The 70,954-nt window shown below is 35.7% G+C and overlaps 5 protein-coding genes across 7 annotated transcripts; 3 read left to right on the top strand and 2 right to left on the bottom strand.

The window, feature by feature from the left end:
• Positions 1-3,080: 3,080 nt before the first annotated feature.
• On the bottom strand, positions 3,081-9,274 carry LOC132613584 (protein FLOWERING LOCUS D). The gene is made up of 6 exons (XM_060327657.1): positions 8,938-9,274; positions 6,301-7,768; positions 4,493-5,254; positions 4,282-4,327; positions 3,690-4,147; positions 3,081-3,426 (listed from the first exon to the last, which is right to left on the bottom strand). Exons 1-5 carry the CDS (start codon positions 9,181-9,183, stop codon positions 3,745-3,747), a joined length of 2,925 nt encoding a protein of 974 aa, XP_060183640.1. The 5' UTR covers positions 9,184-9,274; the 3' UTR covers positions 3,081-3,426; positions 3,690-3,744.
• Positions 9,275-16,613: 7,339 nt separating this feature from the next.
• Positions 16,614-18,858, top strand: LOC132615683 (uncharacterized). The gene is made up of 5 exons (XM_060330298.1): positions 16,614-16,753; positions 16,946-17,059; positions 17,455-17,534; positions 18,108-18,232; positions 18,553-18,858. The coding sequence occupies exons 1-5, from the start codon at positions 16,701-16,703 to the stop codon at positions 18,622-18,624; spliced, it is 444 nt and encodes a 147-aa protein (XP_060186281.1). The 5' UTR covers positions 16,614-16,700; the 3' UTR covers positions 18,625-18,858.
• Positions 18,859-21,304: 2,446 nt separating this feature from the next.
• LOC132614977 (ethylene-responsive transcription factor ERF106-like) lies at positions 21,305-22,528 on the top strand. Its single transcript, XM_060329534.1, has 2 exons — positions 21,305-21,990; positions 22,065-22,528. The coding sequence occupies exons 1-2, from the start codon at positions 21,350-21,352 to the stop codon at positions 22,066-22,068; spliced, it is 645 nt and encodes a 214-aa protein (XP_060185517.1). The 5' UTR covers positions 21,305-21,349; the 3' UTR covers positions 22,069-22,528.
• An 8,324-nt stretch (positions 22,529-30,852) lies between these two features.
• On the top strand, positions 30,853-52,696 carry LOC132614166 (exocyst complex component SEC8). Of its 2 annotated transcripts, XM_060328547.1 has the most exons (27): positions 30,856-31,148; positions 31,227-31,282; positions 32,466-32,678; positions 35,930-36,103; positions 37,910-38,014; positions 38,385-38,494; positions 38,797-38,976; positions 39,285-39,447; positions 39,589-39,695; positions 40,261-40,559; positions 40,699-40,862; positions 41,009-41,124; positions 45,275-45,345; positions 45,563-45,693; positions 45,777-45,826; positions 46,759-46,859; positions 48,108-48,220; positions 48,515-48,622; positions 49,056-49,253; positions 49,593-49,678; positions 50,238-50,433; positions 50,519-50,596; positions 51,427-51,528; positions 51,621-51,695; positions 51,911-52,006; positions 52,105-52,154; positions 52,245-52,696. In XM_060328547.1, the coding sequence occupies exons 2-27, from the start codon at positions 31,241-31,243 to the stop codon at positions 52,330-52,332; spliced, it is 3,216 nt and encodes a 1,071-aa protein (XP_060184530.1). In that variant the 5' UTR covers positions 30,856-31,148; positions 31,227-31,240; the 3' UTR covers positions 52,333-52,696. The 2 variants fall into 2 exon arrangements, 1 of the variants encoding a protein (XP_060184530.1); XR_009572198.1 differs by lacking the exons at positions 51,621-51,695; positions 51,911-52,006; positions 52,105-52,154; positions 52,245-52,696 and having other exon boundaries at positions 30,853-31,148; positions 50,499-50,596; positions 51,427-51,497.
• A 1,037-nt stretch (positions 52,697-53,733) lies between these two features.
• LOC132614165 (kinesin-like protein KIN-UC) lies at positions 53,734-69,293 on the bottom strand. Of its 2 annotated transcripts, XM_060328544.1 has the most exons (22): positions 68,955-69,293; positions 67,111-67,208; positions 66,883-67,005; positions 65,381-65,566; positions 64,394-64,615; positions 63,486-63,645; positions 63,125-63,274; positions 61,716-61,804; positions 60,832-61,044; positions 60,519-60,653; positions 60,256-60,390; positions 59,229-59,408; positions 58,759-58,938; positions 57,505-57,630; positions 57,149-57,277; positions 56,957-57,077; positions 56,738-56,830; positions 56,226-56,351; positions 55,090-55,215; positions 54,657-54,800; positions 54,452-54,580; positions 53,734-54,186 (listed from the first exon to the last, which is right to left on the bottom strand). In XM_060328544.1, exons 1-22 carry the CDS (start codon positions 69,184-69,186, stop codon positions 54,038-54,040), a joined length of 3,246 nt encoding a protein of 1,081 aa, XP_060184527.1. In that variant the 5' UTR covers positions 69,187-69,293; the 3' UTR covers positions 53,734-54,037. The 2 variants fall into 2 exon arrangements, with proteins under 2 accessions (XP_060184527.1, XP_060184529.1); XM_060328546.1 differs by lacking the exons at positions 65,381-65,566; positions 66,883-67,005; positions 67,111-67,208; positions 68,955-69,293 and adding an exon at positions 65,245-65,368.
• Positions 69,294-70,954: the final 1,661 nt, after the last annotated feature.

Below are 70,954 nucleotides of genomic sequence, written 5' to 3'. Positions count from 1 at the left end.
GAAAAACGTATAGCTGACATCATCTTTTGAGGGTGTATAAAGGCCCCAACATACCCAGTTGAATCTCACAATGTGGGATCTGGGGAGGGTTAAGTGTACGCAGACCTTACCCCCACCTTGGAAAATAGGGAGGCTGTTTCCGAAAGACCCTCGGCTCAACAGAAAACAAGAGAAAACAAGGGAAAAGAGTAAATAAAGACAAGCAAATCAAAGCAATGCGCAAATGAAAAATAACAAGAGCAAAGAAGTCATGATAAAACAGCATGGAAAGACAAGACCCAACACATAAAAGCATGAATCAAAGGGCAATAAACAGTAGAGCAAAACTACGCCTACTAGTGCTAAAGAAAAGTGAGACTATCTATTAGCCTTTTATCCTAATCTGAGTCCTCCACAACCTTCCTATCTAAGGTCATGTCCTCGGTAATCTGAAACTGCGACATGTCCTGCCTAATCGCCTCTCCTCAATATTTCTTTGGCCTTCCTCTACCTCTCCTAAAACCGTCCATAGCCAACCTCTCACACCTCCGCACTGGGGCATCTATGTCTCTCTTCTTCACATGCCCAAACCATCTCAGTCTCGCTTCCGGCATCTTGTCCTCCACCGATGCCACTCCCACCTTATCCTAGATGTCCTCATTCCTGATCCTATCTCTCCTAGTGTGCCCACACATCCACCACAGCATTCTCATTTCCGCTACTTTTATCTTCTGCACGTGAGAGTTCTTGACTGGCCAACACTCTACCCCGTACAACAGAGTCGGTCTAACCACCACTTTATAGAATTTGCCCTTAAGTTTTGGTGGCACTTTCTTGTCACACAGCACTTCGGAAGCGAGCCTCCATTTCAACCATTCTGCACCAATACGATGTGTGACATCATCATCAATATCCCCATTTCCTTGTAAAATAGACCCAAGATACTTGAAACTTCCTTTCTTTTGGATGACCTGGGTACCAAGCTTCACTTCCACGTCAGCCTCCTGAGGTACGCCACTGAACCTGCACTCTAAGTACTCCGTCTTGGTCCTACTCAACTTGAAACCTTTAGACTTTAACGTTTATCTTCAATCCTCTAGCTTAGAGTTAACTCCGCTACGAGTCTCGTCAATCAAGACTGTGTCATCTGCGAACAACATACACCATGGCACCTCACCTTGAATTTGTCGCGTCTATCCATCTATCACCAAAGGCAAATAAAAATGGGCTAAGAGCTGATCCCTGATGCAAACCCATCAGAACTGGAAAGTGTTCCCAGTCTCCTCTTATAGTTCTTACCCTGGTCTTGGCTCCATCATACATGCCCTTGATCGCTCTAATGTATGCCACAGGTACACCTTTAGCCTCCAAGCATCTCCACAGAACATCTCTCGGCACTTTATCGTAAGCTTTCTCTAGGTCGATGAATACCATGTGTAAGTCCCTATTCCGCTCTCTATACTGCTCCACCAATCTCCTAATAATATGAATGGCTTCAGTAGTAGAATGCCCCGACATGAATCCGAACTGGTTCTTAGAAATAGACACGCCTCTTCTCACCTTCATCTCTACCACTCTTTCCCACACTTTCATAGTGTGGCTTAGCAGCTTGATACCTCTATAGTTGTTGGAGCTTTGAATGTCGCCCTTGTTCTTGTACAAAGAAATCATTGTACTCCACCTCCATTCTTCGGGCATCTTCGCCGTCTTAAAAATGACATTAAACAACCCAGTCAGCCACTCCAAGCCTGCCCTGCCTGCACTCTTCCAAAATTCCCCAGGAATCTCGTCGGGTCCGGTCGCTCTTCCCCTGCACATCCTATGAACAACACCCTTAACCTCGTCAACCCTTATACTCCTACAATAACCACAATCGCGATGCCTCTCAGAGTACTCTAAATCTCCCAACAAAATGTCTCTGTCCCCTTCTTCGTTCAAGAGTTTATGGAAGTATGACTGTCATCTCCGTCTAATGAGAGCTTTCTCCACCAACACTTTGCCATCCTCGTCCTTGATGCACTTTACTTGATCCAGGTCACGTGTCTTCCTCTCTCTCATCTTGGCAAGCATGAACAACTTCTTATCCCCGAGGGTATATAAAGGCCACAAAAGTTTGAAATATTTACCAAATTATACAAAGAGAACCAATGAGATAAATTTAAATATGAAGCGCAAAACGGTCAATTTACTTTGAAAGACCATGAAACAGAGACGTGGAGCTCCTCACTGTTGCTTCTTATATAAGAGAATATTAGAGATGAAATAAATTTCCTTTCAATTTCTTATTTCAATATATCTCTAGTTACAATTAATTTTTGTTATCTGACATACGTTTTTCACTTACAGGAAACTATCATCTTTGTCAAAAAGTTAAAATTATTGTTTTAAAACTTCACTATTCCCTTGTAATCATTAGTTAGCCTTTTTTTAAATTATTAATAAAGGAAGTTCCATATTTCTTTGCATGATGACATTAAGGTACCGTTTGGCCATAAATATCAAAAACTTTTTCACTTTCTTTAAAAAAATTTAAGTTGGAGTTGGAATTGTGTTTGGCCATAATTTTTGAAATTGTAATTTTTTGATGAAATGTAGTATAAAAAAGTGAAAAAAATTTGAAAAATAAGTTTTTCTTGTTTTTGGTATTTTGAAATACAACTCCGGAAAAAAAGTGAATAATTTTTATGGTCAAACGCCCACTAATTAGGAGTGCAATAAATCATCTTTTTAAGTTTTTGAATTTTTCATTTCAATTTTCGAGTTAGCAGGTTAAAAAAGTATAAAACTTTTTCATGGACCAAAAAGCTCATTATCTTGTTTTATGATCGCATTAAAAAGGTCGTAAATACCATTTTCAGATCTTTTAGATTAATACAAAACTTATTTTTTCTTTTCTTTTATGGTGACATTAGAAATATAATAAATGTTCTTTTCGACTTCTAGATTTTTGTTTCAATTTTCTCGGTCACAACTAATTTTTTGTTTGAAAAACTGATTTGAAAAGTATTTCAAGTGAAATAATGATTTTCACTCACAAAACATTAATTTTTTTTTAAAAGTGAATTAGTGTACAAACACAACTTCAACTTCCAAATACTCTATTTCAATTATCTAACTAAATTTTTTTTATTTCAACTTCAACTAAATATTATCCACACGCCTTATAAACAATTTGAGATATCGCGAGAAGAAACTTATGCGACAATAAAGTCAGTAACACGACTTGTACCTGTAAGACAGCCATTATCTGGGCTGATTCAAAAGCTAACTACTTTCTTTACACTAGTGCTTTCTTTCTATAGTAAAGTACTACTGCTCCTACATATAAAAACAATATATTCCCCTCTTTGAGATAATAACATAGAATTGCTCCAAGAAATTGGCAACTAGAACGGCAAATTGGGGAACTAATTGCCAGTTGCATCACGGTTTCCAAATCCCTAACACCTGCAAAGCCACCACATAAAGGTCAATAATAAGATACATGTTAAATTGCAGTTTCGTCAACACGACAACTACTTTTACAGGAACCTTAAAGAAATTTAAGTAGTTCTTGATAGTTCAGTAGTACATTCTACATTTGCTAGTTTGCTGTAACAAGGAGAAGACAACAACAGAACATAAAATGCCATAACAGAAGTTTTTATAGAAAAATGCATCCAAACAGAATCTAAGGAGCATAATGGGGAAATGGCATAAAGATAAATTACCTCATAACGGGCGAGCAAAGCAAAGTGTCAGCTACCATAATATACACGATGTATTCTAACTAGCTGAATTTCCACTAGAAGGCGGAGCACATGTATTCGTGCTATCATCATATATACTCCTGGGATAACTAGGCGCATTACCATTGCTTCCTGTGTTTCCTCCAGCATCCAAAATTGGAGGGGTAGAACTACCACTATTACCCTCAAACTTATCACCAATGCTTGCATTGGGAAGTACATACACAGAACTACTGGCCACTGATTTTGATCCCATGTTGTCATTTACACCAATATTCAAACTTGGAGAAGCTACAGATCCAATAGTGCAAACTGGTTTAGGCTCCAAATCTACATTTGTTGGAGAGTTCGCGGTACTGGTGCTGCCAACTGCTTTAATCCTGCTGATAGCAGCAGGGGAAGAGGTGGTTCGATTGCCTCCGCTTACAACTTTAGCCTTTCTGAAAAAAAATCATAACAAGGAACAAGAAAAGGCTGAGATTCACTCCCAACAAACAAACAAACAAAAAAAAAAAGAACTAGCTCGAGAGACAAAGAGATGAAGGGGAAAGGGAAAGAGGGTGGGCGCTCATACCTAACTATTTTTCGCTTGAGAGTGGTGCCTTTTGACTTCGTGACACCTGTTTAAGAAGGAAAATTCTTTAGACTTAAACTAATACAGGCCACGGTTTCTAAAAAGGAATAAATGAAGCTACTTGCACTTTCCTCTCTCAATAGGAAGATCGAAATAGAAATATATATATATATATCAGTATGTATGTGTAGAAAGCGAAAGGATGACATACCAGATTTAAGCGTAAGAGATCTGGACCCAGGTTTGCGCTTTCCCCTATCAGCCTTAATTGAAGCAATTATAGAATCAATATTTGGACCCAAGCCTTTTCTTCCAATCAGTTTCACCCCAAGCTTCTCAGAAAGGAAATTCAGCCTCATCTCGTCACCGCCTCTGACCTCCCTGAGGTCAAGGGCTTGTTGCTTGGTTAGCAAGGCATAAACATGAAGCTCATGCTGGTTATTAAAATGGGACTGAAGCTGCTGAAAGAGTAATTTATTAGAAAGATGTCGATCAGGCCTTATCCCATCATGATTCCGTGCTTGGGGCCCACTGAAAGTTACCCTCAAAATAGCTGGTGACTCGAGATCAGAACTTTTTTTAGAAAAAATTATAGAAAAACTACCAAATTCCACGTCTGGCTCCCTAAATAAGTCGTCCAGAACACAAGCATAAGAATAAGCGCTCTTTGATGGTTTTTTCTCAACCTTCAAACTCATGGTTCTAACCTTAGCATGGTGAGCAATGTTCGCAGCTTCTCTAAGCCCACTAAGAAAAGCTCCGTGCATAGTGGCTGGATATCGCCTATTTGTGGCCTCACCAGCAAAGAAAAGTCTGCCATCGCCCACACTTTCTGCTAAAATATCATAGTCATCTCCTGATGCCCCGACTGCAACATTAGAGTAAGAACCCAAGCTGAAAGGATCACTTCCCCATCTTGTACAGACAGTTTGGATGGGCTCTGGCACTTCAATTCCTTGTGGTTCATATATACCTGATACCAATGTCGCAATTCTCATTACTATATCAGAATCAAGAACCCCAAGCTCCATGTAACAAGAGTATTTTATCTTTACTGATATACAGAGATACACAACCACATATTTCTATCAAATGCAAAATACTGAAGATAGATTAACTAAAGCAGATAGTAGAGTCAAGATGAAGAAGGAAAAAGAGTAAGCTTTTCACCCTCCTCGCCCCCACGTTTTCCTTTTTCACATCAAAATAATTCCTTCTTTTGGGAAAGAGGGATGCCTTCTTTTGGGAAAGAGGGATGTGGCCCAACTTTTTTTCATTATAAACGTTACTATAAGGCATGTCTACTAACAATAATTACAAGGAAAAAATAAACACTAGCCTTCTTCTGGGTTGGTTGGATGAACATAAGAAGTTGATATGTACTGAAGAAAACCCTATATTCCTACTTTCTCTTCAAGTTTGTCTCCCTCAAAGAGAGACATCTCCCCTGCCATACATTTATATAATTACTAGTTTTAGAATACATGTGTTTCACAAAGGAACCCGCACCCACTACTCTTCGGGTGTGCACAAGGTAAACCCTGCTCCAGTGTAATAGCCTGTGTGGTTTGCAAACCACACAAGAGAGGTAAACCGCACTAGCCAAGCCTGTGCGACAAGCTCGACCGAGAAAGCATGCAGGGGGTTCAAACCTGAGACCCCCCATTTGGGAGATTACTTGCTCAACCAACTCGGCCACCCTTGCGGGTAAAAAACTAAAGGATTATTCGGCACTGATTCATAGTCCACCTTTTCTAAAGTATCAACCTAGTGAGATAAATGATTCAAAACTGAGAGCATTGATCATAAAAAAGTCATGTCACTGTTACTCGTTCTATCTCTTCTAACCAAGACAACCAAGAGAAAATGCCATTATCTCCTTGAGAAAATTTAATTTTTCTGCTCACCAAATTATTGTTTTTTCTTCTTTTTACTATGCTGAATGATATCTTATACAACAGAATGAGAAATTAAATTTCAAAATTATAGAAGTCAGTTGCAACAAAAACTGCATTTTACCTTTTAGAATTTGAAGAACTTTTGTCACTGCATCAGTCGGGGGCATGGTCTCAAACTTGTGCGCAGCTTCTCCAGCAACTAGAGCTAACAATAAGGGACCACCAGCAACAGTTGCATAGCTATAAAACAGAAAGAATTCACCCCTGCTACTAGAATTATCAGTAAGATGTCCAAAGGTATCGAGATCAGCGCCCCAGAAGACATACGGGAAAAGCATTGCAACTTTATTTAACAATCCAAATCCCAATCTTTTTATTCCGTCAAGCTTCCGCTGAGGCAACTCTGGAATGAACTTCATAGAACCACCTTTTAAAACTCCAAGCGGAACAGTGCACAGTGCCATATCTCCTTCAAATACTTGGCCCCCAGCGGCAACCTGTACTCCATCACTACCATAACGAATGGTATGCACAATTTTTTCATAAAGAATAGGTACATTTTCGGCTAATGCCTGAACTATTTTTCCATTTCCTCCAGGCAGGAAGCAATGATCCCCTCCCATGTCAAAAGGGTCATCTTGGTCCCAAAATGCTAAGGAAAGCTTAGAAATCAGACCTGCATTTGCATATTCCAGATTTGCGAGATGCCAATTAAACAAACCCATCTCCTCTTCATTCACGGAATCCTCATAATCCTGACGGAAAGTCTCCAATGCTGCTCCAAGAGAAACATCCTGAGAAACTTCTCCCATTAACTGCCTGAGCTTGCTTGCCTTCTCCAAAAGTAGGTTATAAGCTACCTCCACCTTGTGATCTAAATCTTGATCAACTGGCTTCCCATCGACACGATAAAGAGGGCATTTGTCTCTGACCTTGTGAAGTATGTAAGAGAGCTGCCGTGCCAAAAGACCTAGCGGGTTCCCAAGCGTACCCGTCAACACACTCCCTCCTAGATCAGCAGCAGCCACCTTATTCCCACCTTCCATCTTTTTAGTGTACACTCTTCCACCCGCACGCTTTCTTCCCTCCAAAACTGTAACCTTAAACCCAAACAACATCAACTGCCTCGCCGCAGCCAACCCCGCAAGTCCTGCCCCAATAATGATCACACTAGGCTTACTCCGCTCAGCTGGAATCTTATCCTTAATGGCCGGAGCAACTCCAAAATTAATATACCCACGTGATAACACATAGTTATAAGCAGAATCCAGCAGAGCACTACAATGCTTAGGTATAACGTCAACAAACATCTCTTTCGTTATCCAAGTCGATACATTTTCGCGCCATTTGGTAATTATATGGTTTCTAATTAGAATGTAATTAACCTGCTCGATACCACCCACTACAGAAACAACCCCAGCCTCGATTTCCTCGTCAGTCAAAGAGTCAGCCGGAAACCCAGCAGTTAAAGCAATTAACGCCTCAGTCGTTGCCTCTTTGTTAATTACAATAATCTCATCAGAAGCAGTAACTGTTCTAGCAGTCAAATTACGCACAAGATTCGAATTGTCCACAAGGGTTTTGCTAAACTGGACAGAAGAAGGAACTGATAATGAAGATGGGTATTGTATATTGTCATTACAGTTATAACTGATTAATAGCCTGTTTGGCCAAGCTTCTAAAATCAGAACTTTTTTTGAATGAAATAGTGGCCTAACGATCCTTTAGACCTTCGGAATTCGAAGCTAGAGGTGTCAGAAAAGTTAAGTGCTTTTTTTTCAAAAGTAAAAAGTACTTTCGGCGAGAAGCATTTTGTGTTAATCAATTTAAAAAGCACTTTTAGGCGCAATTAGTGTTTAGCCTAGCTTTCAAAAAGTGCTTCCAAGTGTATTCTCAAAAATGCTTTTCAAAAACAGTATTTTTTGGGGAAAGGTACTTTTCTCTTTTTGCTTCTACTCCCTCTACCCCAAAATAAGTGTCGCTTTAGTTCACTTCAAGCCCATTTAGAAAAATAATAAATATAATGTATAGTTTCCCAAGCTAGGGGTAAGGTCTATGTACATACAACCCTCCTCAGATCCCACTTGTGGGATTACACGGGCTATACTGTTGTTGTATAGTTTACCAAGTTACCCCTATTTATTAGATGTTTCTTGAGCTATACTGTAGTTGTATAGTTTGCCAATGTTTCTTGAGAACTGAGCACTTTTAAGAAGTAGTTCTTTAATATAAGGGTATAGTTGGAAACAATTACTCCCTCCGTCCAACTTTGCTTGTCCTCTGCACTAAAAATAGATGTTCATTCTTACTTGTCCGGTTTGGAAAATCAAGAGATAATTCACCATTTCATATATGTTTTACCCTGACTATTAATTATTGGGTTGGAAACTTCAAGGAATTGTTAATGGTACACAACTTTTAAAGTATTGTTTGATTGATTTCAACCGTTAGATGATTTAGTAATAATTAGGGGTGATATAGTAAGATGGACGTATGGAATACTCTTTTTGTCTTGAATTCCTAAAGCCACAGTTATTTTGGGGCAAATTTTGTTTGTTAAAGCGACACTTATTTTGGGTCGAAAGGAGTAAAAAAAAAAAAAAACAGCTTCTACGACTATTTTCTCCCAAAAACTTGGCCAACAATCTCACTTTTTAAGAATAAGCAACTTTTTGCAAAAATAAGCACTTTTGGCCTCTAAAAAGCTTGGCCAAACAGGATATAAAACATTTTAGGAAATAGGGAAATTGTGATATACCTGGTCCAAAGACGACGTCGTAATTCGAGGCCTACCTCTTCTCCTTTTGCTTGGAATTGATAACGAAAGAAGCTGATCTGATATTGAATCAGAATTCGGGTTAGGGTTAGGGTTAGGGTTTGGAATTGAAGTGAAATTGGGAGTAGAACTAGGGTTTGAATTGGGCAAGTGAATGGTGAATTGAAGAGGATTGTTACTGGTAATATAAGGTAAAGATTGAGGATTATTATTTTCTGAAGGATCCATGGATGTTTTTTACTTTTTTTAGCAACTGTTATATAGTACTGAGAAAAAGGTTGATGAAAAACAGCTTTCGTTTTGAGCAGGTGGATCTAATATAAAATGGTTCTAAATAAAATTATATTCTAGGCATTTTTATTATTACTGGATAAATTTCTCTTTTAGCTATAGGTTTGGCCATAGATTCTCAAAAAAAAAAAAAAATGATAAATTTGATTTGGGCGAAGTTTTTTAAGTTTTGAAAATGTGTTTGGTCATAATTTTTCAAAACATATTTCAATATTTTATTTTGGAAGACATGAAAATTACTGATACTCATAAGTTCTAAAAACTATCAAGAATACCCAATCATACAAAATATACATACTTATTAACCCCAAATTATGCAGAATTTGATATTTTAATAACTGCTAATAACATATCTACTAGCTATTACAATTCAAATTGCAATGCACAGATCCATTCGTGCAAGAAAAAAAGAACAACTGTAGTAACTAGCTACTCTTTAATATATTCTTCCCACATTGTAGGAGCATTCTCATCACGACGAGCATGCATTCCGATTAGATGACCGGGGAACATGGTATATGGAATTAATTGGGTCATAAATAGATGGGGCTTTTTATAAAATACAAAAGTTTGGGGCAGTTTTTAAAAGTTCTGAAAAGGCCAAAACATAGATCTTGGCCAAAAAACATGTTTGAGCCAGAATTTGAGATTTGAAGATTTATTTTCAAAATTTATCAAAATTTTATGGCCAAACGGGAGCTTAGTTTTATTTTTGTTCTTGGTCATAATGCCCATTAATATCAAATGAAACTCATAACTAGATCGTGTCAATCTGTGGAGGCACCTTTTGTTATTATTGGGTAAATTTCCCCTTTAATTTTTATCTTGTTCTTGGTCATAACACCCGTTGATAATGTAGAGGCACTGACGTTATTATTGGACAAATTACTTCTTTAATTTTCTTCTCATTCTGGGTCATAACGCTCATTAATATCAAATGATTCTAAATAGAACTAATAACTAGATCATGTCAATCTGTGGAGACACCTTTTGTTATTATTGGACAATTTCTCTTTTAGTTTTCTCTTCTTCTTCATCATACGCTACAAAAAATAGGTAATTTGCGGAGGATGAAAGTTGCAATTCGCGGAGGTTTTAGCCTCCTTTAGCAAATAGCGGAGGTTAAAACCTCCGCGAATTGCAACTTTCATCCTCCGCAAATTATCCATTTTGTGATGATAACGCATGTTAATATTAAATGGTGCTAAATAAAATCTATAACTGGATCGTGACAATTTATGCAGGCACCGTTTGTTATTGTTTGATAGAATTCTCCTTTAATGTTTTTCTTAGTCTTGGTCATAACGCCCACTAATATAAAATGGTTCTAAATAAAACTGAATCATGTCAATATGTGAAGGCACCATTTGTTATAATTTGATAATTTTTTCTTTTAGTTTTCCTTTTATTCTTGGTTACAACGTCCATTAATATCAAATGGTTCTAAACAAATTTATAACTGGAGCATGTCAATATGTGAAGGCACCGCTTGTTATTATAGGACCGCTTTCTTCTTTAATTTTTTTCTCATTCTTGGTCATAACGCCCATTAATATCAAATGGTTCTAAAACAGGATCATGTCAACATGTGGAGACGCCTTTGTTAATATTGGACAAATGTTTCTTTTAGTTTTCTTCTCGCTCTTAGTCATAACGTCCATTAATGTCAAATGTTTCTATATAAAATCTTTCGCATCTGAGGTTATCCTCAGTTGTAGGGGGAAATAAGTTACGGCCCTGTGGCCGCGAAGCAACCTCGCCGCCGTATCGTAGGCTCGCACAACTTCTAAAGGTGTATCAAAAGTCCCGAGCCAGGCACGTATCATCTGGCCAGGATCTCTGATTTCAGGCGCGTACCTCCCCATGGCCTTTTCCTCACACCCCTATAATGCACCTCATCTGGGCGAATCGTCACTGTCACCATTGCGTTGCCACTTTCCATCTGCGCCATCTGAAAAAGGGAAGGAATTTAGCTTAGTATTTATAAACCACACAAATCCTTTGCTTTTTCAGATGGCACAGAAGGAAAGTGGCAGTGACAATTCGCGCAGTTGAGGTGCATTATAAGGGTGTGAGGAAGAAGCCATGGGGGAGGTACATGTTTGAGATATGAGGTCCTGGCCAAAGGACACGTGTCTGGCTCGGGGCTTTTGATACACCTGTAAAAGCTGCTCGAGCCTATGATATAGCGTCAAGGTTGTTTCGCGGCCACAGGACGGTAACTAATTTCTTCCCTACAACTGAGGATAACCTCAGAAATGCGAAAGATTTTCTGGATAAGCTTAATCCTAATATCTAGTAGTAATAACAATTCCATTAAGATCAGCGCTATAGGATCGTCTTCCAGATCTGGCGGCAGTGCGGTGAGGTCTCCATTGCCAGATAAGAATCCTCGGTTTCGTCGTTTTCTAACGTTTAATCTAGGTTCTGTCCCGCCGCAGACAACGAGTTATAAATTCTAGTTTGAGGCTTTGACGAGAGCTGGAGTGATACTTCGGGACGGCAACGACGAGCGGGGCATAGAAGGCGACCAAAAATAGAAAAGACAGCGGAGGATTCTGGAAAAAAAAAATAGCAAAAGAGAGATTTTTTAAAAATTCCAGCTGGTTTCACGTATCGATTTGTCATATTTGACATGTCACCGCGTGTGAAAATCACACATTTTGTTATTATTGGACAAGTTTCTCCTCTAGTTTCTTCTTGTTCTTGGTCAGAATGCTCATTAATATTGTGTCTATTCATGGAGGCACCCTTTGTTATTATTGGACACATTTCTCCTTTAATTTTCTTTTTGTTCTTGATCATAACACCCATCAATATTGTGTCTCTTTGGAGGCACCCTTTATTATTATTGGGTACATTTCTCTTTTAGTTTTCTTTTGTTCTTGGTCATAATGCTCATTTTGGACAAGTCAAAAGAGAAATTCCAAATCCTTACACAAATGAGACTAAGCACACCTGATTAGTGATAAATACTGACTGATTAGGAAAATATTAAATTAGCTTCAATCAGCTATATATTAGTCGTAGAGAGTTAGCGTACACTGTTTCTCAATAAACGAGACTCCATCCAAGCCTTCTTTCGGGGAGGTTTTCTGCTCTATGAACATGCCGTCACTGAATAATCACTATCAAATTTCTGTCTTCGATCCGAAAGAACGGAGGGTCAACCCAAATCCTGTTGCTGAACTTGTCTATGTTAAGTACAAAAATTCATTAAAAATCTTTGCTCACCAATACATAAGATAGCGATAGCACATCAAAATTATTCATTTAGATATGAGAAACCCGTATGATAGAGTTGAATGAATACATGTATATCGCATCATGAAAAAAATAGGTTTCAATGGTACCTTCGTTGATTGGATATTCTAATTAAAATGAGTTTCCTTTTTTTCGTTCAACAAAAATGGAAAAAATAGTTGGGACTGTAAAGCGATCAAGGGAATTGGTAGGGAGATTTACTTTTGCCACATTCATTTTTATTTGTGCAAATAAATTATTAGCTCTACTAAAAAATTTCAAAGACGATGAAAATTTGATGTGGACCAAGGTTAGCACAAACCAGTCAACTTGTAACTCCTTTAATGTTTGCAAATGTTTTACACAAAAACGCTAGTGAAATAAAAGGATTTTGGAGACCTATGCAAGATGCTCTAATTTTAATTTTAATGAGGTTTATGTTTTTTAGTTATAATAGTCAAGAATATAAAACGATGAATTGGTATTTTGTTTAGTGTAATTTAGCACATGTAATTAAGGAAGCTTTTTATGATTACCTATTGTTATATATCGAACAAAGAGAAGAATATGTTACGTTTTATCGAGAACAAAGTGGAGCAATTAGATGCTGAAATGGAAGTTTATGAGTATTAATTATTAGCTAGGAGAGAAATTCTCTTGAAATCAATTTTAGCTTTTATCCATGATATGATTTATCGTATTTCAAGTACCTGATATATTTTTTTATAAATATTACATGCTTAAATAGGCAATCTTAGTGAGAACATCAAAAAAGCAGAGCGCAATATACTTTGAACGAATATGGGATAAATAGTGTAAGTCTAAATCTATATTGACATTAATTTTCGTGATCTAAGGGGTTTTAATATGATTTTGTTAGCAAATTAATCGACATGATGTATTATAACCCAAACAAACTAAGCACAATTTAAGTAAAGTTACGGTTCCTTCGTGAAAGTGAAAGGGAGCACCTTATCACAACAAGACAAGTTCAGTTGACAGAGTACCATTGCTTGTCTGCCAACTGCCAAAAAAATGAATACTTCCTAAATGTTTCATTATGTCAACAAAATGTCACAAATATCGTCCCGGTATTGGAGAAGCATCTTATGGGGATGAAACTTACTTAGGAATGACCTTCTTTTGAAATTATTAATGAAATATTTGTCCATGTATGGGATGATTCATGATGATCAAACTGATTACTTTTTTCTCATATACTGCATAATGTAAAAATCGTACAATTGCAAGTGTGTAAAATCTAATGAATCTTTGAAATCATAAATGGAACTTGCAAATTCTTAATGCTTTATTTGGCCTGTTTGATGTCCATCCACTCCACACTTATATCATTCTTGATTATTGTTTTGAATCTTAGAACTTGGTAAATATTTAGTTGCACCAGATATTTATATTAAATCATGCAAATTAATTTTTGCAGTTAAATTAGCATAAACTATAAAGTGAGAATATGAATATATATATATATATATATATATATATATATATATATATATATATGGCCAGGTGATAAGTACGTGTATGAAAGACGCATATCTTGCATTTATTGATTTGATGTAAACATTACAATCTAATAAGTTTTTATCCTAGATTGACGTTTTTTTTTTTTTTTTAAGTTGATGGTAAAATCAAGTATTATATCGAAAAATGCTTGGGATGAAAAAACAATTCAAGAGATCAAGCCCAATCAAGATTGTCATTGGTACCTTAAAGCTTTTTGGAATGGGCTACAGATTATAAAAATAAAAAAAAAATACTTGTAATAACCCAATTTTTAAATAAGGGTTTAGTTGGTAATTTTAGCTAAAAGAAATTTAAAAGAAAAGAGAAAGGGAAAAGAAGCAATTTAGTTAAAGGAAAAGGAAAAAAAAGAAAAAGAAAAGGGGGGGGGGGGGGGGGGGGGCTTTAAAATTCTGATGGCTAAGCCATCAGACGTGAATCACTAAATTGCTGAAAGAAAAAAAAAAAAGGGGAAACGTGCCAACAGAAGGAGAAAAAAAAATCAGTGGGACAAAGAAAAAGAAAGGAAAAGAGAGCATAAAAACAAGAACTTTCATCTCAAATCATCAAGGTAATGACTCTAATCTTTTATTTAAGTTTATTACATAATTATGGGTGAATCTTTATGGTGAAAACATGGGGATATTTTGAGGAATTGAGAAAGTTTAGCTTTAGGGTTCTTCAACCAAAATCATTGATTTGAAAGGGCAAATAGTGTCGGATTTTAGACTTCTATATATCGTTGGAATCCTCTCGTTAAGGCCTTTCCGAAAACATAAGTCTTGTCGGGTTTTGAACACATTGACCAGAGGGCGTTTTCGTCCTTTAAAATTTGACTTTAACCGTTTAAGCCTCTAAAAATATAGAACTGGTTTACCCTAAGGGTTTTAACCATTCTAAATCTGTTTTTGTGTAGTTTGAGGCAATCCGGAGACTCGAGGACGCAGTTTTGATTTATTGGGAAGTGTGCTTGAATTGTGAATTTGAGATAAGTGAGACTTTAAGCTTTGGGTACTTGCTTTTCAAAACCCGTTTTAAAAATATGTTTTGTCTGCCTGGTCCATGTGTTGGGGCGAGCGTGTGCTTGGCAGAATCGGTGGTCCTTAAGGCCAACCGCATATACTTTATTTTCAAATAATCCAAAACTCTCTTTATAAATTATTTTGTGATGTGATATAGCTGTGAGCCATGATATTGGGCCATTGTGTATGCTTCCCTTAGAATTGTGTATGCTTCTTAATTATATTGGGGCATTGTGTATGCTTCCCTTAGCATTGTGTATGCTTCTTGATGATATTGGGGCATTGTGTATGCTTCCCTTAGCATTGTGTATGCTTCCAGACATATTTGACACATTGTGTATGTTGCCGTGGATTCATAGTGTTGACTAATTCTTTAACTGCCACTTATGACGGTTCGTAATGTAAATTGTGTTGAGATATATAATATATCTGATAAACAGTGGTTTGGACCTTGGTTGCTATTATATAATGATATATTCATGTGCATAATATTTTTGTGCTTGTTGTGTGTTTGTATTTTCTAACACTTGTTCCAGGGGTATTTGAAGTGGTGGGTCGAGGATCTTACTGGGTTATATTTATGTATAACTCACTCCTTACCTGCATGTCCATGCAGATACCGTCGTTGAGAACGAGGCTGGTAATTGAAGACTTCGTGAGTGGATTCTGTTGCTGAGATGAGCCACCGCATTGTTCGTGGAGGCAGTCATTTCAGCTTTATCTAGTTTATTTCTAGTTATTTCTTTTATTTTGGGTTTACATGCCCGACACTCAAACTCATGTAACTCTGTTAGATGCTCCATGGTCTTAGCGTGGGATGTGGGCTAGAGATTCTTTTTATCTTAGCATTGGTTGGTTTTCATAAATCGATTATGGATTTGGTTGGCGACTATTTCGCATTTTTACATTAATAACGTTGTTAGACCTGCACTTATTTTCTTTTAGTGCTTTTGTAAATGATTAAGAATATGATATATGATTCGCCTGGCGGGTGGTGTTTGCTGGGTGCCAATCACGTCTAGCGGGTATTCTGGGACGTGATAATACTAAAGTACTTTCTGAAAATATATCTGATTAATGCGCTACCTATTAAAATGCGTTTGCTAAAAGAATTCAACGTGGTGCATGGATGACAACATTTATGGTATATGTGGTTTTAAGTTTCAAACAATCGAGCATATATTTTTTTGGTGTCCTAGATTCGATCTTATATGAAGCTAAGTCCAATTAGGTGCCAGTGCTTAATGAAGTAGTATATGATTTTTGGGAGTGGTTTTGACATATTGCAGAATAATTGTTCTTTTTTTTTTGGAGTGTAGATATTTGTCATCGTTTGTAACTATTGTGGCACATTTGAAAAAGCTCAAAATATAGCATTTAACCATAGTTAACTGACAAATATATATATAAACAAAAACATGCATTTTATATACTCATAGCATGTAAATGTATTTTATCGGGAGTCCCTCACCAAGGCAATACATTCTTTCCTACTCTTTTGCTGATGACTTGGTCTAATTCTTTTAATTTAAAAGCTACTGATCCGAAATAAAAGATTGAATAAAAAGTTACACGACAATACCAAGGGCTTCACATTTTTTCACTTGATTATGTCACTAATGATTCTCTAGAGACAATAAGACGTGAGTGATTATCACAAGAAAAACCATGTTGCTTGCTGTATTGATCGCCAATTCTGAGGGCAATATACTTGTAGAACGGTAATTATTTTTGTGCTAGACCTATCCATGCTCTCTTTTTCTCCCTTGTGAATACAGGGAAAAACTTTATTACGTGTTCTCACGCAATTAACAATAATTGCGTCAGCCTTCTTTTTGTTTCACAAAAAAAAATTCTCAAAATTGGTGGATCCAACATTAAGTCCCAACTTCATATCCTTTTTTGCCTTGCAGTTTCAATGGAGTCCCAACCGAGGAAAGTCTACAATGGCGATCTTTCTTAGTTAGGTTGGGAGCAGAAAATCTCAGAGGAGTAAAAAATGAGGAGCTCCTTGTAGCTTGTCACAAGTATGTATATTTTGAATAGTTTTCATTTCTGCCTAAGTTTATGATGTGATTTAATAGATTGTTGGCGTATTGATTTGCTTGTACACTAGATGCTATTTAATATGTTTTTAACAATATCAATATTCTAGCAATATAATAAGGTAAGGATATTTGGGAACATTCTTCCATCCTTAACTAGAGATCTCAGGTTTCAGGTTTGAGCATGAAAAAATCCTGACATAAAGCACTTCTTTCTTTGACGAATCTTATGCAACACAAAATCCGGATTAGTCGGTATTTCAAAGTGAATATCGGACGCCTAGTAAAAAAATTAGGAAGATTTGCAACAAACATTCTTATGTTTCCGCCCTTTAATTTTACATAACTTATGTTTTAATATTTTACTTCTTCTCCAGATCAGTTTATGTGGTATACACAATATTAGGAGGTGTCAGCATTTATGTGGTTGGCAAAGAAGAATACGATGAACTTGTTTGTAAGTCTGTATAGGCGGAATACATATTTCCTTAAAACCTTTCAGTAAATTTCATTAAATAGACACTCGGACTGCGTTATGTTCTAATTGAGCACCTGAACACATGATAAAGCGTTCATTAGACACTTTCAATTCAAATTTTGTAATCTTTTTGCTCATATATCCAAGAGCATATTACGTAGATAAGTTAACCATATAAAACATATCACCTCCTTGGATTATAATACATCATTCTCAATTGGAACGACCTGAGATTTTACCACATTTTGAGGCTAATGTGTATAATTAAATGAGATGATCTATTTTAAGTGGTTAACTCATCTATGTAATGGGCGCTTCAGAACCAATGCAATTTTTTTAAAAAAAAAAAAATTGAGTCGGAAGGGTCTAATAAAAACACTTTAACACGTGTTCAGATGTTCAATCGAAGATGCCGTAGTTTGGTTGTCTAAATAAAATTTACGGGTTTTTCGATGTATTTTCTGGTCTATATAGTGTGCTTTGTACTAATAATTTGTTGTATTAATGAAATGTTGACGTGATTATCAATTAATATTGTGGTTTCTTTTGAAGTAACAGAAGTAATATGTGCTATTACTTCAATTGTGAGGGATGCCTGTGGAAAGCCTCCAAGCGAACGTCTTTTCCTAGACAAGTATGGAAAAATTTGCTTGTGTTTAGATGAAATTGTTTCGAAGGTAAATTTTCACATAATCATATATACTGTGAAATAATATAGCACGAAATATGTAGATATTGGTTAATTTCTTTATTATATTGACATATCTCTAAACTCAAGTTTACACAGAAAACGAAAAAAAAAATCATGATAAATCTTGTACAAAACTTTATTCCATGATACTGCTAACTCTTCAATTATATATTTCCTCACTCCAATAGACAATAACAAGACTACCTATTCTGGAAAGTGGAAAGCATAAAAGACCGTGGAACGTATTATTCCATTTATTATGTGCTAATGTTTACCATTTAATATGTTTCCTTTTGTACTTTGAAGGGATTGCTTGAAAATACAGAGAAAGACAGAATCAAAAGACTTGTGAGATTAAAACCACCATCAGAATTTTGAGGGACTAATACCCTAGCATGCATGATTTGATGATCACATTTACTATTTGCATAAGGCAACACTTGAAATTTTAGTTATTCAGTTTTTAGATTGATTTTTTTCTATTACGGTACAAGTTTTAGCATCAGTTCGTTTTGAAATCTTGTATCTTTTGACGTTTTAATCATTATATACTCGTCGTTTGCAGTACCATAAAAATTCTAAACATATTTTTTTTGTATAATTTGATTATCTTTTATCTAATGACAACATACACACGCAAAGTGCCTAAATATGTTTTTGTGTGAATCATGCTCGATATTAGAGTGACTTGGCATATAAGATTCCCTATTTTTAATTTTGTCTAGCAATATTATTTATAATATAGATCTAGGCATAATGCGTAAATACTTACCCGCACTTGGTATTTGTTTGAAATTAAACAATTTAATCTTTTCAGTTAAAATTTAAGTTGAGTATATATCACTTAATCATGGTTAAGTAATAAATATGTGTATGAACAAACACTTAACTTTTATTAATGATTTGATGTAAACACGAGTAAATTTTATCAAAATGTAAATAATATATTCGGTCAAAACAACTATTTGAACATAAAGCAAACGGTAGTGGCATCAACAACAATGAATTTTGTCAGTTCGATAAATGTCTCGTTTTAGGATTAGGAGTACCTTTTACACGAACGAAATAAGAATTTTCTTCAAGAATAATCCTTTTATGTTTAATGCCTAATTTTGAGTTTGGTCACCTTTCAAAAAAATTATCATAAATTCTTACATAATTTACATTGAGCTCTTTGCTTATTTGGATTTCGAATCATAAAGTACTCTCGTATCATATTAGCTTTTTTAGTCAAAATGTGTTGGTTATTACTTAATACTTACCATTAGGGATACTTTACTACTAAATGCTAGATCTAAATGATTTTCAAGTTGTACTTTTGAGGGACAAAATATTGCCTAATGTCATTTTATTAAGTGGGCAATCATATCTTGGGTATCATAACATTTCACATCACGACCTCTTAAGAAAAGAATAGAAGAACAAGAGTATGCCGCAACTACAATAAATGTAACATACCAAATGTATTGTCCCAAATTTTAAAAATTGAACGGAAATAGAAGTGTAAAAACATGATCGCAAATTTCAACCGTCGTTGAATTATTTGAATGTTCTTTGTACTCGTTGATGTGGAATTTTATTATGTGTCTCGGACAATAGTATAAATATCTGAGACACTTTAATTATTTAATAAGTGTGCCTTGATCCACTCTTGTTTATTTAATGAAAATGAAAGAAAGTACTTAAAAGTTGTCAACAAAACTTAGTAATTAAGTATGTCAGTAAGACAATAACCAAATAGACATCTCTAATTGATAAAGATGAATCTTATGGATATTTAGATCCAGCAATTCTCTCGGTTGAATTATAATTGTCGATAAAATAACCAAATCAAAAAATTACAAATATATTTAGGGCTGGTCTGATATTGAATCAGAATTCGGGTTAGGGTTTGGAATTGAAGTGAAATTGGGAGTAGAATCAGGGTTTGAATTGGGCAAGTGAATGGTGAATTGAAGAGGATTGTTACTAGTAATATAAGGTAAAGATTGAGGATTATTATTATCTGAAGGATCCATGAATGTTTTCTCACTTTTTTTTTTGCAACTGTTACAGTACTGAGAAGAGGGGATGATGAAGAAAAAGAGCTTTGGTTTTGAGTAGGTGATCTAATATAAAATGGTTCTAAATAAAATTATACTCTGTCAATTTGTGGAGGCACTTTTATTATTATTGGATAAATTTCTCTTTTAGTTTTCTTGTTCTTCTTGGTCATAACGCCATTAATATCAAGTGATTCCAAATAAACTCATAACTATATCGTGTCAATCTGTGGAGGCACCCTTTGTTATTACTGGATAAATTTCTTCTTTAGTTTTCATATTTTTTTTTTTGTCATAACACCCATTAATATTGTAGAGGCACCTATGTTAGTATTGGAAAAATTACTTCTTTAATATTCTTCTCATTTTTGGTCATAGCGCCCATTAATATCAAATGATTCTAAATAGAACTTATAACTAGATCATGTTAATTTGTGGAGGCACCTATGTTATTATTGGACGAATTTCTCCTTTAGTTTTCTTTTCGTTCTTCATCATAACACATGTTAATATTAAATGGTGTTAAATAAACTCTATAACTGGATCGCGTCAATCTTTGGAGGCACCGTTTGTTATTATTTGACCGGTTTTCTCCTTTAGTTCTCTTCTTAGTCTTGGTCATAATGCCCATTAATATCAAACGGTTCTAAATTAAACTTGTAACTGAATCATGTTAAACTGTCAATATGTGAAAGCACCATTTGTTAAAATTTGATAATTTTTTCTTTTAGTTTTCTTTTTATTGTTGGTCGTAACGCCTATTAATATCAAATGGTTCTAAATAAAATTTGTAACTGGATCATGTCAATATGTGGAGGCACCGTTAGTTATTATTGGACTGCTTTCTTCTCGTTCTTGATCATAACGTCCATTAATATCAAATGGTTCTAAACCATATCATGTCAATATGTGGAGACACCTTTATTATTATTGGACAAATTTCTCTTTTAGTTTTCTTCTCGCTCTTGGTCATAACGCCCATTAATATCAAATGTTTATAAATAAAACCTTTCGCATTTGTGAGGTTATTCTCAGTTGTAGGGGAAATAAGTTACGGCCCTATGGCCGCGAAGCAACCTCGCCGTCGTATCGTAGGCTCAAGCAGCTTCCATGTATGTATCAAAAGTCCCGAGCCAGACACGTATCCTCTGGCCAAGATCTTTGATCTCAGTCGCGTACCTCCCCCATGGGCTCTTCCTCACACCTCCTATAATGCACCTCATTTGGGCGAATCGCCACCGTCACAGTTGCGTCGCCTCTTTCCTTCTGCGTTATCTAAAAAGTGGAAGGAATTTAGTTTGGTATTTATAAATCACACAAATCCTTCCCTCTTTCAGATGGCGCAGAAGCAAAGTAGCGATGCGGCGATGACCGTGGCAATTTTTCCAGATGAAGTGCATTATAGAGTTGTGAGGAAGAGGCCACAGGGGAGTTACGCAGCTGAGATCAAAGATCCTGGCCAGAAGACATGTGTATGGCTCGGGATTTTTGATACATCTCTGAAAGCTGCTCGGGCCTCCGATATGGCGGCGAGGCTGTTTTGCTCCCTCATGACTGTAACTAATTTCTCCCCTACAACTGAGGATAACCTCAGAAATGCGAAAGATTTTATGGAAAAGCTTAATCCTAAGAATTCTAGTAATAATAACAATTTCAATCAGAGCGGCGCTATAGGATCGTCTTCCAGATCTAGCGCGGTGCGGTGAGTCTCTATTGCTAGATAAAAGTCCTCGATTTCGTCGCTTTTCACCATTTAATCCAGGTTCTGCCCTGCAGCTGACAACGCATGATAAATTCTATTTTGAGGCTTTGACAAGAGCTGGAGTCATACTTTGAGACGGCGGTGACGAGTGAGGGATAGACGACGACCAAGAATAGAAAAGACAGCGAAGGATTCTGAAAAAAAAAATAGCAAAAGAGAGATTTTCTTTTTTAAAATTTCATCTGGTGCCGCGTATCGATTTATCATGTTTGTCATGTCACAACGTGTGAAAATCACACATTTTATTTTGTTGATAGATTTTCTGTTAGAGGCTGAATAGGCACATTGACTTGAGTTAAGGCGTTCAATGGGAAAAACTCTTAGCATGAGTGTCTAAATGAAAAATTTAGACAAATTTAAGGGGCGACATATGTACTCAGCCTAAAACATATAACTAGATCATGTCAATTTGTAGAGGCACCTTTTGTTGTTATTAGACAAATTTTTCCTCTAGTTTTTGTCTATTTCTTGGTCACAACGCCCATTGATATCAAATGGTTCTATATAAAGCTTATAACTAGATCACGTCAATATGTGGGGACACCTATATTATTATTGGAAAAATATCTCCTTGTTATAAAACTATATACTTGGAAATAAACAAGAGAAGCAAACTAATAACTTTGTAGAAATGGGGGAGAGATTGTATTTCACTTCTTGTTGATATCTTCACTCAAATTGAGAACTTAACCATCTATTTATAGAGATGGTAAATCTCTTGATGAAGTCATCAATGACAACACCAAGAGTTAAAATCAAACTTGTGTTGCTTCATTTTCTTCATTTCATACATGCCACTAAATGTACATGTACCTATTCTTATTTAGGACATGTGGAAAACCTAAGCTATATGGATATTCATATATATATAATATGCCTCGTTAAAACCTTACTAGAAAAAAAAAACCAGTGGGAAAAATTCTAGTGAAGGAAAAAGAGTACATATTTCTAATAATATACATTTTGGTTGCCTCATTAAAAACCTTAACAAGAAAAACCCAGTGGGACAAAACCTTGTATGGAAAAAAGAGTACAACATGTATTAGCTCCCCCTGATGAGAACTTCAGTCCAAGTATTTGAGTCTTCGCATTCCAATCTTGTGCACCATCTTCTCGAAAGTTGCGGTTGGTAGAGACTTGGTGAACAAATCAGCCATATTATCACTTGAACGAATCTGTTGCACGTTGATATCACTATTCTTTTGGAGCTCGTGTGTGAAGAACAACTTTGGTGAAATGTGCTTTGTCCTATCTCCTTTTATGAATCCTCCTTTCAATTGGGAAATACATACTGCATTATCTTCATATAAGATTGTGGGTATTTTATCACATTTCAAACCACACTTTTCTCGAATGAGATGTATCATTACACAACTTCACGGCTCGCTTCATGAATAGCTATTATCTCAGCATGATTTGATGAGGTAACCACAATAGACTACTTTGTAGATCGCTAAGATAAGGCAGCGCCCCCACAAATGAATACATAGCATGTTTGAGATCTAGCTTTGTGTGGGTCAGATAAATACCCTACATCGGTATAACCAACAAGATCGGGACTGCAATTGCTAGAATAAAATAAGCCCAAATCTATAGTCTCCTTTAGATACCTCAATATGTGTTTAATTCTGTTCCAGTGTCTCCTTGTAGGAGCACAACTATGTCTCGCTAACACATTAACTGAAAATGCTATGTCAGGCCTTGTGGTATTGGCAAGATACATTAGTGCACCAATTGCACTAAGATATAGTACTTCTGGACCAAGAATTTCCTCATTCTTTTCTTGAGGTCGAAACGGATCTTTATTCGCATCAAGTGATCGAACAACCATCGGAGTACTTAATGGATGTGCTTCATCCATATAAAATTGTTTCAACACTTTCTCTGTATAGGCAGATTGATGGACAAAAATGTCATTTGTCAAATGTTCAATTTGCAAACCAAGGCATAATTTTGTCTTTCCAAGATCTTTCATCTCAAATTCCTTCTTTAAATAATCAATTGCCTTTTTGAGCTCTGCAGGAGTTCCAATAAGGTTTATGTCGTCAACATATACAGCAAGTACAACAAACTCGGATATTACTTTCTCTATAAAAACACATGGGCAAATTGCATCATTTGTATAGCCTTCCTTTAACAAATATTCACTAAGGCGGTTATACCACATGCGCCCAGATTGCTTTAAAACATTAATAGATGACGTGCCTCGTTAAAACCTTATTAGGAAAAAAACCCCGTGGGAAAAAAGTCCTAATGAAGGAAAAAGATTACACATATCTAGTAATACGCTTTGAGAGCTGCCTCATTAAAATCCTTGCTAGGAAAACCCAAATGGGACAAAACCTTGGTCAAGGGAAAAAAGAGTACAGTGCGTATTTGCTCCCCCTGATTAAAGCATCACATAATTCTTGACGATGATGTAACAAATCTTGTATATCAACTTATCATATCTTGAGATTGACAGAGCTTTTATCAGATCTGTTAAATTATCATTTGACGAACTGGTTGATGATCTGCATCTTCCTTTCTCAGATAGAGTTGCATCATTGCCGTATAATATTGTTGCAATCAGGACAAGTACATCATGACTTGCTTCATAATCTGTTGTTGTCTTTCTATGATTTGACTGTCATGACAATAATCCTTCATGGAAATAGATAACACATCTGGATTGAATTCTTATGTCGATCAGATGAATGCCCTGTATGTCCAAAACACTTGACAGTATTGGTTAGGACAAATACATTCATGTCAGGGCTTTCATTTGCAATATGCAGTTGATCTATTTCAATAACTCCATGTTGGAGTAAATTATATCATGCCTGTAGTTATAGCAAGATATATAAATGCATCAACTGCACAAATATATGGTATTTCAGGACCATTTCAATTTTCTCATTTCAGCAGATATAATCAAGTGCTTTTGGAAACTCTTCAAGAGCTCCAATAATATACAAGTCATCAACTTGCATAATAATTTGAAAGGTTCTGATTATCATATAGAGACAAGGGTAAACATGATCTTATTTGTACCCTTCGTCAATAAATATTCATTAAGGCGATTTCAGTACATCAGCCTTGATTCATTTAATCCATTTAAGGATTTTAAACAAGTTTCCCAAGAATTTGTATATGCTTCAGGCATTTTGAATCCTTCAGAAATTTTCATATAAATTTTGTCAAGTAAGCCATATAGGCCGTGACAACTTCCATCATTATAAATAATGTGACATTTTCTGATGTTTGGACTGCTGGCCCAATAAACATTACGTTTACCAAGATGCATCATTTTACTTGGTAATTATTTCCACATCAACATGCTTTAAGAGACGTATAAATTAAATCCTCACAACCTTATACAATATTGCGCGCTATATTGTATCAAAATATTGTCGACAAGATATCATGTTGTATCGGTTCGCAATTCGACATAACTTACTGAGATCTCATCACTTCATTATTTTCAGGTACCTGAACCTCGCATAAGGTTTCATGAAGTGTTATGTCGTCGGCTCTTCAAGAGCACTTTGCCTCCTTATTATGATCATTTGCTCCTCCCTTTTTTCAAGGATTATTATATTTGGAACCGATTGATCTACCATGCTCCATGCATGTTGTAGACTTTGTCCTTCAGGGACATTAGGAGCATTTTGCAGATGAAATATGAAATAGTTGGGTCAGCAAATGCTTCCAGCATTTGACTTGAATTATTTGAGGATCATACTGATGATAATTCACAACATATTTCTTAGCTGCTTATTCTCTCCCCTTTATTTTAGTGACATATGTCCCCATTTTCTTTGGGAAAATCCATCTGTGTGCATCATGGTATATCCATTAATCATGTACCACACATCAAATGTTAAAAGATGGAAATATCTAGTTTCTAACCTTGAACCAAATATGAGGGGAGAATTTATCAAAATTTATTGATCTGAAGCACACAAGTGCTGTTGTATGCAATATATCATATCTCAGACCAACATCTGAAACTCTGTTCTCATAAGCAATGGTTTGGCTGTATTATGGAGGCATCTAATGCCAAACCAACTTAGATATAAACCAGCATTATCAAGATAATTGTCTTGATTACATATTCTGAAAATTGTGCTTCCAACTCAATCATTTTGAGCAAGCAACTTCGTAAATGTCAAACTGCCAGTTGACAATAAACATACATGTGACCGTCTCATAGATGCATCTATTTAAGACATCACATTGCAGGTGAAGGGGCCCACATTCACCTTTTATATTTTTCAGAATTTTGGGGATTCAGTCCCAACATTAGCTGGTGTAATCAACTTATCATGAGAACTAGCAACACAAACAAATTCTTGAAGAATCTTCTAGTTCTTCAATATGTTTTTAATACTCAATTAGCACATCAGGTTTAAATCAGGACGATCAAAATGGTCTTGTCAACTGATAAAATTATTTGTACCTGTAAACTTCAAGTTTACTATGACGAGTGCTATTTCTTTTAATAAACTTCTGGTTTACTATTGCATGAAATTGTATATCAATAAACTTCTGGTTTATCGTGGTATATGATCTCATCATGCTCGGGTAACATTTCACTTGTGTATTTCTTACCCATAGTAACTTGAAGATATTTAATATTCCGATCATTTGTAGTCTCAATATGATAACCATTTTTATTGTTAGTAAACTTCAGGTCTACTACAGTGTTCTGATCGTACCAATTACGATCTACGATGAATGGTATTATCATATATAACATCTTCAAGATATTTCAATTTATTTATCATAATCAGATATTATTTGGACATTGCTAGTGTCATGATACTTGTAAATAAATAATTATCTCTTCTGGAGCCTTTGATCATTAATTTCTATTACCAAATATTTCTTAAATACTTCTGGTACCATGAAAGCAAATTTCGACACTACTGGTGTCACGAAATAAACATTGAATTCTAAACTTCAATATTTCAAACATCTCCTTCAGGGAGATTCATCATTAACTGAGTATTTTGTATCTAAACTCAAATACATAATAATCAAATCCTTCATAAAGAGATACAATAATTGTTATTTCCTTCAAGGAAATCAATAACAACTAACCATAATGTATTAATGTGGTTATAGGAGAAAACATTCTACTCTGCTTCCTTTTCCCTTAGAATGATGCTTTAATATGTTTCGACGTACGACAGGTACGTGTAGCAATGTATGAATTTCATACCACAAAAATATAACATCTACATTCCTTGTATTTTATCCCTCCAGGAGATAAGTTGTGGTATTTGTTCATTCACTTCGGGGAATGAAACCTGATTATTTAAATGTGCTTGAAATACGACGCTCATCAATAGCTCGTTATTTTGCTCAAACACAAGAAGACATTGCTTCAAAGTATTTTTCAGATATTTTGGTAATTCTTTCTGCTTCAGGAGTAAAGTTTCAGAGTTTTACTGCTTCGGGAGTAAAGTTTCAAGTTTTACCACTTCGGGAGTAATGTTTAAAGGTTGACTAATTCAGGAGTAAATTTCTGAATTCTACTACTTCGGGAGTAGATTTCAGAGTTGTACTATTTTAGGAGTAGAATTAAAAACCTTACTACTTCAGGAGTAAAATACATAGGCTTACTACTTCTGGAGTAGAATTCAAAGTTTGCTACTCGTGGAGCAAAATTATGAGTTTAGTACTTCGGGAGAAAAACATATAATATTCATAATATTTCTTTTCAATTATTCTACCTCTTCTGGAGATGGATCATGATATTTTCACAATCAAATGCACGTTTATATTTATAGGCTTTACTACATATTATCACATTCACTTCAGGGAATGGATCTATATTTGTAGCTTATATCAAAAGTTCTCATTCTTAAAAAATGGAACACAATCATCTGAACGTGCATGCCTTAAGCATATCAAATTGTGATAGCTTAAAATTTCTTTTAAGATATTGCTACTTCAGGAGCAAATCGAGATATGCATACAATGTAGAGATTTTTCTCTAACATATTTTCAATATAAATCACAATATGGAGGCCTATATATGAATCATCACTTCCAGTGATCATGATCCATAAATATAAATAAATTTAGTGATACTTTAGACTTGTGAAGTATGAATGTCACTTCTGGGATCATTCTAAAAATAAGTACCAAATTAATCACGACATACGCATATATAAACATAGCATGTAACATTAGAAGGGAATTAAAAATATTAAACCAACAATAATAAGCAAAAAGGCTCAAATCACTTTACCTGTGATGGAAACTGTTTTCATTATAAGATGCTAGTATAACTTACTAGATACCTAAACTTCATGAAGAATTGCAAACAATACTTGATTACATACACCGTCGTGAACCGTTTCCCGGATGATTTATAATTGCAACCCCTTAAATAACAAAAACTTCTGCATAAGTATATTATTTTAGATGTGTAGGATAATACCTTGATTTTCAGTAAGGCATGGATGACACAAAGACGGTAGTACCGATATGCGCTAAACTCAAATAAAAGATTAGAGACTCGTGCTGATAATGTGTTATAAAACTATATACTTGGAAATAAACAAGAGAAGCAAACTAATAACTTTGTAGAAATGGGGGAGAGATTGTATTTCACTTCTTGTTGATATCTTCACTCAAATTGAGAACTTAACCATCTATTTATAGAGATGGTAAATCTCTTGATGAAGTCATCAATGACAACACCAAGAGTTAAAATCAAACTTGTGTTGCTTCATTTTCTTCATTTCATACATGCCACTAAATGTACATGTACCTATTCTTATTTAGGACATGTGGAAAACCTAAGCTATATGGACATTCATATATATATATTTTATAACACTCCTTTAGTTTTCTTTTTGTTCTTGGTCATAACGCTCATTAATATTGTGTCTATTCGTGGAGGCACCCTTTGTAATTATTGGACACATTTCTCCTTTAGTTTTTTTTGTTCTTGGTCATAACAACACCCATCAACATTGTGTCTCTTTGGAGGCAGCCTTTGTTATTATTGGACACATTTCTCCTTTAATTTTCTTTTTGTTCCTGGTCATAACGTTCATTTTGGACAAGCATAAAGAGAAATTTCAAATTCTTACACAAATGAGACTAACCACACCTGATTAGTGATAAATAATTGACTCAGCCTAGGCTCTTATGGAATGACTTAGAGTCCGTTTGGATTGGCTTATAAGTTGCTGATAAGCTGTTTTCAGCTTTTTTGAGTGTTTGACTGGCCAGCTTAAAGTCATTTTATGCTTAAAATAAGCTCAAAAAAATAATTGGGCTCATTTAACTTAGCTTATCTAAAGCAGCTTATAAGCTGAAAACAGCTTATAAGCCAAAAAAAAAAACAAGTTAGATTATCCCAACTTATTTTTTTAACTTATTAGCTGCAAACAGCTTATAGGCATAAACCCTTCGAATCATCCTCTTATTGAATTTTCATCCGTAAGTTGATAAAACATCTTCTAAAATAACATAAAACATAATTTGAATGCTTGACCAATTAGGCCCCACCCTAAATACGGAGCATAAGAATTCCAAGAAGTATGTAACAAACCTTTTCTTTCCTTAACACCGTCACTTGAGAAGGTCAATGTCAAATAATAATATAATATACTAATTTAAAAATAACTCCGAGTGAATATTTTTTCAGTTCCAATTTATATGACACAATTTCTTTTTTAATCAATGCAAAAAAGAATGACACGTTTCTGTAGTTGATAACAATTTAACTTTAAATTTTACCTTTTACACTTAACGATCTATAACCACTCAAATATATTTGACTTGTTTTAAACCACAAGATTCAAAAGTTTTTCTTTATTTCTTAAAGGAAAAAGGCTCAAATATATCGTCGAACTATCAGATAAGGCTCATTCATGCCGCTCGTTAATAGCTAGGCTAAAAAATGCCACCGCCGTTACCATTTTGGGTCATATATGCCATTACTCACTAACATAACTTTACTACTACCAGATTTTGCCACGTGACATTATTTAAACCCTTCATTTTACGAGTGGCATATATGAGTCATTTCGTAGTTCAATAGCATATTTGAGCCTTTTCCCAATTCCTATATAAATCATTAATGAGGTGAGATGTGTATGAAAAATACATATGAGCATGACAAATCTGAGCCTTCTCCCAACCACTATTAACATCCCAAATTTCGCAAATAATGTAACTCTCCATACCCATCTACATCTCATTAGTGTACTCTCTTTTAAACCCGTTTCTGTTTTTCTTAAACAATTTTTTTCCAGATCTTTTTAAAGAGTCATAAAGTAGGTGAAAATTGTAGAATAAGATTAAATTCATAATATAACTAAATAAGAGAGTACATAGTTTTTCCATGTAAAATAATAATGTTATTAGTATAAAGGATGAACTTGTTACATAAAATTAGAAAAGATAGAGACTTATATAGGAACTGAGAAAAAGTTTAAATATGTCACTGAACTACGAAATGACTCATATATGCCACTCGTAAGACGAAGGGTTTAGATAATGTCACGTGACAAAATCTGGTTGTAGTAGAATTCTGTTAGTGAGTAATTTCATATACGACCCAAAATGGTAACGACAATGACATTTTTTAGCCCAACTATTAACCAGTGATATGAACGAGCCTTTTCTGATAGGTCGATTGCATATTTAGATCTTTTTTCTTTCTTAAATATCGCGCCCAATCAAACTACATCAAATAAATCAAATAAATTGGGACGGAAGGAGGGAGTAGTATTTACTTCAAAGCCTATTTTGATACAAAAGCTTTCTTTCCTTAATGACACCGTTCACTTGAGAAGGCCAATGTAGAACCAAAAAAGAATAGTCTATGCCAGAAAAGTATTTCTCTTATAAAAATATATTAATAAAGCATACCTTAATTAATTATTAAAATTTTGACATCATCATTTCCATCACAATCTCCATCCCCATTTCAATTCTTCAGCTCTGCTCCCTTTGGAGCTTCCCTACCCCCCACCCCCACACCCCACCACTCCACCCCACCCACCCCACCCGGAACGCAGTCGTTTCACTGTTATTTAATCAGTTTACTTGTCGTACTGTTTCTTAGATCCAAATTAAATCCTTTCCCGGTAAATACAAATTTAGATTTATATTTTGAGGTTTCTAAATTGTCTTTTCTAATCCTTTGATTTTGTGATTTGGTACAGTTGAGTATATTAAGATGGGGAAATTTGATCTATTACCCATTCCTAAAGATAAATCGGTGAGTTTAATCTTAAATGTTTACTGCAATTGGAAAATTTACTACTCCTATTTATTGTTTATTTCTGGGTTTGAGATTTTGATGAATTTCACTAGATAATTTTTACTCTTTATGACCTGCTTATTTACCTTTTTTTTTTTGTTTGTTTCCTTAATTAGCTTATAATCTTTCTATTTTTGGTAACTTGTAGTGAAAGTTAGAGCACATTGGATTTTATCTTTTATTGAATATTTGAGTTATTTTTGTAGCATTTCTGTGATCATTTGCTCTATAGTAATTACCTTGTATGGGTTTTTTTTCCTTTACTTAATTAGCTTAGAATCTTTCTATTTTGGTAACTTGTAATGAAAGTTAGAGCTCATTGCATTTTATTTTTTTGTTTGAATATTGAGTTATTTTTGTAGCATGTATGTGATTATTTGCTCTAAAATAATAACTTTATATAGGGTTTTTCTTTTCTTTTATTTGAATATTGGGTTGTTTCGGACTTTCGGTAGCATTTCTTTGATCATATGCTATGTGGACTGTAGTAAACAGTGTTATCAAAAGCGAAAAGCGGAAAAAAGCTCTAAGGTCTGTTGGAGCTTTAAGTGTAAAACCGCAAATAAAGCATGGGCTTTAATGAAAAAAAGGCGCAAATGGAGAAAAAAGTACAAATATATATATGTTTAGTCTATGACTAATAATTATAAGCACGAATAACAAATATATGGATAACGAAATCGTTTTTTTTTTTTTTTTTTTAAGATAAAGTGAAATATCAATTGTTTAGTGTAGCCTCTTTAGGAAACACTCATTCGCAAGCAAAATTTTATCTTAGAGCCTTGATGATGACACTAAAGCGCACATTAAAGCAAGGCGAAGCGTTCAACATGTTTTGAGCCACGCTTTAGGGCTTAAGCTTGCTTTAAGCGTGTCTTTGACAACACCGGTGGTAAATGCTTCCTCTTTTGGTAGCTTTTAATGAATTTTATAGTAATTGTGGTTTATATGTTATTTGAATCTTGGGTTATTTCTATAGCTTTTTTTTTTTTTTCAATCACACGCTCTGTGGTAAGTAGCTTATGATCTTCCTATTCGTAATTTTGTAATGAAATAAATAGTAATTGGGTTTTATCTCTTATTAAAATTTTGGATTATTTCTGTAGCATTTGTTTGATGATATGCTTTGTGGTAATTGCAGTACTTAAGGGAGGAACTTGCTAGGGTAGATGAAAACTGGGCTGCTGCTCGGTTTGATTCACTGCCTCATGTTGTTCGTATATTAACCTCGAAAGACCGTGAAGGTGATGTCCATGTCTTAAAGGAGCAGAGTGAAATTATTGAGGAAGTTGTGGATGAAGTAGTGCATGCCTACCACGGTGGCTTCAATAAAGCTATTCAAAATTATTCTCAGGTGTCTTTTTACATCGTCCCTTATTTGTTGAATTTTGTTTAGTAGCGAATTTCCTAGATATGCAAATTTCTAGTTTCAAGCAAATGTTTATTTAACTGAACTGTCCTAGACAGAGATACTCACAGTCGTTCTGAACTTTGCTTTGGTATCTTTTCATGGATTTGATATACATTGCGAAATTGAAAAAGATATAAACAGAAAGAAAGCTCACCAGTGCAGATACATAAGATCCTGTCATCTTTACTTTCCTCATATTTATGGTGCACTCAATGACATGTACAGATGGTGGAATTAATTTTGTTGAACAGGATTCCTACCCAGTGCATGAATCTTGCATACGGGGTTTCTTTTATCTTTATCTTTTTGTCAATAGAAGTTACTCTTGTTTCTAGAAAAAATCTTAATGAAGAAAAATGTTGAAGCAATGAGTTTGATATTAGCCCTTCCTTTCTGGAAAAAGGAAAGAAAATTAAAGAATCCTATAACCAAAAAACTTGTTTTCTGTGGTAAGGTAGTAATTTATTGGTATACAAAAATTAAAGATACTTGTGTATACAAGAGAAGTATACAAAAAGTGTAGAATCCTGGAGTGTCTCCGAAAAATTATAACCAAAAAAGTTATAATTGATTGAATTCACAATATTAACGAATAACTATCTTCACTTTCAATCAACTAAATAACTATATTCTCTTATCTAATTATGAAGTTTTTACAAGAAGCTGGACATCAAAGCAAAAGAATTCCAAAAATATTAACCATATATCCATTACTTATGAGGTCAATATGTCTATCAAAAAGTAAAACTCATTGTTTTGCTATTCTCATCTCTAACCAATGCTGGCTGCCAACATACTTTTGAGCTTGGAACGAGAAGTTTCTGTTCCTTAAAAAACGAAAAGAGAAAAAGAAAATGTTTTACTGAACACATAGAAACATATGCTAGAACAATTCATTACAGCTTATTCATTCTTTCCCTCACGGTAGTGAGAGTGGTATATATTTTGAATGGCACTATTCTTGGAGAATGTAGGTATAAGGATGCTCTTAATTACTTTATAAGGTTAGTTATCAGGCTTTGATTGTCAACGTACCTTTTTATGGTTTATCACATTCTCAGGGAATTGTTCTCCGGTTTGCCACTATGGTTAAAAATGCAATAGGTGATGTAGCTTTTTATCTACTTAAGCTAGTTGTAAGACACAAGACTACTTGGCCCCAGAATACGGTTATATCGGAATGTAATTAGTTTTATTCATCGACCATCCTTTGAAGTTGATTATTTTGAGATTTACTTTGAAGAGCCTTGAGCTCCGATTCTCTAATGTATAGTGAATTACTCTTTTCTTGATCAGAAAAATTCCTGGTGCTCTGATTTAGCTGTTAGGCTATATAAAACAGTAACCTCTTTTTGTAATTCATATACCTTTTATCGATATGTTTTCTTTTGGCATAGAGTTGCACTTTCAACTCATTTAACAACCTAATGAAGCTAGCTGGAGAGGTCTCTGTTTGATTCTGGACCAAAAATCAGGTGCTTGGTGATAGATATTGTCTCTTCTATTTGTTAATTAATTTGGTGAATCTTTTGTTTTGCTAAAGGAAAATACAAAAGTTAAACCAACCTAAACATGTTGCTGTTAAGTTCATAATGTCTGAAATCAATTGAATTTAAATTTTTGGTCTTTGTGAAAGAGGAACATTTTGGTCTTATTATTCCATGAGAAGCTCTTAGTTAGGACAGAGGTTAGTTTCCCACATGCCTCTGTCTGGATCCCTAAGGTGCCGAGGAAGGTGTGCTTCTTTGCATGGCTAGCTACTAGAGGGGTGATCTTGACGGCGGAGAACCTTAGGAAACGAAAGGTTATTTGCACGAGCTGGTGCTTCCTTTGTAAGGAGACGGGAGAGGATGTGGACCATATTCTATGACTACTTTGCAAATTAGCCTCAGGGTTATAGGAGGACATCTTTAGGTGGTTTGGCGTCTCTTGGGTAATGCCTAGATCTGTGAAGGAGTTGATGTCCGGTTGGAAGAGTGGAGCTCGGAGAAGAAGGCACAAGGCTTGGAATGTCACTCCTCTTGGTTTGATATGGGTCATTTGGAAAGAAAGAAATAGGAAAGCTTTTGAAGGGGTGGAGATGAGCTTTGCTCAATTAAGGAGTAGTGTCCGAGCCCTTATTTTCTTTTGGTGCACCCATGTAGTTCCTGTTTGTATAGAAGATTGGATGTCTTTTGGAGAGAACCATAATTTGTAGGTTTCTCCTTTTTTTTGGTATACCACTTGTATACGGCCATGACCGCGTCTGACTCCAGATCAGAAGGTTGCGCATTCAATTCACGTCGGGTTCAATCCCCTGATCTTATACCTGGTCCTTCTCTTCATCAAAAAAAAAAAAAAAAAACAAACTTGTATACGGCCATGTTGGCCTTGTTATTATTAATGGAAAACATTACCTGATCAAAAAAACAAAAACAAAAAAAGGTCTTATTACAGTTGTTCTCTATAGTTGTTATGTGAAATAAAAAATGACGTAGAGCCTGTTTGAGTTAGCTGATTGTAAATAACTGATAAGTTTCAAGTGTTGAAAATGATTTTATAAATAAAAAGTTACGTGTTTGGATAAACATGTTGAAACTGATAATAAGCAGCTGTTTGCGTTTGATAAAAAGTGTTGAGAAGCTGTAATTTGTTAACTTGGCTAAAATACCCTTACATTTCCACAAAAAATTATAAATTGGAAAGTATCTTTATAAAGAAAATGGAGGAGCAGTGATATGGAGTAGAGAGGAAGTTAGGGGTTTTATTTTGGGAAAGGTATTTTGGGAATTAAAAGAAATATTAAAGAGAAGATAGTAAGTCAAACCAAAGTGCTTATAAGCTGAAAATCCATGAGTTGGGATGACCAGGTTATGACTTTAGGCTGATTTTGGCTTATAAGCACTTGACTTAAGCACTTTGTCTACCAAACGCATGGATAAGCGGAAAGGTTAATAAGTCAGTTTGACCAGCTTATAAGCTTAGCCAAACATCCTCCTATATCTGGTGAAGTTGATGCTGCTTCTGGAGTAAGCACAGAAGCGGACTTCTCTCAGCACAACTTGAAACATGGCATGTTGTTTATGTATGTAATTAGTATTATGCCAGTACTGAAGTCTAGTTTTGTGCTTTTCTTTTGCCTTTTTTAATATTCTTCTTATTCTTATATATCAAATATTATTCATCTTATTCTTTTAGTCTACTTTTACCTTCAGATTTTGCGGTTATTCAGTGAATCCACCCAAAGTATTGGTGTTTTAAAAGGTGACCTGGCAGAGGCAAAGAAGCTTCTTGGTGCCCGTAACAAGCAGTTACATCAGTTGTGGTATCGGTCTGTTACATTGCGACATATTATCTCCTTGTTAGATCAAATAGAAGGCATAGCTAAGGTCAGTTGTCTTCCTTTATAGTTCTACTGGTGTTGCTATTATTCTTGCTCCAGTCCCTTCTATATTTCTAATTAATTGCCGCATTCTGTCTATGTTAAGAATGGATACATGGATACTAGCATTAAAATAAATGTCTAAACTACTAGTTACCAAGAAATGTCTAAACTGCTCTGTTTGGAAGATAATTAGAGCCTTTTATATCTGTGAGTGGACTCAGAAGCAGAAAATTATAAATGGTTTTTGAAAGAATTTTATAAATAACAGCCAAGCACTAAGACAGTGCTCGTGATGACATGGTCTGGGATCTGCTTATACAGAGCAAAAAGAAGGTTGCCCATCTGTACAAAAAAACCTAATCCTGTGCTGAATGATGTAATCTAGCACACTGTCGTCATCCTTTACATCTTGAAAGTCGCTCCAAAAAACCAAAAATCATAGACATCTGAAGTTGGATTCTACTTCTAAGCAATTGAAGGATTCAAAACATAGAATTGCAATATCCCATAAAGAGTAAACATAGTTTTAGTTTGTCGATATAGTACACTATCAGATAGCTTGATCTGTGGCTCTGCCGCTCTGCCGCTCTGTGCTATGAATGTGAAGCTATAGAAGGACCTTTAGCGCATCTTGTTAAATCGCCATGTGTTTTACTGGCTGTGTTTAAGTGATTAATCCAATAGAAACAGTCGCGCATGTGTCTAAATTACATCAATCATATAAACTTATCCCAAAAAAGGAAAAAATTAAATACATAGAGGTCAGTTCTCAGGATTCAATTATGATAAGTAGCTCATCGCAGTTGGAAGTCGTGATACAATCTATCCTCTGTTTGACATGTGAATATTTCAACGAAATTTCTCCCTTTCCTTTTTATGCCTTTCTCTCTCTTCTTCTGCATTAGAGTAACGTAATGACCTGATGCTTCTTACACATGTGAGAAGATGCTTGACTAGAATTATATTCTCCTCCTAATCAGATAAAAGGAAAGGCTAGCTCTAGTATTGCCTGGTGGGTAAGTTCAGTAAAAAGATGAGGCATTGTTGATTGGTATAGGTGAGCTTGACAGGAAAATATGCGGGTGGTCGTCTGCTCTACGGTTTTACTGTATTCTCTATTGTCATTAAGGCTCACAGAGCTGAAAGAATTCTCTATTAAGAGTATTAGGGTGGGAGAGGCTAGCTTGACGATAAACTGTTAAACCCATCCTTGTGGGGAGCTCAAGTTTGTTCTTAGCTCTCAATAACTCTTTGTTTTGATAACCGTGTGTCCGGGCCAACTTGCGCGCACCTCGACTAATTCCACGGGATACCTGCCACCTCCCACTAGCAATAGGTACCAGGTAACTCTGTCCACCAAGGCTAGAATAGATGGGAATAAATCACCTAGTGTTTTGTCTCAGCTGGGATTTGAACCTGAGACCTCATGGTGCTCAACCCACTTCATTGACCACTAGGCCACACCCTTGGGTCTCAGCTCTCAATAATGAAAACGCTCTGTGACTTTTTTCAAGTCTATGACGTTACTTCAACTTTTATTAAACTTCATCTGAGCACTTGTTCTTCCCCAGTTGTGGTATGCGTTTTTCATCTTGGACTTGCCTTATATTTATATTATGTTCTTGGCCTCTCAAATGTTTTGGATGTTGCGGTCCCCCCAGAGACATCCTGTACAAGCAATTTTAATCAAGAAGAGGCTTCACGTGTTGATGATGCTATGCAGATTCTCAGAGTTCTTTCAGCCTTTTATTTTATCATCATTATCCATCTTCATTCTTGTTGATGCATTACCTTGTCTTTTCTGCCACAGGTTCCTGCTCGTATTGAAAAGCTGATTAATGAAAAGCAATTCTATGCTGCCGTGCAGTTGCATGTTCAATCAGCTCTTATGCTTGAACGGGAAGGCCTTCAAACGGTGGGTCAATAAAAACTTCATACTGGTTCTACATTCACACTTTCCCTGTGGCTGCTTGAAAGAGACCGTGGACAAACTTTCAGCATACTGAGTTTTTCTTGGTCACATGGATCAAATTTCTCTACCATGTTCATGATACCTAGTTTGCAATCTGCGTTAAAACCGATTTTGTTAAAAGAGGCAGCTTTTTGTTCTATAGTGCCATTGCTATTACAAATGCTGCTTCTAATGTGGTCGTCACATTTCAAGTTGATAAACAAGTTTTTAGCACTAATCTCTTGTAGAGTTGTAACATTTTTTTGTGGCAGTTCTTACTCAGTGCTGAAAGGATGGCTTGGTGTACTTACTGTATATTGTTGGCATCATACAGGTTGGTGCTTTACAAGATGTCAGATCTGAGTTGACAAAGCTACGAGGAGTTCTCTTCTATAAAGTCTTGGAGGATCTGCATGCCCATCTTTATAATAAGGGTGAATACAGGTACATATCATTTACCCTTGGTCTATATAAACCTTCTTGCTGTTTGAGGTTGTATTCATGTCAAGTATTTCATTGTTTGTGACCTCTAGCAATGCAACTCGATATTCTGTATGTTGAGATACATAATTGGGTGATTAACTAATTTGTTTGTGCTTGGAACTAACGAAGCACAATTTTGGAGGTGATTCTTCTTGTACTTTGTTATCCTCAACTTTCTGTTGAGATTAGCCACATGTTTTTTATTTAGATTTTAATTTCAGATGTTGCTTTATATTTGCTTAACATTGACCTTACCTTTGCAGTTCTACTCTCTTCAGTATCAGTGAAAGGGATGATGAAGTACCCACTACTGTAGCTGTACCATTGTCCATGAACAACTCACAGCCTCTCTCTCGAAGAACTAGGTTGCTAAAAGGTGACAATCAGTTTGGTTCATTTGGAGCTGGTGATGGATCTCACAGAACTAGCTCTATTGATGGCAGGTAAGACAAAAAGAAAATTTTAAGTGATGTTGTTCTGTTGATAATATCATCCTCAATATTGTTGCAGATGACCACATGTCAATCTAGATCTACCTCTTCATTGGTTTCATCTTTAAGTGAAACTCGATAGCATCCTCCATAAACACCTTTAAGTGACAATTTAACTTTATCATTCTTTTGGTAGATTTCTGCATTTATTCCTCTTCTGATAGTTTAACTTTATCAGTCTTTTGGTAGATTTCTCCATTTATTCCTCTTCCTGGTGCAAATGGTAGCAGCTGAGTTCCTTTCTTCTGCCTTATTTGCAGCTCCCAAGTAGAAGGTCATGATGAGGATGGCGAAGATACTGTGTCAGATGGCTATCCTACCTCTTTAAGGATTAATGGCACTGAAGGTGCTTCGAAGGATGTAAAAATTGTCTCTCATCACGTTCCGACATGGCTTTCAGATTCTACACCAGATGAATTTGTTGTAAGAAAGATGCCAAACCCAGCTAGTTTTGGGGTTGTGGCGTAGTTGATTGACTGATATAAAGTTGCCTTCTGCATGCTTGTAAATATCAAAATTCTTATATATTTATAAGAGTTCTAATGCTCCCAATTTCAAATGTAGGAAGCAATCAGGAAAACTGATGCTCCATTGCATGTGAAGTACTTGCAGACCATGGTTGAGTGTCTTTGCATGCTTGGGAAAGTTGCAGCAGCAGGAGCCATAATATGGTTAGTTCCCATGTTCACTCTTTTGGGCCAATTGGAAGCAAAGCTCTGAATTTGATTACCTGCATACTCATCTTGTTCAGGCAGAGATATGTTTTAGAATGACCTCGTAGCCTGGGGGTTGCAAATAGGTGCTAACCAAAAGGATTACCTGTCGTGGGAGAGGTGATTTTGCCAACCACAGAGAAATGATCAAAGGAAGGTCGTAAATCTCTGCTGGACAGTGGAGACAGAGGAGCTCTTTTAAAACTAGTACACGAACTGGCTAAGATCCAATTTTTCAGTACGGCAAACCATGTCAATTAAAGGATGCCACTCAAGGTCTTAAGGCAAATAAACAAATTTCTGTTAATGCTTGAATACAATGCTAATGACGATTACCAGAACTTTGATTTGATCTTTGCTCTAAATTATGATGATTTCACTTGTTTACTTTTCATGATTGAATTGGTTGAGTCTTATATTTGTTTCTATCTTTCGGTATAGGGTTATCTTCTTCATGTTTCATTTGTGGTATTTGAATATGTAGTCTCTAATTACTCTTTTTTAATTGTATTTGTTTCAACAGCCAAAGGTTACGACCTACTATTCATGAGATAATCACAACAAAGATCAAAGCTCATGCAGAAAATGCTTCACGACCTCGCATTGGCCAGGCTGCTCAAGCAGCCATTACAGGTCTTCACTATCTCAAAGGGCAGTTGGAGAGTTTTCAGTCATCAAAACAGAAGCATCAAAATGGGATATATCTCGCAGTGCTACTAGCTGTCAGCCCCGTTTCACCTGTCATGGCTCCTACAGGAACAGCACAGGCTGCTGCAAAGGAACTCCTTGATTCAATTCTTGATACTGTTGTTCATGTATTTGGTAAGTGATATGGTCTTGCAAATTTCTTCATCCTTTTTTTTCTTTTATTTTTTCCCTTATTGATTTTGCTTCTAGTAGTCTGCATTCAGTTCCACAATCTTTTACTTTTGGTTTGTGATTGCAACTGAACAATTTCCAGAGAACCATGTTATTGTTGGAGAACTTCTTGAGTCAAAGTGCGCACAACAAGTTGACTTGAACACGCCTAAGTCCATTCCTACAGACATTAGTTGGAACCCTGATTCAGATGGATCTCATGCCACTGGAGGCTATAGTATTGGCTTTTCATTGACTGTCTTACAGGTCAGTTTCTTCCATGTCAATCATTTGCATTCTGATGCCCAAGATCCCTCTAGTTGGTTGGAGTATAGATATATGGTGTAGTAACAAAGCAGTGCTCATTCGATTATGGATGATACAGATATTCACTAATGCTATTGTGCAAACAGAGTGAATGCCAACAACTCATATGTGAGATCCTGCGAGCTACTCCAGAAGCTGCATCTGCAGATGCTGCTGTCCAAACAGCAAGACTTGCAAGCAAGGCCCCTTCAAAGGATAAGAGGCAAGTTAGTGGACTGCTTATCACTGTTGTCCTAAAGCTTGTGATCTCTATGTTTTATGTTATTTTATTTTCCTGTCTTCTTCTCTTTTAATTTAACTTAATTTATCTTTATATTGAAAATCTGTTTGCTTTTGCTCCTATTTCCCGTTTTCTTTGTTTTATTGGTTGTCCTCTTCTGGTTCTTTCATTTGGGGTGTTTACTATGTTGAGGGGAGGAATTGGTTGAATTCATGTGCATTAATTCAGACAACTAGTCAAGTCCCGTTTTGACGTATCTCTTGATACTTCTAACCAAACTGGATTGACCTAAGTGCTGACTGATGTAGCCCAATTCTCTTAGTGGGTTAGAGTATCTGGAAGGTGGCAACCGCTCATAAACTTGAATCAGTCATCCTTTTTTATATGTTGCAAATTATTAGTTAGTTAGGATTACAAGATGGATAAACCAAAGGCGTTTGATTATTATGGAAGAGATAATTGACAGAGCAGTGATAACATTCTGAAGCTAGAAGAGGTAGCCAAGCTGGAAGGAGATCTTGGAGACAGAAGTCAGGTGCTTATGGCTGAATCAAAGTGAAAGACAACAGTTTATTCGCAGAATGGCAAATGTCATGAAAGATGGAATCACATTTAAAGGCCGAGTAGGGGAGATAACTAAAGACCCAGATTTCGTCAGAAGAGATTCTGAACTCTTATAACTAGCTGTATCATGAGACTGAGGGATGGAGGCATACTTATATATGGACACAATTCCCAAAATATCTACTGGAGAAAGTAACTGAAATGGCCATTCACGGGGGAAAAGCCCTAGAAGTGGTGAAAAACTGAGATGGCTTCACAATTAAGGATGATTTGCTGAAGGCTCTTTATCCGAATAAAAGGATTTGCTGAAGGATGTAAGTTACTTTCATCACTTGGAATGTTAACAGAAGAGCTTAAATGCTTCATACATTGCACTAGTTCCCAAGAAATGTGAAATAAAAGAACTAAAGGAGTTTAGGTCTATTGATGATTCCCAAGAAATGTGGAATAATGCCTTAAGAAGTCATAAAATGGTGAAACTGAGAGGATAAATATTCTAAGGATTCAACAAATAGGGGGACACGTGATGGAGCGACTTTTTGGATTTGAGATTTAGAAGGGGTTTTCAAGATTGGGAAGTGAGTGAGTTTCAAAGATTGATAGAATTGCTTTATAGGCAAGTCAATTTGGTGGATAATCCTGATGTGTGGTGGTGGGCCCTAGAAAATAATGGAGTGTTCTTTGTGAAGTCTTTTTATGAGAAACTTTTGGTTAGGGAGGAGGTTGATTTCCCATGTAATGCAATATGGGTTCCAAGTGTGCTGAGGAAGGTGTGTTTCTTCACCTGGCTAGCCACTAGAGGGGTGATTTTGATAGCGGAAAATCTTAGAAAGCGGAAGGTTGTTCGTGTCAATTGGTGTTACATGTGCAAGGAGGCGGGCGAGAACGTGGATCATCTTCTTCTACATTGCGGTTTTACCATGAGATTATGGTGGGATATGTTAAAGTGGTTTCAAACTTCTTGGGCAATGCCAAGAAGTGTGAAAGAGTTGATGGTCAGTTGGAAGAGGCAAAGAGCGGGAGAGAGGAGAAGACGAAGGGCTTGGAACGTGGTTCTGCTTGCGTTGATATGGGTTGTTTGGAGAGAGAGAAATAAGAGAGCATTTGATGGAATAGAGTCGAGTTTCTCTCCGTTGAGGAGTCATCTTCGCTCTCTTATTTTCTTTTGGTGTAAACAAAAAGTTCCTTGTAGTGTAGATGATTGGGCGGAGTTTGTAGAGAATCATATCTGTAGATGCTTTATCTTTTGGTATATACCTTGTATACGGCTAGTTTGGCCATGTTTATGAATGAAAATACCTTTACTTGATTAAAAAAAAGTATTCTAAGGCATTATCATTGCGAAAAGTGCGAATAGAAACACCAAATTGATTTTCTATTTCAGTACAAAATCTTTGGAATATAGAAAACAATTGGAGCACATCTTTCTTTGATAAAATTCAAGTACATTTGAATAATCATCAATGAAACTAGCAAAATTCGAAGGTTGAACTGTCTCTACTAGGATCCCATATATCAGAATGAACTAAAGAAAAGATCATACTTTGCACAACTCTCAGCACTACGTGGGAAGGTGGCTCAGGTATGTTTCCCAAGCTGCACGATTCACAATCTAATGTAGACAAACTAGGCATAATCTTCTGTAATGGATAAACTAGATGTCCCAAACGTCTGTGAATTTAGTCTGGTGAATCGGTAAGTGGACATGTTGTGGAGGAATTGGGAGAGTTAAGGTAGTAAAGGCCTTGTGATTCATGCTCTGTTCCAATCGTCTGTCCCGTTCTGCGGTCCTGCATAACAACAAAATCATGTAAGAATATTATGGCACAACTCTGGGGTATGAGTCAAACGACTAACAAATGCAAGATTAAGAGGACAATCAGGGACATAAAGAACAAAATTTAGAGTGACTGGCTAGGGAATAAGCTTTGTCCAACTCGTTTTGCTTTTGTTTGGAATACATTGGCTAAAGTAAACGTTGGAAGAGATTGCGAGTAAACCATATGAGACAAAAGTGATTTATTACTAGAAATATGAGCAGAAGCGCTTGAGTCCGTAGCCCATGGTACAGGAGTGTTACTGTGAAACACAAGCAACAAGATTACTAGCAACAAAAGTGTCGAGCAACAGAGGCTACTGTGGAGACGTCTGCTTACTTATACCGAAGGCGCTCATTATATTTCCCTTCCGTTAAAGAAAACCCCTAGTTACCTGCCTATCGGTCCTAGCAATATTAGTATTTTTGGGCGGTCATTCATGCAATGAGTCGCATACTTCACGAGTGTGTTCATGCTTACTATTGTAACTAAAATCGAGATCCTCTAAAACGATTTCCTCCTCATTGATTCTCCATGGTCCGAGATGTTCGATTTTTCATTGTCTGAGATGCGAGAACAGATGAGTCAACAGTTTATGATGATACTACTGTGTACTGGGCCGCGCAGCAAGGCCAAGTACTCCAAAATAACGCCCACAAGCCATCTGAATTTTGGGCCTAAGAGTTGTTTAAATGGCATCCAATTGCTGAACAGATGCTTCACTTTGGGCATTTTGTAGTTCTCCTGTGGAAATTCATATTTCACTTTGGCTCTTGGAAATACATCCAATTTTAGTTGGTGACAGTGACAACATTAGGTAAAGGAGAAACATAAAGTACAGTCAAACCCCTCTATAACATCTTTGGGTACGAAATTTTTCGGCTAACAATGGTTGTTATATACCTATAACAGCATTGACATTTAAATAATACTTCGCTATTATAGGCAAAAAAGATGCATACATAAAATCTAATTTTCATTTTTAATTGCCAATTCTATACTTAATCACACTTTGTATAATGAAGGAAAATTGTTTGATTTTGAATATATATATATATATATATATATATATATATATATTCATATGATATATTTTTGTCATAAATAGTGTATTAAATGATCAAATATTTGGTCAAAATCTCTCTGCGCTTATTATTGGTAATCATAGATATTCTATTTTTATAAAGATGGTTAATTATTATATTACCAAAAAAAGAAGAGAGCTGTTATATGGGGTGTAATTTTACAAAGAACGTACTGTTATAAAGTTGGCTGTTGCTGTTATAGGTGAAATGTTGTTATAGAGAAGTAAAATATAACATAAAATTAAAAAAACAATAAATTTATTTTTCAAAATCCTTTTTTGGGTCGAGCTCGTCGCACCGGGCTTGCCTAGTGCAGGTTATCTCTCCTGTGTGGTTTGCGAGCTATTGCACAGAAGCTGGGTTTACCATATGCGCACCCAAAGGGTAGCGGCTACGGGTTCCCATGTCATCAAAGGAAAAAAAAAACATAAAATCGGTGCCGAAAAAATTTGACTGTTATAGAGAGGTGCTGTTATAGAAAGGTCTGACTGTATTACTTTTTCTAGAGTAGTGGACTGTTGTAGAAGTTGGATATTTTATGCCATCACATAGTGTTCAAATATTTCTTCTTTTATGGGAAAGGCACTACTTTTGTTCTGTTAGCCATTGTATCTCAACTTTCTCTCTAGTTAATAATGGACCATCTTTGATTCGTATTGATTACAGGGATGGGTCAGAAGATGGGCTAACATTTGCATTTCGTTTCACAGATGCTACTGTATCCATTTCAAATCAAGGTATGTCAGGAGGTTTACCAAAACAACAAAGTATATTGAGTTTTAGATTCGTTTTTTTTTTTTTTTGGGGGGGGGGGGGGGGGGGGGCTTTATTACATGTCTATTTTCCTACTGATCTTGCTACTAAACTAATGACTGGCGAGAAAGATTCTTATTGCACCTTCATCTCTTGTTTTGGTTAGTTTAATGATTTGACTCTATAACAATTTTCACCCAGGGGTTGACCTCATTAGGCAAGGATGGGGTAAGAGAGGCTCCAATGTACTCCAAGAAGGTTATGGTACATCAACTATTTTACCTGAGCAGGGAATTTATTTAGCAGCCTCGATATACCGACCTGTTCTTCAGGTTTGATCTAATCATAAAGCTATAATCAGTCCAAGAGTACTGGAAAGTTCTTTACTAATTTTACTCCAACATTCTATCAACAGTTCACAGATAAAGTCGCTTCCATGCTGCCACAGAAGTACTCACAACTTGGGTAAGCTCGATTTTATTGTACCTTATCTTTGTTTGATGGGATCGTGTTCTTAATTCTTATGTGAATGTAATGGTCATAGATAATAAGTAACCTTCTTTTCACATTGATCCCGCCAATGTATAAGCAGTGAGCTATTTGCTGCATAATTTGTAATCTGGACTATAATCACTTAAGCTTTGAAATGAATTCTAATACTGTGAAGACGAAGTATTAAAACCTGGTTAGTGGTTAAAGCTAGCTGCAAAGAGATGATAGAAGGGAAAATAATTTAATAGAAGGACTTTTAGGAATAATATAGGCTGTCTTTCTCATGACTTGTACAATAACTACTTTATACCAGGTATTCATATCTCACTAGTTCCTCCTATAGGATAGAGAGATTTATCCTAGTCTCTTGCTCACGGTGATGCTGATGATACAGGCATGCTCTTAAACCTTTTGCATTCATGTTTGCTAACACAAATGATTACCAATGGTACACACTGGAATACAAACCAGAAAGGGTTCACCATTTAGCTGTTACACACAAACAGATTATTACCAATGAGATACTCTAGAATACAAACCTGAAGGCTTCATCGTTAAGCTGTACACTCAAACAAAAGATCTCCATTTCCTTCTACATAAACTGTTGAATTGCCCCTATACCAACATCAGTTGCTAACAGTCGCTAGCACCTCTCAGATTTTAAAGTTGTATGGTATTTTTGCAGCACATGCCTGAGAAGAAGCTGCTGCTAATGTGTTTGTAACAGGTTTTAGTTGTTAGGTTAATGCTAGTGGTATCACATCTTCTACGTTTCGTTTAGGAACATTAAATGCACTTGCAACCATGTTATTTGCTCCCAATAGAGGTTGCATCAGCAATATTGCAGATCCATGTTTCATGATAATCTGACACTCTTCCTGCACTTTGACTTATAATTATTGTAGGAATGATGGACTTCTGGCATTTGTGGAGAACTTTGTGAAGGATCACTTCTTACCGGCAATGTTTGTTGATTATCGGAAAGCTGTACAGCAGGCAATATCAAGCAAGTCTCTTTAAAGGCTACATTCTCTGCTAGCTAATTAGAGTTATTAAAGTTGCAATGTACAATCGTCTGTTGGTAAAAACACAACATAGGGATTTTAATGGTAAACAAGAAGAAGAAAGCATGCTTATGTTAAATGGGAAAATAAGCAAAAGTGAATATTGAATTGCATGTTGTTATCAAAAAGAATATTGCATGAGATTTGAAGATGTGGTACATATTGATGAGACAAGTCCTAATCCAGAAAGCTGTCATTGTTTTTAAAATATCCAGCCAAATACCTTCAAAGAGCACCTTTGATTGCTACTTGTTGCAAAGTTAATTGAGTTCCCTGGCCACATCCTCAAATTGCAACTAGTGACATATTTCCTTAGCATCAATAACCTTCCTTGCATGAGATTTGAAGATGTGGTACATATTGATGAGACAAGTCCTAATCCATAAAGCTGTCATTGTTTTTAAATATCCAGCCAAATACCTTCAAAGAGCACCTTTGATTGCTATTTGTTGCAAAGTTAATTGATGCGGATCTTTGAGTCTGATCTCAAAAGTTCCCTGGCCACATCCACAAATTGCAACTAGTGACATATTTCCTTAGCATCAATAACCTTTCTTGTCTGGTGCTGCTTAGTTCTCAGTCGTGGAGTTCTGCATCTATCTGTCCATGTATAACATATGAACAAGTGGTGTTACTAAATAATATGCATAAAAGAATAGGCATCAACAATACTAGCTCTTGGCCAGTGTATTGGGGTCTTCAACCTTTATTCGACGTACCGTGAGAAGTGCAATGAATGACAGTTACTTGATAGTCTTACTTATTAATCACCATTTGAAGTTTGGCTTTAGTAAATTTAAATGGAGTTACATTTATATTAGAACATATTAAGTACCTCTAATAATCTGCTAGAGCATAGGCTTGGTTTGGTGGTAAGAGCGCAACATGTGATATGTGGGTTAAGCACATGTCACAAATTCAAACCGTGCCACTGACAAAAGCCTGGTGTTTAAGTGGAGAAAGGTAGAGAGGCAGAAGACCACTGTACACTAAGTTTTGAATCGTGTGCGACTGGTCCCTAGGGATTTCTCCGTTATAAAAAAAATCAGCTAGACCATATTTAGAGATGGAGTTTAAGGTGATGCTTAATATTCCAATTTTCCTCAAATGTACTAAAATATAAAATCTGCTTGCATTGTTGAATTATTCTACTATGCTATGAAGTTGTAATACTTAAAGTTCTCTTATAGGCCCAGCGGCATTTCGTCCACGCGCGCATGCTGTCACATCTTATACCCCATTGGTTGAGAAAGGTCGACCAATCTTGCAAGGACTTTTGGCAATAGATTTCTTAGCAAAAGAGGTACTATATGTTCAATACTTTTTCTGATAAATCCTGTATATTTGTCATTTCGTTGTTTTCAAGCAGTCAAGTGCCTATCTGTTCTATGCTGCTAGTAAGTATGAGCGATGTTAACCTCATAAATTGTTGTATACAAGTGAAGACATCGTTATTTTTGTCCTCTTATGATACCTTCAGTGTTTCGATTTCATTTGGTCTCCGTCTTTTCTCTCATTGGGCTGCATGCCTGGTTAATATTTTTCCAGTTCTCTTACTTGATCAGTCTCCAGCATTTAAATATTTACATTCACACAGGTGCTTGGATGGGCACAAGCAATGCCAAAGTTTGCTGTTGCTCTTGTGAACTATGTTCAAACTTTTCTTGAAAGAACATATGAAAGATGTCGCACTTCATACATGGAGGTTTGAACAATTCCTTCTCCTTTGATGGTTGTTCGAGTATAGGTAGCTGGGGTGCTAATCAACATTTCTTGTTATCTGGAGGATTGTCTATGGAATGGAAGCATCAGTTCTTTATTGTTCTTTACTCAGAATGACTCCATATATTCAGAAGATGGGAAAAGATGTCTTTTCAATATACAAGAAGATCTTTACAGCTAATGTCTAAATGAAAAGTTTCCAAACAACAAACAAATCAGAGAGTTGCCTTATGAGAGTCCCCCTAATTCTTATATCTTCATGTTTTATTATCTTTTTCCTCATAAAAGGGGAAACTTTCACTTTGTGGGGCATAGTTCAAAAATGGAGTAGAGTACCGAAGTAGAATATTATTAGGTTGCCTCAATTTCTCTTTCCAACTTTATTCACTTGACAATCCTATATCTTATTTATTCAGGCAGTTCTTGAGAAGCAAAGTTATATGCTCATTGGCAGACATGACATTGAAAATCTGATGCGACGTGATCCAGCCAGTGCATGTTTACCCTGTTCAATTGGTGAGCTTAACACAGAAAATGGTGCTGCCAATGGTGAAAGTTCAGAGGTTGAAATGGAAATCAGTGATGCATTATTGAATTTGCGGCCAATCAGACAGGTATCTGTGGCTACATAGACAATAGCTAAAGAGGGTTTATGTTTTTGTCAGGATGATCAGTAACAGACCTATTAGAAATACAATGTTAATTCTAATTGAAAATGAAGTAGAAGAGGAAGATGAATACTAATGTGAAAAGAAGTGGAGTTATTACATGGTGCATTACCCCATAAGTGAGATGAATCTGAAAATAATGGAGTGATATATGATAGCATAGAGCTGACATTGATTCAGCAAACTTGGCAAGTGAAACAGTTTGAGATAATGTACTCTGTGCAGTGTCATTTTTTTTTTTTTTTTTTTGTATGTTGATAAGCTAGTTTCAATTCATTTTTGCAGGATCACTTGATTCGTGATGATAACAAGCTAATTTTACTGGCATCTTTAAGTGATTCATTAGAATATGTTGCTGATTCAATTGAAAGGCAAGTTCTCAAGTCTTTTTGCATTTTTGTCCTTCATTTTGAATGTTTGCTTTAGTCGGGAGTACAGAGTTTTTCATGGGTTCTCACATAGTTAGAGAGAGCACAATAGATGCCGCATATTTACCTATCATTCGTCATTACCAATCAGCAGTAACAACTGTTGGGTGTCTTCCTTTGATACTCCTAGTAGACATCTCATCTCAATACTTAGAACGTTCTAAATTTACTTTGACCACATGTCTTCTATTGGAAACAAAAGAAAGCAGTTGTCTTACTGAAAGGAAGAAAAAGGTTTTCTAGAGAAAAGAAGGAAAAGTTGTCTTGAAAACACACACACCTGGACATTGGTACCCATAAAATTTCTTCATCTGTCTTCTCTCCCCCTCACAAGCTCTTTCTCCTCCCTGCGGTGGTTGGCTAAATGCATCATTTCTTATTAGGGGAAGCTTTGACATTGATTATTGTTTGAATATAATGAAATTTTTGGTACAACTGAGTACTGTTTGAACTTTGAATACCTTTTTATGGCTTGTCAACTTTTTTCTGATGCAAATTACAGGCTTGGGAAGATCTGCAATAGCACATCAAATCAGGTTGAAGAAAATGGGGGGAAGAAAGCTCCAAAGCATTCTAGAACAAGCAGTTCGCCTCCAAAGGATTTGGCATCTTTTGCTGCAGAATATAAGAAACTTGCAATTGATTGCCTCAAGGTTCTTCGTGTCGAGATGCAATTGGAGACTATTTTCCATCTGCAGGTTTGTGGCATGTGTGGTGATTCCATTAACTTTGTTCTGGAAGAGGTAGTATTTACAACCAACAGTGTGAGCAACTATTTTACAGGAAATGACGAGTAAGGAATACCTGGATGATCAAGATGCAGAGGAGCCGGATGATTATATAATTTCATTAACTTCCCTGGTAAAGTTCTCTTCAGTCTTTAGTGTATAACAACTTTTCCTATCTTTTTCTGGTAATAATCTCTTTCCTTACCCTTACAAACTCTCCTTATAGTAGTAACGATGTGTGGATGTTGTTATCTACCACATGATCTCTATCTTCTCCTTTGAGATTCGAATTCTCACTTTGTGGATGAGCTAAACTTGAATGCTGACTGTTCTCTTGGGAGGGTAGTATGACGATATCGTGTTTCGTCTGTTTTTGTTTTTATATCCCGACTTCGTTACAGGGTCTCATACCTCCTCAGTGCCCCATATGTGATATTAATTCTAAAGAAATATTAGAAAATTCACTTAGAAGATAAAGTTTTATCCAGTGCCAAAAATTCTAAACACTTGAAGAGTAACTTAGGCTTCGGGGACCAGCTTATATGGTGAGTTTAGAACATGAGTATATAAAAATGGTACTGCCATTTGGCCAATTGACTAATAACTTTCCTTCTGCAATGGCCTCATGTGGTCTTTAAAATAAATAAGAAGTAAAAGTCGTTCAGAGAGGTGAATGGCATGGAGTACAGAGGAGGAAAATCATCTCACAATGTTTTGTTGTGTAGCTTCTTCCAGTAGACTTGAGAAACCATTGAAGTCAGATGACTAAGCTTTCATTTTTTTCTTTAGCATAGTAGTCGTTCAGAATTCATCCTTTGGTTTGCTTTCTTCTAATTGCTTCTTTTTGGGTTTGTTATTAACCGATTGAAGATTATTGTCCATTTCGATTTAGTTGCTCATTCTATTGGAATCAAAGTTACAGAACCAATTCTTTCTATGTTTTCTCTGGTTTCTGTAATCCAGATAACACGCCGGGATGAGGAAATGGCACCCTTCATTACAGGATCAAGGCGGAACTATATATTCGGCGGTATATGTAGTGTTGCTTCAAATGCATCAATCAAGGTCTGGATAGAGCGGTTCTGTTGATTAAATTCTGATATTCAATTGAATTTTCGACCACCTCCCATCTTATTCTTCTCTTTATTTCTTCCTAGGCTTTGGCTGATTTGAAATCTATCAACCTGTTTGGAGTTCAGCAAATATGCCGTAATTCCATTGCACTGGAACAGGTGGTTTCTCTTTCCTTGAAAGGATTTCCTTATGGTGTTTCCATTTAGTGAGCTAAATGCAATTCAATTAATTTGATCTCTAAATTAACACCTCAACGGAACCAATCTGCCTACTCATTGATTCGATGTAATTTTCATTTTTCTTTCTAGCTTCGATGCTTGCGTTTTTATTTTCTCACACAGCATAGCTAATAGTTTCCTTCCAAGTTGTTTAGGCTTTGGCTGCTATCCCCTCAATTGACGGTGAAGCTGTGCAGTTGAGATTAGATCGTGTTAGAACGTACTATGAGCTGTTGAACATGCCATTTGAGGTAATTAAGTCTGCAAGTTCATGTCGTTTAATTTTCTGATGTCATGCTTCTGATTCGTAGTTGCAACATGTGTGTAACTTTTGAGCTCTTTTTCGCAGGCCCTACTTGCATTTATCGCGGAACATGAGAACCTGTTTTCATTTGCGGAGTAAGTATTTTGATGTTAGTGCAGTTAATAGATGTGACAATTGGGCTACAAGGGGTAATGAAAACAAAACATTCAATGTCTTCTCTTCAGGTACTCTGATCTTCTAAAGGTTCAGGTCCCGGGTAGGGAAATTCCAGTTGATGCACTAGATCGTGTAGTTGAAGTTTTGCCCCGCTAATTCAAACTGAAGTGCAGAGCACTGCCTTTATTGGAATTTGCTGGACAGGAGTGTTTGCAGATTGATTCGTTTTATGTTGCAGAGCTTTGTGAAGTATAGGCATATGTATAGATGGTTGGCTAAACATGAACTGGAAGTAAATGCATGGATAGAAGCTTAACCAGAATGTTTTGGTCAGGGCTGTTAGACTTAATGTTGTTATTATTCTTTTTGTAGTCATATTCTTTAGTGTCCTACATCATTTTTGGCCAAGCTTTGATTTTCTTCTTGTTCATATGAAGGGCTTTTCTTTAGTTTGGATGAAATGAATCATGTCTGTAAAATTCTGTATTGAGTAATAAAAGATTTCGCTTCAAACGCTGAATGTAAGTGGATCATCAACCCACTCTCTAAGAAAAAGTACGTAAGGGATATGCCTTCCTATCTCATGTCTCGAGCAAGAGATTTGTTCCCATTTTTTGGAACAAGAGGTGTTTTCTGACCTTTATCTTTAATGATTCAGTTTGAGGTCAATTCTTTTGGTAAGAGCTTCCAATAATATTTTTAGTTCTAGTATCTAGCTTCATTGGCTCCCTCTTTGTATGTAAAGTGAATTATGCAAGTTGAAAAGAAAACTATTTCTGAATCAACACTTGGAGCTGTGATAGATTGTAAACAATCTGATATGATAAGTTTGGTTTTTCCTTACATGCATTTTGGTTTGTTGAAAAATGTACAAACCAGTAGTCGTGAGCTCTATAGCTCGGCCTCTCCAAAAATGATGTTACACTCATATCGGATCCTTTAAAAATGCCCTACTTATGGACGGTTCTTGTACACCAATGACATTTTTAAAGAGGAGCAACATCAGATTGAGCTTACGCACCAATGACATCTTAAAAAAGTTGGAGCAACATTGGCTTGTGAGCTTTCTTCATGGTGTAATCCAGCAACAAGAAGGACGATCTTTATTTTAGTTTATTTTTGTCCGTAGAAAGTGGGTGGTAGAGTGGAATGAACACACAAGATTCATGTTGATTATTTCAATTTGTTCATGACTGAGGTGTAGTGTTTGCAAGTCAAACAATGGAAATTCCAATGCAAAAAAAATGGTTATGATATTTTAAAATCATTTTAAAATCAGACTTGGAATTTACAATTTTTTTTTTTTTGGCCAATGGCAAGAGTATGGAAAATGCAAGGGCACAAAGGATACCAACCTAATTTTATTGATTCAGTGAAGATCTAGTCAACAATTACAGTGCAGTATGTATCAAAGGTGGGATGTAGATCATATCTTATTGGTTCATCCAAAACCAATAGCTTAAGCTCGGATCCTGTATATATACTTAAAAATTACTAACTAACATTACCAATCCAATAAATCAAATGGAATGTGGTAAGATTCGAAACTCTAGCCCATAATGTTCAAATCTTAAATCCGCCTATATATGAACTACATACAACGAATGTTTCTTTTTTCCCTTAATCTTTTTTCCTATTGACACACTCGTCAAATTGGAATGTTGATAGATGATAGTGCATATGTATAAGAATGGTATATAATTTACAAAAAACATGTCATAAAGCATCTTAGTTACATTTTGTTGGGCTACTTACATGACTGTTGTAAATACATGTTAGTAAAAGGGGCTACTTCATAATGCTTTTTACTTCTGTAGACTCAAAAAACTGGAATTTCCTTAATATTGGTAAACAGTTGCCTTCACTGTGCTCTTATCTGAGCTTGAAATGTAGGGCTCAACTTCAGTGTCTTCTTAGCCAAATTTCGAATATCCTCTCGTGAAGATTCGTTTGATATTCGTATAATTTCATCCAACGCTCCACTTGACACGATATCTCTAGCGTTACCCTCTGTCATAGCCGTAAGAACATGTCATTACTAGTAAAAAAACAGATATCTTTACTTTTTCAGTATTGTGAAAAACTTCATATATGGAATTTTGAGGCAGAGGCATTAGATCCCCAGACTAGCACTTGCCAAGGAACGAGGGTATACCACTAGGCCAGAAGGTTTAGCTGTTTTTAGCTACTATATCTTAATAACTGTATATACATGTGCACTTCCTGAATCATAAAAGCAACTATAACAAGAAATAAGTTTGGACAAGTAGCTAACCATTTTGTGCCAAATGGCATAGAGCAAGTTCTATGTGGCGCCTTGTCGAAGAAGAAGCACTGTTAGAGTTGGTTATCAACCATCTTAGAACGCCATCTTCCATAAGAGTAGAACGGCCTTTCCTATGTCCTGGAAAAGTAATACCAGTCAAGTGCATGCTAACAGGAAAAATCAGTAATTACATCCATATCTAAATCACGCAAACCTTGAATTGTTCCTCGCGATTCACACTTTGCAAAGTTAGCCAATCCTCTGGCAACTTGCGCAATGACTTCAATATTTCCAGATCTAGCCATTTCTAACAATGCTTTGACAGCTCCATCTTCCCTCAATTTTACATGTAACTTTTCTGTCATGAGATTGAACCTTATCAATGTTCAGATGTTCAACATAAATGAATAAATCATCCAGCCTCAGAGGATCAATGAAACAGAATGTTAATAAATAATAAATAAATAAAATAAAAAAAACAAAAAAAAAACAGAATGTTGCTTCAATTTTGTAAAATACAAAAGGCAAGGACAACATGAAGTTGAGGAAGATAATGCTTTGCAAACAACTTCTACTAGTCATTCCAAGAATGCACATGAAAGTAGAAATTTGGACACAAACTACAGTAGATAATGACCTAAACTTACCATTTCCACACAAATTTGCAATTGCTCCTGCTACCATTCGAAGAGTTTGGGCGTCATCAGTTTTGACAGCTGTATTGGCTAAAAGTTGAGCACCTCCTTTACTTGATATTAGTGCTTGATTCACTTCTGAACAGATTAAAATTTGTAAATTTTCAGTACAACGCAAGTGAAATTTGTTCGATCAGCCATTTACAACAGATTCATGTGAAATGAGAAAGAGCTTTCAGAGGGTTAAAACATCAAACTGACTCAATAATAGTCAAACGTTGCTTTACTCCAGAATATCATAGTGAGCTTACATCGCAGATGCAATTATATTCGGATGTTTATGCCCTCAAACTGAAAAATTATAATCAGATTGATGGACAAGATTTCTGTCACTTGAACGTTCTACAATATATGATTATAGTATAAGGGAAATTCCTGTGGTTTTTGAAAGTCGAAGCAGGGGAAGTAAACAAAGGAGTGTTTGTATCCTGAACGGTTCTGGACCTGGCAGCCTCCTTTTGTTTGTTCTTATTGTTAGCTTTCTGTTTTTTCTTTTGTTTGTTCTTATTGTTAGCTTTCTGTTTTTTCTTGCCACCTTTTCAATTGTCCCTGTCTTTCTAAATAAATCAGTCAACACTCCTAGGTCCAATTAACTAGTTCTAATAGATTTAGTTTTCCATACTGCCCGATCATAAATAGTTGTTGTTGGGTGTAGGTTTTCGTTTTGTTTGGGGGGGGGGGGGGGGGGGGGGGAGGTTGATATACCCTATTCTGCCCCTTTGTATGATCATCAACAACAACATACCCAGTGAAATCCCACAATGTGGGGTCTAGGGAGGGTAAAGTGTACGCAGACCTTACCCCTATCTCGGAAGATAGGGAGCTTTCTCAGACTGCTCCCCTTTGTATGATCATGAATAGAAATTTGAAATTTAAATGACTGAGCATAACTAGCATATTCATACTTATCATTGTGTCTAAAATCCTTCTTCCTATGGCCAGCGCAAGGAAGACTATGCTAACTTACCTCATCGACATCTCAACAGACACAGAGACATGGTTAAGAAGGTCCCAGTGAATGACAAAATCCACACAAAGGAAATTCTTAGAACAGCTGAGAATGTAAAGAAGAAAAGATTCACAAGTACCATTCATTGCCAAATTGGCAATAGCTCCAGAAGCCACTCTGAGTATAGTTGCATTTTGTGATGATTGTAGCAGCATGAGAAGTGCATCTAAACCACCTTCCTGCACAATCTTTTCCTGATTGCTGTCTGAAGTACAAAAAGAAAGACTCAGGTTTTGCTTCGGCGTATTATCTGTTGATTTCTTTTTTCATTAGCGAAAATGATAATAACTTGTTCATGTCATTCTTGTGGAGTTGAATGATTTGAATCAGATTATGGACCTAGTAGGAATGGAAGATTATGTAGCGATACAATGGTAGGCAAAAAAAAATCTTTCACGCATGCCTTTAACTCTTCTTTCATGGCTTTTTGCGAAGTCCGAAGAGGTAATTCAATTTATCTACCCAGCCGAAGAAGCATCATTTTCAGTTACCATTCCAATAAAGATTTCTATCAAGCTAATGTTTATTGCTATCGACAAACACACCATTGTTTTGACACTTGAATATAACTCAATAGTTAGTTATACAGACCTTCAGCTGCAAGATTGGCTACCACTTTCACAGCATGAATTTGGACGTGCAAATCGACTGATGACAACAAAGAGATTATCTTCTGGACACCAACTGAATTGCAAAGTCATTAAGCCTAGTTAATTTAAAGAATCCAAAAGATAAATAGAAAGAAATAGACATGATTATGCTATTATATAACAAGACAGAGACCTGACTTTAACATTCAATGAATTTTACCTTCTTCAATTATCTTTGACATGGTGTTCTGATGGGCAAAAATCCTTTCCCTTGATTCAGTTGATCTATGCATATTGAATGATCTACTGGGTGTATATTGCTTCATATATGACTTCTTCTCCTGTAAATATCAGATGTTAACTCTAATCCGGGTTATAGAAGACAAGAAAAAAAAACCATGGTAGCACTTACCTCAAAGCTATCTTCACTTTCAGGCACAAGCTTTTTCAAATTAAACAGCTCATTTTCAGCAGCTTTCCTCTGCTTTTCCTCAATTAAAAGTGTTTGCCTCACATTGTGAAGTTCGTCATGTAATTCTCTCTAAGGACCATGTTGAGGAAGCAAAGATTATTATCAGTAAATTTTTCACTAACAGAATTTATGTTTTTTTCGCTTGTGAGCAGAATGGGATTTTTTTTCCTGTTCTTGCTGTTTCCTTTTTCTTTTGCAGAAGGGTTAGGAGGGAAGGTGGACATGGTAAGATAGTTTAAGTGAATTGAACTTTAATGAGAACCTTGAGGGGACAAATGTTAAAGTCCTTAACATACCTTTTCTGATAGTAGAACCTGATATTCTGTTTTTAATGTCTGAAGTTCCTTCTGAGTAGGCTCATACAGCTGATGCATTTCTTCTAATCTGGATCCAAGTGCATCAATCTCTTTTTCCCTCTGAATCTACAATCAGGAAAAGCAATAACAATTAAGGCTGAAAAGAGCTTTAACCTAGAAGATTAAAGCCAAAACTGTTACAACTACTACTCAGTATCGGCTATATGAATTCTCACTGGTCTTGCTCCCCATTTAAATTCATCTCAGGCCCACAATATATAAAATAAAAATATAAATGGAAGTACTAGAAGTTCTCCTATATATCCCACTGGCATAAGAGTCTCTAATAGGGCTTAAAAACTCCTAGAGAACATAGGACCTACCGTAAACGCATTAACATGACTAACATATCCTCCCAAGTCCCAACTGATTGATATTGCATATAAATATTCGTGCCTATCCTTAGCTAAGTCTGCATTGATTCCAACAGATTATACTCCTTGTGTCCCAATTTATGTGATACATTTTCCTTTTTAGTCTCTCCCAAAAAAGAATGATACATTTCTATATTTAGAAATAATTTAACTTTAAACTTTCCTTTTTACCCTTAATGAAATGATTTACAACCACACAAATATTTATGGCTTATTTTAGACCACAAGTTTCATAAGTCTTCCTTTCTTTTTTAAACTCCATGCCTAGTCAAACTATACCTCCATAGGTTTTTTCAAGTTTCGAGATAACTTCCTTCCATATGATTTTAGGTCTACCTACTGGGGCATATAACTCACGTCAACAAGTTCACATAGTGCATGTAAAACATGTGTTATGCATTTTTCTTTAAAAAAACACGGGTAACTGATTTTGTAGGGGACGTCAACCCATTCCTATGTAACGCACGAAATTCATGCGCTATAGGTACTTATGTTTGCTTTTTTGTTTACACATTATTCTGGTACTTTTGAAGAAAAAAAACCGCAGAACTCTGGTTAGATAGGTGAGAAGAGATATTTATTTATACATTTTGATGCCGAGATCAAACTGTCTTAATTATTCAGCGTTCAATATCTAAATACCATATCTTAATATTTAGATGTGTATTCAGATGCAGACATCTTAATCTTTAAAACCAAACGGGGCTTAGTTAACTTCATCAATTGGATAAGAGTGCAAATGCAAATCATGAAGATTCTTAGGATAGCATCCTATAGATAATCCAGATAGTACAGAGGTTAAATGGTTATTCAGCTTTACCTTCATTGAGGTTTCATGATCTGTATATTGTTCTTCAATTGCATGCAGTTTTTCCTTCATATTATCAACACGAGCATGCTCATCTTTTAGCTGTTGCTCTAATTGTGCTATTTTCTCCTCATACATCAGAGTAGTGTCTGAAATTTCCTTCTGATATGTAGATGTTTCCTTCTGATGGAGCTTTTACGGACAGAAAAAAAAACATAGTTAGATACTTTTTCATTCCTACCTAGGACACATAGAAACTAAAACGGGTTCCTGGTTAGTTTAAGCATGACAAAAAATGAAAATTAGATTAACTTCATTCCACAGGTTAATTATACGCTTTTAACAACTCAGTACGTGTGAGTTGTACTTTTTGGCTAAGAAAGCCTGTAAAATAAACATTGTAGGAGCTATAGATTCAGAAATGACACTTGCAAGTTGATGTCTTATACAGAAAATGGAGCAGTCCGGTATAAATGGTCAACCTGCAATAATTCCTGAAGGCCAGTTAATTGCTCCTTCATCAGTTCTAATTGTTGTTCAGCACTTTCAGAGCGAGCACGCTCATCTTGTAGTTGCTTCATCAGATCAGTTATCTTCTTCTCATACATTTGCGTGTTCTCAGCAAGTACTTTCTGATATGATGAATTCTCTAATTGTTGTTGCTACTAACACCAAAACAACAAGATTAGTGCCTCAAGCAACCCAATGAAAATATGTCCAATTTATGACAGAAAACTAGATGCGGAGCTACTAAATAAGCTTAAAATCATAACCATGAAGCAAATTATAGTTACAAGTCTCCAAATTGCCAACTACTTCAAAACATCATATCAAGTAGCACTTAAAATTTCCACTAGCACATTTCAACTCGAGTTCAGCAAGTACATGAAGAGTACAGGCAGTATCAGAGAAGTTTGAAGGGCTTGATATTCGTTGTAAAAGAAATAAATGAAAGAAAATATAAAGAGGGCGTGAGGAAAAATAAGAAAGTGGGACTGGGGAAATGCAAGAACAATTTCTTTTTTCTTGCAGGAATTTTCTTACAGCTTTTTATAGTCATTCTGTACAATGTAAACAATACATTTATCCAATGTGGAACACTAATACATATACTATTATGTAGGTACATATGTAATTTAATTGCTAAGTCCACAATTTATCAGAGGAATAGGGAAATGAGAATACATAAAAGGATAAAGAAATAGCTCTATATAACTTTAGTAGCTGTATGACAGGGCTATTCTCTTTCAGTGGGATAAGAGCAAACACAAAGGAACCAAAGGGTATAATGCCATGTTGAAATATTCTACCAATACAGGTCAAAGTACATATTCAAACTTCTGAAGAAGCTAGACTTCCGGACATCAGAAAATCACCAAGACAATCTCAGTTCAGCTTTATGGAGATGAGTCTACACAAGATTTAGCATTTCTAGCATAAATGCATCTGAAAAGATAAATCTATTTTCAGAAATATGTTCAAACAACATAGTTGGTCAAACCCAGATACCTTGCTATGCTTTAAACTCATTTCTAGACGTGCAACCTCATCCTGCAAATACTTATAATGACTTTTCTCTCGGTTGAAATCTTTCAGTACGTTTTCCAACTCCAATTTCAAATGACCGTTCTCCTTCTCCAAAAGCTGAAATTAGATGAGACATATTTAGGATCTTAAGTCCCCAATGGTTTGAGAAAGTTCAAAATTTGTAGAGGCCTAGATGCTCATTGTTAGTAAAGCGTTTTTAAAAAAAAATCATTCTGTACACATACCTTGCTATTCTTCAAATCTGATTCTAGCTTCAAAATCTCATTCTTCATCGAATTGCTGTGTTGCTTCTGGCAATTCAACTCCTCCAACATATTTTCAATATCTGAAACCAGGCGACTATTTTCTTTCTCCAGAAACTGTAGATGAAATAAAGCATGGAAGTAAAAAATATTAGTTCACTGCCTCTAAAATGAGAAGAAATATGGAAGGGACAAAGATGCTATAAGGATTCCTTTTTTTAACAAGCTCAAGCTCAGAGAACGAAGACGATAGGAATCCTGTCCCAAAAGATAGAAAAAGAGGCCACAAAGTTACCTTGGACCTGGCAACCGTACTTCTCTCTGCTTCAGTAAATGACTTTTGACACTCCCTTAGTTTTTTTTCCATGGCCATTTGGTCAGTTGCCCTAAACTTTTGCTGCCTATCAACCTCCACAGTGAGGTGCTCCACTTGAGTCTCTAGCTTCCGGCATAAGTTCTCGTAATCAAATTCTTCTCTCAACTTTACTGTGTTAACTATTTTCATGGCCTGTATAAAACAGTTAATGCTAGCTCATGTGGCATGAAAGCTTTCTAGTGTATAATATACCAGCAGAAGCACAAAACTTTTTTGGGTCATAAATTGGCAGAAATGCAGTCTGTCATGTCATGATTAGCAAGGAACATAAAAGCAGCCAATGATAATCTTTCGGCAGGAAAAGCTATTAAAAGTTTATATTTTGCTTTCGTAAGTGCTTAGCTTCTTATAGGAAGGCTCTCTGTAGATCAGTTCATATGATAAGCAGAAAAAGGATATGCTGCATAGTGCATTGGATGAAAGCATAGGATATATGCCGGATGTTATCGATAAAAGAGAGCTTAGGCATTCAAAACAGAGACAAGAATCAAGTTGGCTGAATCTCTTGTATTGGGATAAGAATTTTTATCCACCACCAGAAGTACTAGATATCCTTTTCTGATTTTAAAAAACAAGTTAGACCAAATGGTGACCACTCCTTAGATATGAGATAAACTGATTATCGAAACTGCTATTAGATGGAAAAGAACAAAAGGAAGTCTAATGCATGAGTCTTTGTGGAACCAGATTAAAAATAAGATGACAGATTGTGCAAGTTGAATTCAGTAGGAAAACTGAAGAGGGTTGAGAGGCTAAAGGACTATAAAAAAGTGACACACGTAATTATCGAATACAAATCTCACCCGTTGTCCAAACATTATTGTGCTTGTGGTCTCTGGATAATGCCGAGAAGATGGTCCAATGGTTATTATAAGTGAAGTTCGTGCAGAACCTGTTTCATTAGCTTATATTATTTTTCAAATAAGAGAATACCAATAAAGTCAAGATTTGCATTCACATAATACACACTTCCAGCCTAGGCGCAAATTGTAATGTATACAGAAGTGTACAGTCCATCCGGTAATGACAAACTCAATTATTGGGGTCGTTTAGTGCATGGTATAAGCTGGGATATCCCAACACTAATTTTTTGTACCATGTTTGGTAGAAGGGATAAATTTATCCTGGGATAAATTTGTTCCTTCCACCAAACTGAGTATAAAATGAAGCATAATCCTAAGGGTGGGATATCCCACCTTATCCCACTAAGCTTGGGATTATTTTATCCCATCTCCTAGATGGGATAAATTAGTCCCAGGACTATAATCCTGGGATTATAATCCCGGGATAATTTAGTCCGCGTACCACACTCATAATTAGGTATGTGTCTAGAGAAATAGATAGAGATTATTTTAGCTTTCAGGAATGGAAGGAACAGAAGTTAATCACAGCTTATCTGCAATAGCTACCAGAATCTTTTCCCATACAACATACAAACTGAAAATCCCATAACCTGTCTCTCTAAACAAACTTTTCCATTCCATAGCCACCACAACAAATTTCTTTCAACGTAGAAAATTCATTCTTTCTCATATGCAAGCCCACATAGATATTCATTTTACTGAGCTTTAGCTTGAATCTACTTTGTTATCATCTTTATGACTTCACAAGGACCATATATTGCTGTGAAAAGGGACAGGTAGTGGTGGATTTAGTTTTTTTTTTTTTTTTTTTTTTTTTTTTTTTTTTTAATAAATAAAGGCCATGTCTACCTCCAACTAGCTCAGGTACTGGGTAACTCTATAAGTTAATTAGCTGTTTATTTTCACTTTGTTGCGAATTGAACTGGGTCTCCAAGGGTGGATGTATGATAATTATTTGAGGTCATAGTAAAAGAAATTTGTTTGGGAGGCTAAATAATAGAGTTTTGAATAGACTGTTCAGACCAGAATAGTTGGGCCAGGATACTTCTCACTAATATCTAACTGCATGTAGCAAATGACAAAAGTCAATTAAGAGTTTAAATATGCTTATAGTAGTGAAAAGCTAGAAATAACTAACTCCATGGACCGAGAGGACAACTAGTTCGAGTACAAATATTCACACATTACAGTGAATGAACTGGGCATAAGTGCACACTTACTTCTAAACAATGACACTTAACAGTGAAAATTCAGGGCATAAAAGCACACTAACTCTCAAATAACCTATACTTGGCGATAGACAAAATAATTTAAAATAGTTAAATTAAGTGAGAGAAACTTTCAATAACCTCCAAATGAATCACGAAGAAGTCGTGTTAGTTTAGAATCTCTTGTAGGTATATGAGGGCTGTTCTCAGCCAGTGCATTTATACATTTTCCCAGAGAAGTAAGAGACAGATTAATAAACTTAGCCTCTTCCAACAAGCGACCTTCACTTCCTGCAAGATAGTGAATATGTTTGTTTATTAATCTGGAGAATGGACCAAATAAAAATAAGAGATATATGAACATGTATTGCACGCTTCCACTTCTTCAAAATTCCACCACCACATTACCACAATACCCTACCTCCCAGAAACAGCCTATGTGTAAAGATTTCAGATATGAAATCAAAAGGAGCTGGTAAGTGTGAATGTAAGAATAACAAACCAGATTTGTCTATTCGTTCTGATCCTGCTAGATCAACTATTAGCAGCTTGCTTTTACGAACAATAGGTATCTGATTGCCATGTTTATCAGTTTTGCTGTCTTTCTCTTGAAAGGCTGAGCCTGTTTTTTCATCATTTTTAACAGATTTACGGATGTTAACCTGTAAAAGGAGAAATATGAACAAATTAATAGACAAGTTACCTGCCTTGTAATAAGATTTAATTTTTTAAAAAGCATGCTACAGTTCAGTAAGCTATGCCAAGCACATTCGCCCACCATTATGGGACACTTTTAACACCCTCCGAGACACCAGGACAAGACTGGAGTGTGGAAAAAATAACATGGGAGTCCAACATTGCATAGACTAAAAAATAGGAGTAGATCTAGCTCTGATATCAAGTAAAAAAATATGAAAATTGAGCCTAACTCAACCCTAAAAGCTACCTTATGAGGTGAGAATTGCCCCATGTAAGGAGATAACAATCCATTCACTCATCATGTGGGGACACTAACACACAGTGTAGAGCAAAGTTAGCACCATGAGACCCAGTTGCAATACTTACAAGGAAAAGTAAATTGATCAACTTATTGATGTTATATGAATAAGTCATGAAACTAGGGTGAAAATAGATTGTGGAATACATTAGAATTTAGAGAACTAATAAGAAGCCGTGATAGACTGCTTCATAAACTGATGGATCAATTGTTTTCTAGAGCTAATGCCCTCATTGAAACTTGGTAGCGTCTCCCTGGTGAAAGATGTACTGAAATTATCCTTCATATTCTTTCCGCGGAACTTTTTATTATGAAAGATTCTTAACTCTTAAAGATCAAAAAATAAAGTTGTGTATCTTCATTCCTTAACTGTTTGCAATAAGAGTATAGCTGAGGACAATTTTAACATATACCATAAGAATTGCGTGGCTACGTGATGATTCGGTGTTTAACTTGGTATTCGCTGCAAGACGGTTGGCTTCTCCAATTTGCAATAGTTGCAAGAAATGGTCAAGATCCTGAATCTTAACCACTGTAGCACCAGGGACGGATACTTCTCCAGTCTTAGCATCTTCGACAATTGGAATATTTATCTTTTCAGGAGCAAGCAAATCTTGGATAGACTCCATGTACAACTGTTGCATAAATTACAAATGTTACTAGCAGTGAAACTCAAAGATATAACAGGCTCCATAACAACTAACAAATAAATGTTACTATTTCGAAGAAATATATGTATGGACAAATTTACACCTCTATTGGTATAAAAAAAAAATCTGATATTTTAATGATTTTTAAAAGAATTAAAAGAGTAAGTGGATGGAAATATCCTAGGCGGCCAATAAGGTACAATAATGTTGAAAAGTTGCTTTGATATGTTTCTAATTGAAAAGTCCGATCATGCGACAGTATCTCCATCTTCAAAGGTTCTTAATCATCACAACAGGACTGGTATCTCAAATCTTCATGAGTTTAATGTAGTTTATAATAGGTACTGGACATCTCTCTATACTTAATTATACCTTCAAATAAATAGATCCTGAATGTAGAGTTTACAACCTAAAGATCAACATGAAAGTTATAGTGACCATTCAATCAGATATTGAATAGCCAATAGAAACAGCTGATGCTGGTTATCACTAATACACCAACAATATTGAATGTATGAGATTAACAATTAAAACTTCAACTTAGTCAACAAACTTTATACTAAATGAACAACCATTGGGTTTTAAATTTTCTAAATGCAAACTGCCAAACAAACCTGCAAACAGCATTAGAGATCCACATTCTTGCATTTTGCTTAGCTTTGCTCTCATAAGTATAAATAGCTTTACTACATATGAAGCAAATTGGATACTCATACAAACAGATTTAATCATGGTAACCAATATGAATACCTGCAAAAAAGACATTTCCACACTATCAGATGTGGGGGTTGTATTGACAATAATGTCCTCCAAAGCTCTAACCATGATGCCACGCTCTGATACATCATCTTTACCCAATCTACCAAGCGTATAAGTCTTGCCAGTACCTGTTTGACCATAGGCCATAACTGTGCCATTATACCCATTCAACACGCTCTGCAAAAATCAATCAAATTTAATTTATGCAGATTAAACAAGAAATAAAAATAGTTAGACACAATATCCAACCACGGTTTTGTTTCCTAAAAAAGTAAGTCAAGAAAAAAAAGGAAGAGATCCATAGTTGTATAGCATAAAATAAAGGTTCTGTAGGTTTTATTCAAATAGGGAGCCACATAGACCCTACTAATAATAGCTTTCATGTTGTTAAGACTCGAAAAAGTTTCACTGCTCCTTGAATACTGAGATCGAGGAATGTACCATATTTTTCACCAACATTAGTTCACAACATTAATCTCGGATACACCTTTAATTAATCAGTTTAACTTGTATTAGTATGACATAAACTTGAACAGATGCACGTCACTTTAACAATCAACTAAACTGAACAATCTTTAAAATTTATCCACATTCTTTCTAGCTGAACATGATACCATGCAACTCTGACTATATCAATCAACCTCAAGTAATTTGAAATATAGTCTACATAAGTAAATACTAGTAACAAAATTATAGTAAATAAAAAGAACAAAGAAAGTAGCAATAGCATTTCTTTACAGAACACAAACATGATATTGATGTCAGTCTTTGGGAAGAGGTGTGCTTCATGGAAAGGCAGGGAAAGCAAGTGCACTATTATAAGCTAAATGCTTCCTGGAATTCTGTTGCTGTTCTTTGGGGCCTTTTGGACCCGTGTCAATCTTTTTTTTGTATTAGAAAGAAGAAGGAATCTCAAAAAGGTCAGGAATGACTACGACTTGGTAGGTTTCAATAAAATGCATTCCAGGGCTAAGTGAAGCTTAGCATGCTTTAACGGCCAAGTGATGATTCAAGTTCGTGGTGCATGAAGGTACACCTTGCTCTTTTTTTTTTTTTTTTTTTTTTTTTTTTGAAGTGGTTTTTCCTAATGCCTAGTTAGCAAGTGGGGCATTGGTAGCAGAAATTTACAGCTCCGATTAAAAACTGGAAGCTATAACAATAGATAATATCCCATCGTGGCGAAATTCAATGCCCTAATTATTGAATACAAGAGCAAACTATGTCTTGCCAAGTTAAGTGAATTGTATGCGTAACTACTCCTCATAGCCGATCACTTACTACTCATCATCAACAAAACCAAATAAAATCAATGTTCCAATAAAAATCTATCGCCACTCATAACCAAAAGCTACTAGCTTTCATTACTAAATTATTACCAAGAAATTATATGGACGTTAATGCAAACAAATTCCTGAAACTTGATACATTCTGTGATAGCATAATACACTTCTATATATAGTTCAACCCATTATAGTTGTCATTGTACCACTTACCTCAACTACAGGCTTTGCAACTGTCTCATAAATGCGCTTTTGTGATGCACTTTCAGCAAAAATTTCATCAAACTTGTAAAACTCAGAATTCCAATTGTTTTTTCTCAACTTTAACTTCTTGAGCTGCATGATTAAGGAAGTAGTTTGTTGATTTAGTAAGTTATTACGAATTACAAAGATACACGGAAAGACAGACAAACATGGAAATTCGCTACAGAGGTTAATCACCTCAGGCTGCACTTCAACGCAATCCGCATAATCAGCATCTGAAAGTTCCTGGGCATTTCTTGGGCGAACTCTGATGGCTACTCTAACTCTTCCAGGTTCTAGGAAATTTCATTAGATTTGCTTAGTATGTTGCATGATTTTGACAAATGACCAGATTTTAATGATGGCATAAGGTAATATACAACATGTTCAAACAGGCCCATGTACATAATATCTGACAATTGCATACTTATCACAATCCCCGCAAAAGACTTTGGATGTGATCATCATTGCATATAACAACTCTAAGTAGAAATGTGATATGGTATAAAAACGGGTTGTATAGTAGATAATACTAGATATTATAATGTGTGTTCACTGGTCGGTTCGTGCAAAAGATGATTTTCTTCTGCACTTTGCTTGAGCTTGTAGACCATTCCATTGTTTTCCCACCAATCAATTCATGAAATTCCTTTATTAATTTGGGCACAGGGGTAAGCATACAAGCAGAAGATAATCAAATTAATATTGTCTGCAGGAAAAGAAATTACGCAGCTAACAAGTACATTCCCAAGCAAAGCGTGGTCTTGTTTGGAATCCATACACAACAAATGATCTTTCTTTTGATAATTTTCTAGAAGCCTAGAACTTTACTGGAAAACTGGCATTCTCCTATCCCCTTTCACTTGTAAAATTATACATTAAATAGTCTCCATATTGCTTTTTTCCTGGATTTGCGGCATGTGGGTGTAACGTTAAATGGACAATAGTATCAACGGACCTCAATAGAGAGGAATAAATAAAGAGTATTCATCTCAATTAGTTTGAGATTGAGGTACAGAGGTGTAGTTGATTAGTTGATCCCTAACTTTTTCAGCACAATTACTTGCACCAATAAACCGAGCAGAATTATAAGGCGTCAAATGACTAGCTCATCACAACTAACTTAAAGGGTTTCCACTTTACAAAATTTTCAAACATTTTTTAATCAAAAAACACATCATCACTCTAATCTAGCTTGAGAACAGCTATCTTCAAACACTTCAAATCTAACATGGAATTCAACTTAGCTTCTTCCATTTCCATTTTTCTTTTTCAGACATGAAAAGACCCGTCTTCCTGAAAGAGAACGTGATACAACTGCCACAGTACCCACAGGGGCAAAGCTAGGTAGGCTCCAGGGGGTTCATCCCCTCGGCGAAAAATTACAGTGTATATACAAGATTAAAATTATTGAACCCCCAGGTGAAAATCCTGGCTCCGCCACTGAGTACCAACTTCAAGTCTGAATATTCAAGAGTATTACTCCCTCTGTCCCTATTTATGTGAACGAGGTTCAAAATACTTAATTTTGACGATAAATTGGGTATGAATTCTTCAATTTGAATTGTGAACTACATGCAAAATTACTACAAGTCACCATTTACATATTTACCTCCCCAAACAGTAACAGCTTCACAAAAATTAGGATGGAAGGAATACAACTCAATCATTAAAACACAAACAAAAACCACCAAGTTCTAGAAAAACAAGAATGTTCAATTTTTCCATAAGAAACCAAAAAAAAAAAAAAAAAAACCTGGGTCACTTTTCAATTATTCCATAAGAAACAACAATAAGAACATAACTAGTGTAATCCCACTAGTAGGATGTACCCATAGAGGTGATGTGGAGTAGAGAGACTGTTTTCGATAATAAAATACTAACGACGTCTCAAAAATTGTCGTACTTTCCTTATTAGTTTGTCCCAAAAAGATTGACACATTTTTATATTTTTGGGAAGGATGGAGTAATAATAATAAGAACAAAATTCAAAAATTAGAAACACAACAAATGTAACCATTAAATTAAAAAAGAAATGAAACCTGGGTCATTATTATCCTGAGGAGGAGAGCGAGTTCTTGAAGTGGGCGTAACAGAACGTCTTGTATTATTAGCTGATCCCATTTTAGTACGCATATTTTGCTGCTGTAGTTGGCCATTGGCACTAGAATTTCTTGCAGAAGCATTATTATTATTATTAGTAGTAGAAGAAGAATGAGGAGGTAGCCTTTCATTCCTGTGTGAAGATGATGGTCTACCACTAGAAGTCGCCATTTTTTTCAAAACCAAGAAAACAAAAAATGATTTAGGAGAAGAAGAAAATGATTAAGAGAATATAGAGACAAGAGGGATTCACGTTTATTATACTTGTATTTTCTCTATTCAGAAGAGGCCGGCACGTACTTTTTTTGTTTTGATTGATATAAGTAAGACCTTTTATTAAAAAAAAAAAAAAAAAAATTCCTTTACTTGAATTCCCGCCTTGAGTTACTCACTTCTATTTGTTTGGGTTTTTTTTTTTTTTTTTTTTTTTCTCTTTCTTATTATGGGGTTGTGGGTACCCTTAATTAAATGCAGGTTAAATGATTTTTTCCATTTTGGTCTATGTATAATCTACTCTATTTCTAGAGGATTAGAGTTAGGTGAAAATCTTTAGAGTTGATGTCATTATTTTAAAATTTGGAAAAGAAAAGGGGTTTTGCTAATATTTTGTCAGCTAGTACCCTTTGAGGCCTTGACCATTAGATGGGCAATAATCATCGTTGCGAATTGCCCTTCTTTTGGGTGCTCTTTAAATTTTGTCCCTCATATTTGAGATCTTTCAATTTTGTCCTTCGTCTAAAATTTATGGGTTTCAGGTTCGAATTCCCACTCAGTCAAAAAATTTTAAAAAAATTCGCAAGACAGAATTTAAATTTCCCTATGCCCCCACCGACATATACTTGTTAAGGAATTACCAAAGTTATGCCGGACCCGACATACTTATGCCTTATGGGCAGACTTGGCATAAGTATGCCGGATCCGGTATAACTTTGATAATTCCTTCACAAGTTTATGTCGGGTCCGGCATACTTACGAGCAAACTTTTAATGGGCAAACTTTTAGTTAAGTCTTAACCAAAAGTGTTTTCCTAGTTATGCCTTATGGGACAGACTTTTAGTTAAGGCATAACTAAAAGTATGCCCCATAAGGCATAACTTTTCCTTAAGACATAGACTTTGTCTTATAAGACAAATTTTAGTTATGCCTTAAAGAAAAGTTTCACCTTATGGGGCATACTTTAGTTGTGCCTTATGGGGCATATTTTTAGTTGTACCTTAACTAAAAGTTTGCCCCATAAGGCATAACTAGGAAAAAACTTTTAGTTAAGGCTTAACTAAAAGTTTGTCCATTACAAATTTACTCATAAGTATGCCGGACCCGGCCGGCATACACTTGTTAGGGAATTACCAAAGTTATGCCAGACCCGCATACTTATGCCAAGTCTGCCCATAAGGCATGAGTATGCCGGGTCTGACATATAACTTTGGTAATTCCTTAACAAGTGTATGCCGGGACCGGCATACACGGGACCCAAACCTTGCCATGCAATTTTTTTTTTAATTTATGCTTGAGCGGGGGTTCTAACCCAGAACCTCATGATTTCTGCGTGAACGCTCAGGGTTGCAACGCGAAGGGCAAAAATTAAAGACCAGTAATATGAGGGGCATAATTTAAAGACTACAAATATGAGGGGCAAAATTTAAAGACCACCCCAAAAGAAGGGCAATCCGCGCAAAAAAATTATAATCATCTCACAATTTTTTTTGTCCTTCTTGGGATTTTCACTCATTTTGTGGACTGCTACTCTCTAATTTCATTTTACTTATCCACTATTTTAAAAATATATTTCACTTTTATTTGTCTAAATTTAACATATCAAGAGAAAAGTAATTTTTCTTTTTCGTTTTTAAATTACTCATTTTAGATTATTTTTCAAGTTGATTAAAGTTATGCACCAATTACTATGAATATCATGTAAATTATGCACTTTATTTATTAT

This window comes from Lycium barbarum, chromosome 10, assembly GCF_019175385.1.
Source record: "Lycium barbarum isolate Lr01 chromosome 10, ASM1917538v2, whole genome shotgun sequence".
In the NCBI taxonomy this organism is placed as follows: Eukaryota; Viridiplantae; Streptophyta; class Magnoliopsida; order Solanales; family Solanaceae; genus Lycium; species Lycium barbarum.
This window is presented reverse-complemented; position numbering and strand designations above follow the sequence as displayed.

What these genes read in the sequence shown, in the direction of transcription:
- LOC132615683 (XM_060330298.1), top strand. Translation starts at nt 16,701, where the DNA reads ATGTTGCTTGCTGTATTGATCGCCAATTCTGAGGGCAATATACTTGTA. An exon ending in GGCAATATACTTGTAGAACG is followed by an intron (nt 16,754 to 16,945) that starts GTAATTATTTTT and finishes TTTGCCTTGCAG; the next exon opens with TTTCAATGGAGTCCCAACCG. An exon ending in TAGATGAAATTGTTTCGAAG is followed by an intron (nt 18,233 to 18,552) that starts GTAAATTTTCAC and finishes TGTACTTTGAAG; the next exon opens with GGATTGCTTGAAAATACAGA.
- LOC132614165 (XM_060328544.1), bottom strand. Translation starts at nt 69,186, where the DNA reads ATGGCGACTTCTAGTGGTAGACCATCATCTTCACACAGGAATGAAAGG. An exon ending in AAAGTGAAGATAGCTTTGAG is followed by an intron (nt 57,078 to 57,148) that starts GTAAGTGCTACC and finishes TGATATTTACAG; the next exon opens with GAGAAGAAGTCATATATGAA. An exon ending in AGCCAATCTTGCAGCTGAAG is followed by an intron (nt 56,352 to 56,737) that starts GTCTGTATAACT and finishes TTTGTACTTCAG; the next exon opens with ACAGCAATCAGGAAAAGATT.
- LOC132614166 (XM_060328547.1), top strand. Translation starts at nt 31,241, where the DNA reads ATGGGGAAATTTGATCTATTACCCATTCCTAAAGATAAATCG. An exon ending in TATAATAAGGGTGAATACAG is followed by an intron (nt 38,495 to 38,796) that starts GTACATATCATT and finishes TTACCTTTGCAG; the next exon opens with TTCTACTCTCTTCAGTATCA. An exon ending in GTCGCACTTCATACATGGAG is followed by an intron (nt 48,623 to 49,055) that starts GTTTGAACAATT and finishes TTATTTATTCAG; the next exon opens with GCAGTTCTTGAGAAGCAAAG.
- LOC132614977 (XM_060329534.1), top strand. Translation starts at nt 21,350, where the DNA reads ATGGCCGCGAAGCAACCTCGCCGTCGTATCGTAGGCTCAAGCAGCTTC.
- LOC132613584 (XM_060327657.1), bottom strand. Translation starts at nt 9,183, where the DNA reads ATGGATCCTTCAGAAAATAATAATCCTCAATCTTTACCTTATATTACC. An exon ending in CGACGTCGTCTTTGGACCAG is followed by an intron (nt 7,769 to 8,937) that starts GTATATCACAAT and finishes TCTTCTGTCCAG; the next exon opens with TTTAGCAAAACCCTTGTGGA. An exon ending in CTCAAGCGAAAAATAGTTAG is followed by an intron (nt 4,148 to 4,281) that starts GTATGAGCGCCC and finishes ATTTTTTTTCAG; the next exon opens with AAAGGCTAAAGTTGTAAGCG.